Genomic DNA, 72,089 nt, shown 5'->3' with positions numbered 1-72,089 from the left:
CCCGTCATAATTCCGCTAACGAAATATGGTCCAATTACTTTGTCGTTCAAAATACCGCACCACACGTTTACGCTCCATTGTCTTTGATGATCAATTTCTCGCAGCCAGTGCGGATTATCCACAGACCAATAATGGGCGTTCCGTAGATTAATTGAACCATGATTAGTGAATGTTGCTTCGTCCGTAAACAAGACATTAGAAAAAAATGAATGATTTTGAAGCAATCCGCATTGACAAAAGTTAATTCTATTTTGAAAATCATTCCCGTGCAATTCTTGATGGAGCGATATGTGGAACGGATGAAATTTATGTCGGGCCAGAATTCGTATTACGCTACTTTGACTTATGCCTGCTTCAATAAGACATAGCGGAATCGCGTTTGGAAACATACTGATAGTAAATAAGAATGCTGAATAACAATAGCATTGAAGGACCTTAGTATGTTTACTTTAACTACGACCATAGTATGTTTACTATTTACTACAAGTCTCAACCGTGATAAACGTATTCTGCTTTCATATTCTAAATCTTATACGTTTTTTCTGTCCTTGACCTTGAATGACCTTGGAACAATATAGTCACTGAATTCCTAATGAAAGGGACTATCATTGTAGGTGTTTAAAAAAGGGTGGTTCCATTTAAAAAAAGTCAAGGCGACCTTGATATCTCTAAAAAAATGACATAAAAACAACATTTTTTTTGCATCGTGTCAGCCCCATTGTACCATTCAACTTTGTCCTTACCATATTTTACGTATCTTTAGAGACAACAAAGATATTTCAGGTGCAAACGTTAGGTGACTCACCCTGTATATCGAGTAAACACTGCATGTAACTAATTTAAACTGCATCTTACAAAGTAAGATTTCTCTGAACCATGAATTACAGTTTTGGAATCATCCGACCTCTTGGTGATAGTTGTGATTTTCTACTGACCTTAAGCATCGCTTGTAATACAATTAATTCTCTCTCATACAGCATACATTTTTTTAAATTTATAATATTGCGAAAATCGCCATTAATCGCCATCAAATTGTTTCGTCTCACTGTGCGTCGCGTTGCATGTGACGGAACTCCAATTTAGGTGGACAAAAATCATTTTGGTGATCACCACAGAATTCTTTAAGTTTTATTGCAAGATTGGAAAAAGTCCATTACGAGGGAATCCGCATCTATAAATTCATTTTATGACGTACAGTGCTGTGAATAATTATAGGTACTAGGGAATTTCTGCAAATTTCTCTGAATATAAGGATGATTTATTACAGATAATTATTTTTTACAACTCTCAGAATGTACTTTGACTAATGTAAAATTTATTTTTCCTGGTCATGTAAAAGTAGTTAATTGTTTACGTTGTACGATTTTTTTTTGGCGGGGTTACTGAACTTTTAATGAAAAGCGTAACGCCGGCATTAGAACAATGTCTAATAAACTATAAACAAGATCATTGAAAGTAGATTATTAACTGTAATTAAGAACAAAGATCGTTTTACAAAGTGTTAAATAAAATTTTGAAAGTAAGTTGCTGTTTTGACATTGTTTTATAAATAATGAAACACTTGAACCTATATTTATTCACAGCATTGTATAATGACCCCCCTGATACCTGCCCAAATTTAACCGTTCCGTAGCTCTTTTGCGAGATAGCGTAGTCCTAATTTGTGCGTTAAAAAGAGCGCTGTGTTTCAGAGTCTGTTTACCTACATGATAATTGTATATGTTTTGTCACATGTTTTCTGTAAGGTATGTACTTCAATTGTATAGCAACTAAATTTTCCATTATCTTATAATAAATGTGCTTTTGAACGGCTCACACTTATGGAAAAAATTTCCGAATAGCGACAAAGATGTTCATGTTAATGTAAACCTACAAAATGCTGTTCATGCGTGTTCATGTTAACTCTTACAGCAATATTTTCGGTGATTCATTGGCTGCAAGATGCGATAAATTTCAGGTGCCGAGATGTGCCGTAGGTCAAAATATTTTACTTTTTGTGGAGCAGCGTCTAGCGGTCTCGGCCATATACTGAAATCTTCGTGCTTACATGTATGCATACTCTTCCAATTGTTCCGAACAGATAAGTTATTGTACATAATTTCAAATATAGCTTTCTAAGTTATAACTTATAAGTAATTGTAAATATAGTTCTTTAAGTGTCAAGTTAATTATAGTAACATGTGAATAATTGAAAGCAGTTGTAAATCTAATTTTGTAAATATAATTGTAATATAATTCTTTAAACTTAATCATAATCAAACATAACCTTACGAATACATATATTTGTAAATATTTATAATCCCTTGACTTGTTAATAATTGTAAATATATCATTTTTATATATTATTGCGGTAATTAAATACTTCAGCTATACCTCAACGATTTTCATGACCTTGAAATGTGTTATCTAGATCATCGTTCTGAACAAAACAATACAACAATTTTTTATTTATTATATTTGACCGATCAAATTTTTTAATTCTTATTTTATAATTCTTTATTTCTTATTTTATAGAAACGGCCCACTGCGCGATATTTAACCATTCCGGCCCTGAATGGAGTATACAGGGTGTCATTTACAAATTAAAACTGATTGCATATGAGGAGAGGAAATAATGAAAAGGAATGAAAAATAAACAAGAACAACAATATCCCAAATAATATTTTTTTTTTACTTTGATAAAAAGTAGGATTTGCTTTGTTGACTGCAAAATTCGAATTTTAGAAATATCGACAAAATTCTAACTCCAACGATAAACAGGCATTTGCATACTGACATGGGAACATGTTGAAGTGCCAATCATCGTATTTTATGAAACGTCGCGACAATTTTAGTATTCATCAAAATATTTGACACGTATTTTTTCTATTAATATTCATGTCGGAGAGTTAAAATTATTCCTGAAAAAGAGGTAGCAAAATTTTGACAATCATCTCAAAATCTGTTAAAAATAAGAGGATAGTTTTAACTGGATAAGCAAACTTGCCAAAAAAATGATTTGTTCAAATAATGTATTTAAAGGTGGCATTTTTGTTAAATTCCTTGGCCTCGTTCTTTTCCAGTTCCTGAATACTCAAATGAAAAATACGAACAACACAATGATACACTCTCTACTTGTAATACAGTAGTTTCAGAAATATTTACTAAAATAGATCTTGTGAAAAATGTGTAAAACCATTTTTATAGGAAATATATCGTGGAAAAATTTCATCAAAATCAGTGATCAACAATCAATATTTTCCCTTGTGAGTATGAAATATTGCTGGAATACGAAACCCGCCAGGAAACACAGAACAATACATTATTACATTGCCTTGAGAATACATAAATAAATAAAAAAATATATAAGAATATATAGAGAATATATTTTATCTGATATACGACTGTCTTGACTATTGTTCTAATTACCCATTCGTTGCATCAACCCATAAATTGCGTCACTTTTTTACGCTAAATTTAAAGTTGTAACTACCAAAACAACAAATTTACTTTTAGTCATCGTTGTATTGACCATCATTTTTAGTGACGTCTCTCAATCTATCGATCAATTTTTTTATTCCATTTTCAATTGACAGGGTTTTGAATTTAAAAACTTCAACTTCAACTGGAACTTTTAATCCTTCGATATCGAATGTTGTTGGTCGGTCCAATTTTGTTTTATCGGGAAGGTAAAAAACTGCATTTGAAAATTTGGAAAATTGCCGTGTCACTTTCTTGCGCTCAAAGCATGTTCTTCACGCACATCACGAATATGTTTAACGAAGCCTTTAATTGTATTATTTTTTTACATTCATATAATGTGCGACATTAAAAATTAATACCGTGAACAATTATTCTTTGACATTTCTCGAGTAGAAAATATCGTTCTAAATGCTGCAAAATGCACATTCTAGATTGACGAGGATACTTAAGTCTTGGCACTTTGTTTCAATTCCAATGGAGTCAGTTTGATTTCACTAATAAAGCTGAGAATATCCCATTACGTATATCCCATTCGCAGTGAATTTATATTTTTCATCCTTTCTTAAGTTTATGACCTTGAATGACCTTGAATGTCCTTGAATGAATATTTCATCGAAATTATCTTGAGAAGGGCTACAATCGTAAGAGTTCAAAAATATGCGGTTCCATTAAAAAAAAGTAAGTTGATCTTGAAATTTTGTAAGCACCTCCACCTGAAAACCCCTCTAAACCAAACAACTTTTGTCCGAAACATTTCTTCCTATTAAAAAAATGGAAATTTTTCTTCCTAAAAAATGTAGAAGTTGGCTCAGGTGGCTTGTCTAGGTGCCTCACCCTGTATATGAACCGTTCTATGTAAAAATGGTGTAAGTGAAAACAATTAATCAGTTAATCATTGGACAGTGAGAAATTAAGTAAAAGTTCTAGGTGTATAAAACACAGTGAGGTCTTGTGCGAGCCACGGTAAGATTATATTGGAATTATTTTATTTAATGATGATTAAACCCTTAAGACGTGATGTTAAACCATACCCACAAATACTGACTTACTAACCACTTCTACATTAAACTGAATACCCATACAAATTTTATAAAAGTTATCCAGACTCTAACTCAATGTTTGATAGTCCTGACTAAGGCATATACAATTCAGATAGGTGTTACGCCTCGTGAATGCAAAGCAACGGGTGCCGTAAAATGGTAAACTTTAACTTTACGTTAAAAAATAATTGCCCATCGACCAGCAGTACCATAAACTTGCAAACGTGGACAAACGTCAGCAGATCTTCGGTATTCTTCTCATTCCTTACTGAAAATGATTATACGTATGTATACAGTGTGTAAAGAAACGATGTGTTGTGACTATGGTATCGTAGTTCTACACCCTCGGTTTGGTGGAAATTGTGTAAGCAAGCAAAATTAATCTTGAGCTTGAATTACAAGGTCGAAAAGTCAACAATTGTTTTGGATTCGAGAGTGCTCTTGAGCTTTTGAATTAGAATGTGTAATATTTCGGCTTGCCATTTAAAAGGTAACTGGACGCTAAATCGTAAATGTTATTAGTTAGAAATATAAAATCCATACAACATTTATTTGATCGAGTATATTCCTTGGGGACATCTAAGCTATTTATTTTACACCAGAAATCATTGCTTAAATATCAGTTTTTAATTCCATGTTAATTCACGTTTTTGAGAAAATCAAACTTAAAGTAGATACAGTAAATCATTCATATTCAATAGCTGGGAGTTTTACAGCTCTTCAAGCTTGTTCTTCTCGAAAACAATATCACATGGAAAAAACTTCTGGGACACCCTATACATTGAGCTTGTAATTACAAAAAGTAAGTACAAAATAATTAGTATATTATTCTACGTTTTCCATCAGGAAAATTCTAAATTATAATTTAAAATTATTTCGAACTTTCTGATAGACCAAATATTCATTAACTATAATTTGAATAAAAATTCAATAATTTGTACAATATAAATTCACGGCGATGTGGAGTCCCACGAAAGATTGTCTCGTACAATGGCAGTGCATTGGCGAGGAGATCTGCCGTGGCAAAAGGGTTAAAACATAATTCAACCCCATTCAACAGCTAACTGACACTCGTGTGAATTATGAGTTTTAGAAAACTCTTGGCTCTCTCCAGAATTAAGCATCTGTGATACTGCCACATTACGTTGAGTTAAAGAGATTTTATTTTTTGTGCTAGAAAATAAATAAAATAATAAAAAAAGTTAAAAGTCTCGTTTTATTTATTCGTATATATACTTAAAAATATATATGTTTCATATCATTATCATATTATAAAATAGCATTCTACCACGAGAATTATACAGAACTATTAGAGTTATTTATACAGAATTATTTATACAGAACCTCCACAATTTGAAATATAGAAGAATGCTTCACATAAATCATTCTCTAGGAATACATACAATACGATCACGTAATTCAACGTAAATAATTTGTTTGTAGGTTAACACGACAAGGACGCATGAAGGTCAACCGTGCTTTTTGAATTTGTAAATTTATTGATCAATGCAGTTGACTATTCTTTACTAAAAAGAATCAACAAACGAACACAAATTGACCGCTAACAAATTTTTATTAAATTTATATGACAAATAACTATGAAAAACATATTAGGTAAGTATTTTTTATCATTGTCCACAGTGGACAGGTGATAACTAGACTGCGGTTTTTCTGCATTTATGATACAAATGAGTACGCGAAATTTAAAGCAGCAGTCATATTGAAAAGATTTAATAAAATAATTAAAGGGAGAACAATTTTTTATTTGCCACCTATGTCTTGCAATGAATGCAAACATTTTTTATTTTGCATGAACTTGATAACTAGATTGCGGATCTTTATGCGAAACAAAAATTTTCTATACCAATTGCAAGCAACAGAAGACATATAGAAATTCATTTCCTCACTAAATATAACAATTTTAATATATTGAAAATCACACATCGATATTCTGAAATTTTGCTTGTCTCTCTAGTGCTTTAAGTTTCACTTACTCATTTCTATTGCAATTTTATTGCATTTATAAAAAAAATCACTTTTATTGCAATATTCCTTTATATCGCCAACAATTAACATTCAGAGGGACTGACTCAAATGGAACATTCAGACTTCATAAATTCTTCACTATCTTCATAAATTCAGTTCGTTCTCTACAAGTCGAAATTTCTTTCTATAAATCAAAATCGCATCTTTGTAAAATTAGAAAGTTTATTTAATACCGTACCAAATACATAAAATGCAAACTCTCATTTATTGTTTCTTCAACGTTTGTTTCATAAGCGTATTTTTAAACATTCTGCCCTTTGAAATTGAATTTGTAATTTTTTGGGACACAATTCGAATAACATTCACCCTAGCACAAAGCCCTATAAGTCGAACTTTGTTCTGTTAAACTTCTCTTACTCGAAAACTTTGATAAGACGAAACCTCAACAACTCCAAGATTTCAGCTCTCCCCTTGACATTCGACTTACCGCGAAATAATGCCATTTCATTATTTAAAAATAGCTACGTATTTTAAAAAATGAGGTTAGCAAATCGGGCAAATAAAATTAATCTTTTTATTTTTCTTTTCTGAATCATTTGTATTTTCATTACATTGAGTATAAAAACCAACAGTCATTTTATTGGTTGATCCTTATTAGAAATAAGCAGAGCAAGAATTTAGGAAAGTTACATTTAACAAAACGATTCAGACAGAGTTCCTCTCTAAGCAAGAAAAAATTCATTATTTTTCCAATTTTTATTAAACATTAAGACCAACTCTGCCGACAGTAATTTGACAAACGAACATCGGTAGTTCACAAAATTGTCAATGTTCTTTGAGATTTAATCACAAAATAGTCTTAATTAATGGTATATTCAAAGAGTTGAAGGTAAAAGCATCGAGTGCAAATAAATGATAACCGTAGATAATTAACCGTAGTATGCATGATGGGAGGTTGAAAAAGGAGAGTTTTTCTTACACCAAAGATTATCAAATACTTATTTATTATTTTACTCATATATCAACCTAATTAAGTAAAATCAATGTTATAATGTCGACGATAATATTACCTTTAAAGCCTGTATCGATGAAGCGAAGCCATGCGCTCTTGTTATTTCCAAAGAACAACGGATAATTAGAGAACAGAGAATATTCTGGTAAAGGAAGGATGCAGCCATCGCCTTATTTATACTAAATCATTCAAATCTGCATCGTTAAAAAATGAATAGAAAAATCTAGCATCTTATTACTGAGGGTAAGGTATTTACAAAAAAAAAACAAACATCGATGTTGCTCGAAGAATATAGTATTTATTACTTTTGCACAAGAGTGAAATATGAAGTACTAAATGTCCGAATAACAAAACTTTTCGTGACCATATTTTTGTCACATATTTATTTTATATCATTATAAAATGTAATCTATATTTTATATATTATAACTTATATAACTTATGTTTAGATTTTTTATTATTAATGAAAATACAATCCATCGCAAATAACAAATATCATCGACCGAAATACATGTACTCTTTTTTTTAAAAAACCTATGCCTTTCGGCAGGTGTATCTTTTAAAATTGTCTTTAATTGTCTCTTGATAATTAAATTGTTTCCTGGTTAAAAAACCATTGTTTAAACACGCGTCGGTTCAAGACAAGTTCGCAAAACATGGTGGATGATATTCATATTCATGTAGTTTTGTAAAGGTGAAAAAGTTTTGAAATATGACGACTTGCATTATTGTGAATAAGTAAAGTACAGTGTCTACTCGATAATTGTCCAAAACACGGGTCTGGTCAGAGACAATTATCAGCTAGAAGATAGTATTCTTTGATCCACTGCCGAACGTAGAAAAGGACAGCAAAGCTCGAGAGACCTCGGTCGCCGAGAAGTGTAAAGATAATACGGGTCGGATATATCGGTGTGAGACCACTATTAATCCAATAACCAAACTTCTTTACTTTTAATTATTTTTTTATGGGACTTTCACCAACACATTCGTAGCATTTTTCTAACGAAAATGATATGAAGTACGATATAATTGTAAGCGTGAGCATAGGGCTTAGGCCTTATAAAAAAATAATTAATAATAAAATAGTTTAATTTTTAAGACTTTCATCAATATATTTGTGGAAATTTTCTGATTAAAATGATACCAAACACTGTATAATTCGGATCATATTTACACTAATTTTCCTTTAATCTGATTGTAATGAGAAGTAACTTTCATCATTCATTAAGTACACAAGTAAATATCATGAAAATTATATCATATTTGGTATCATTTTCATTAGAAAAATGCCACGAATATGTTGGTGAAAGTCCCACATAAAAATAATGAAAAATAAAGAAGTTTTTTTATTGGATTAGTAGTAGTCTCCTGGTCTCACACCGATATGCCCGATCCGTATTATGTTTACACTCCTTGGCGACCGAGACCTCACGAGCTTAGCGACCTCTCACGGGGTATACCCCGCAGTAGTGGGGATAGTTCTGAGACAATTATAGGCTACTTATTTGAGACATTTATCGAGTAGAGACGACTTTCTTACAATTCTATACAATGTTTTTCTGCAATATTTGTTTCGCCATGTTTTAGAATAAAGGTATTGTATAGGGTCTACTGCAGACGAACAAACAATCATCATAACTTTTTCCAAACAATGACCTTGTTAGTATTAGGCGTGCCGTAGTTACATCAAATGCTCATACCGCGAGTCTTTTCAATGAAAGTTTATACAACTTCATTTATTATTCAATTCTCACGTTACAATCAATTTTTGCACGTTTCTAGAACACGTTTTGGAATAGATTCCATATGGATAATGCTAAAATATTTTTTTATAAAACTACTATCCAAAATTCAGATGTCCATAAAAATGTTTATTTCTTCTTATTGATGAAATTATTAGATGTGTATATAAGTTTCAGTATTCTTTTCAATTTTCTTTTATTTTTATACAACATACATACGGCATACGAGATATACTGCCAGTCGATAATGAAGTTCGCAAACGCATCGATGGCAAATAAATAACTGCATGAAAAGGCAGAAGAGGTTGTTAAAGACTGAAGCTTTTGCATGCATTTAATACTTTATAGTCGACGTTACCTTTTATCGAAATTAATCAATGTATAAACACTTTGTGCACGCGTTTTGGTGTTTCGAACTTATCCAATCACTGAGCTGAGCGTTTACAATTATCGTGCACGATTCACTTCTCGTCGTAGGGTAGAAACTTATGTACAGCGTGATTCAATTCAGTGTGCCACCTTTAGGTAATTTATTTTTTTATTTTTGTAATTTATCACACATAAACTATTTGGTATATGAAAAAATAGATGAAACGAAAGTTGTATGATTTCAAGAGTAGCATACAATGTGATAATTAATTTTTGTCTATTTTGCTTTTTTATCGAGATATAAAAGTCGCCATGAATTTCTTTATTGTAAAGGATTGAATTATGAATAAATAACTATAAGGGTATACAGTGTGAGAAACTAACGGTTGCTGAGATATATTCTGTTTCAACTCGACTTTCGTTTCAACCATTTTTTCATGTACCAATTAGTTTGCAAGTAATTTATGTGGCACGCTTAACTGAATCACACTGTAGAAATGGACATTTTTCATTACGAGCATAAAGAGAACTAGTCGGTTAGGTCGCGTGGAATCCATTCATTCAACTTCATAACTCCTCCAATTAATTCTTAAACGACAAACGGCCGTTATGCGATACACTCGCAATTTTCGCGGAATGTTTCCTATACTTCAATGATATCGATCTCAAAGTTTTCGTTATTCGGTTCATCGTTATCGACATTTTGTTCTCGGGCATTTCGTACGCACCAGTCCAATAAATAGAATAGTATCAGTATCAATAAATCATTCGATACACATTCATTTCAGAAGCAATTTGAAATGCTTCTTATTCGCCGGAAATGTTAGCAATCCTTTCAAGCTTAAGTTGCCGTTACAAATTCCCTTACGTTTGCAGTAAATAGTCCGTAGATCTCTATGCAAAATAAACATTTTCGAAGCCAATTATGAGAAACAACAGTTGATTGCAAATGTTTCTCCTCCTTCAGTAATTTTAACATGTCGAAGGTAATCAAATAAAAATTTAAGAACATTATCTTATTAAAATTTAAGAACATTGTAAGCTCTTTACAATTTTGTATTTCAATTATTCAGTTTTCGGTCTTGAGTAAAAACCATTAAATTTTTATTCCAACGATTACTTTATGTATGCTATAATTTTCGGAATAATTATTTTAACCATTTCAGTCGTGTTAATCGAACAAGTACATTGGTTCGAATGATATAATATTGTCACCCAAATGTTCCGAATTAAAAAATGATAATGAATAGGCGAAAAAGTGATGTAAAGGGAGAAAATGGCTAAGTCGATCGTCGAGCAAACGTCCAAAGTAAACCAAGAGCTTTCAGCTTCTCTGATACCTTTAAAGAGATCAAACAAACGATAATAGCACAGTAATAAAAGAGATAAGTCGTTTATTTTCAATTAGGCGCAATGAAAACGTTCGCGTCCAATCGACATCAATTTAAATCCTGCAATTTCATTAACGTGTACGCGCAAAGAGAAGAACGTTGTTAAACTATCTTCGTAATTCACATTGTAATTTATCTCCATCTAATTGTTACGTTTATGTGAAAAAGACATTTTCATACGATATGCTGTGTTTATCTAAAATTCCATTGTCATGTTACGTATGGAGAAGTTTTTCTCCACGTTCATTTCGATTAGATTTTCTAATCTCTTTCCTGAGAACGAAAAGCGTACCAACAGGCCCCCTTTTATTAATGGAAATATACCGTATGACTTCTTTATATGATAATCTCTAGAACACTCCCTTCTGGCATCCGCTAATTAAGATTCTGATAGAAAATAGCCTGGATAACCTTCTGTTAACCCCTTTTAACGAAAATCTAACTGATTCCTAGTTTTCATTAGAAGTGACAAAAAATGTGAGTGTGACCCTACGTGACATTAAATCTTAAACAGAGAACCCCTTTCATTTTCAAGGTATATAAACCCGTTCATTTTCATCCTCTTCGGTCACGTCGCGTTACACGCATAAGAGTCAATTCTAGTGAGATCGGGTTAAAGTCCCTTTCGAATCAAATTGTAACCTTATAGATTCCGTTAGTTCGGTATAGATTCTATTTGGCATTCAATAATTGCTATCTGACCCCGTATTGCGTATTATATGCGAAACCAGTGGTCCTCAAATGGAAGCGCCTAAAGCGATTCACTGTATACTTACGGTAAACTAACGTTACCATTAGGAAGTGACAAATTGTGTTTCATTTATAATGTTACACTTTAAAGAAAGAAATCCAAGATTTTACTATACGGGACGTATGACAGTGTCGCGTCCGGTGGTTCGATCGCTCATGAATATGACAAATAAAACTTCAAATAAAAATTATGCCACGCGAGGAGAGAAGAATAAATAAAGTTAAGATGAGCGTTAAGATTCTAGGAAGTAAGACGGTGTCATGTCCGGTGATTCGACCGCTTAAGAATCAAACGAATAAAACTTCAGACAAAGAATTATTATGAACTATTGTTGAAACCCAATAATGTCACGCGAGGAGAAGAAGATAAATGGGATTAGGATAGGCGTTAAAATTTCTAGAAAATTAGATAGCGAACAAAACAATTCCAATTATCCTCCTGCGAGAGACGCAGCAAAGATCGGTGTCACCCTGAAAAATAAACAGAAATTGTGTCCAGTTGCGCCAAGTTCCAAGAAGGCACACTAATGACGCGCATTAGATAGAAAAATTAGAAGATTAAATCAATATCCTATTGAAACAATGGACTGTCCATCCTATAAAAGGGAACCAATACTTCAAAGATCAATCATTCTGTCATAAAGTTTGGACCAGACCAGTCCGTCATAGAATTTTGTCAGTTTCAACAAAGTGTCAATTCAGTTTTAATAAAGTTTTAGTAAAGTTCAAGTTCAGTGAAAGTTTAATAAAGTTTAAAATAAGCGATAATTGGAATTGGTGAAATCTGCGACCTGCGGCTGCGATAGTTGAAATCTCCGACCTGCGGCTGCGATAGTTGGAATTGGCGACTTGCGGTAACTGCGATTTGCGGAACCTGCGACTTGTGGACTTGCGATGTCCACTACTAGCGAAGCGAACCCAACAACTCGGTAAATTAACGTTATTATTATTGAACGAAATATTTGTAAGCCATCTAGTTTATGCGTTAACTACATATAATCTATATTTGTCAAATCATATATAAAATATCTGATTCAGTACCCAATTTTGATTAAATATAAGTCTGTAACACTGGGGAAAAATATAGGGATTAATCTTTTCTTATTAAAATATTTCAATTATTTGTTTACAACTGTAGAAGTTTGACAGTTTGACAACTTTTCAGATGGGAGAAAATTTAAGGGTTGGTTCTCCATGACAATATAAAACAAAAATGAAGAATAAAAGAATTTCGATTTCGGCTTCATTTTTCAGTCATTAACAATTAAAAATCCGCCTAAAATGCGACGACCTTACTAACAGAGGTGTACGTTGTGTACTCGATGTGATGGAGGTGCGTGACAGTCACGTAAACAAATATGTGCATTTTTGTGGAAACCATTTTATAGTGATCACGAGTAAATTACTTATGTGAGCCTGATTGTAAATTGAAAAGGCATTGATCCCCATTTTAACGATTAAGCAGGTTCAATGTTGTGCAACGATTAATTTGTGAATCCTTAAAACATTTTCACCGTGCTGGGGCCCCAAATGAGAACCAAGGTAAGCCTGTATGTGTCACTTGATACGTAACTGTCGCGCGCCTTTTATGACGTACACAACGGACACCTCTGTCCGCATTTTAGGCGAATTTTTAATTGTTAATAACTAATAGACGAAGCCAAAATCGCAAATTTTTTATTCTTCATTTTCATCTAATATGGTTCTACCTAATAATGAAAGTCACAATAAATATTTGATATTCATGCAGAATCAATGTTCCGTAGGCATGTCAAATAGCGTTGCAATTTATTTAAAAATTTTGCAATTATACATTATTGCCACCTTTAGATCTCCTCATTTACAGCAACTATTTTTCTACCTTATAATAAATATTTAATATGCACTCAATACTCTACGAATGTGACAAATTATTATTTTAAAATCCAACAGGATGTTGTTGCCCCGACCCAGTTCTAAAATTGGAAAATATTAAATATTATACATTATAATAAATATTTGATATGTCATGCAGACTCAATATTCTGTGGACGTGGCAAATATTATTTTGCAATCCAACAGAATGTTGTTGTCCAAAACCGGTTATAAAATTCGAAAATTAGACAAATATACATTATTGTCACATTTATATTGTCTCATTTGAAATAACTATCATATTATTCAACGGAATAATAAATATTGTAAAATCAATGTTTTGAAAATATGTTAAATATCATTGAAAATGGACTGCTCAAATGCAGAATACAGAATACTCTGTTCAAAGCCCGTTCGAAAATTCTACAATTTGACGTTAAAATGGTAGCACAGTCTTCGTAGTTCATAGTCCCCGGAATGAGAAACGTGGACTTGCCGGAGCAGTTTATTAGGCGTGGCTGTAGCAGAAGCGTTTCGATAATTTGTAGAATGTATAAAGGCTTGTGCTTGATCCTTGTGGACGCAATGAGCGACAGAACATAGTATTCAGGGTGCAGAGGCAAGAGAGATCTGGTCGAGGACAAACCAGCGAGACCGGGGGTAATAGATACCGTACCTGCAGAGTGTCCACGAATTCCCATAGGAAATTAAAGTTCACCGTCAAAGAGGAACATTAAAGAGAAAGACGAACCAAAATGATATCATTGTACGAGTTCCGGCTTTCATCTTCGCACCTACCTGATACGAGATCTACTTCATTTTTTCCGAACCTTGCCGAAACGCGTAAATGATGAGTATGAACGTATCTAGTGCTGTATCTAGACCAAAGAAATCTGTTATCCATCTAAAACTAGAAAGCGGGTAAGTACCATCTCTAAATATTAATACCCACAAAAACAGTGTTCTTCATATTTTATTAAATAACTTAAACGTACCGTAAAGAATTTTATTTTTAATTTTAAAGAATTTTTTTAATCTTTTTTAATTGAGCAATATTATCTGTAGTAAAGGGCTCAATAAAACTAATCAGTAGAGCAAACAACATGTGACGTTCATTCAGGAAAAATATGCAATAAAGCGCATTAGATAAATAGACATGCACTAAAATATTTACTAATGGATATAGAATATGTAGCATAATAAATGATATATTATATTGTACAATATTTACAATAGGGGAAGGTTGGTCAAGTTTTACTGCAGCACGGCCTAAATCGTACTTTTCGAATTTTGGACGTAATACCTCAACAACAGCGCTTCTAGCGGCAATAGTATACACACTTTAATCAACCATATTGGTTCACGTTGTGTATATCAGTCACCGACGACGCAGTAACAAATTCTCTCAAAAAGTGAGGTTACTACTGTATTCTTATAATATTCCTGTGTATGTTTGGTAGTTTCTACACTAAGTACATTATTGCTAAAAGTCACACTCCTTATTATGTAGTGATTCTTTAGTATTTAAATAGTTGTTTAGTACAAACAAAACGGAATTAGCTTCATTCAATGTTTTCTTATGTTACATTAGTATTTTTCGTTTTTGATGTTACAGATGTACAGTATATTCAAAAAAGTTTCAGTTGATACAAAAAATTTATGGTCAATTTGCCTTATGGGGTACGACTAAACCAACCTTACCCTATATACATAAGCGTAACAATATATTTCGGAATCATTCTCGTACATTGTAATTCTTGTTGTAATAAATTCTAAATTTAATGTTAGTTGATAGCCTTTGTCTATCGTAATTAATTTATATGCGGTTGACATAGACGAAATGTATCAACCATTATTCTTTCTTCACTTATGGGTATCTGTAAGCCCTTAAAATACGAGATTTCTAATAATTTGGAATATCATTTTTGTTCAAAACAATTTTCACTGTCCTAATAACTTTTTCTATTTTTATTTTATCAAACTTTTGGCATTTTTTAAAAATTGCAATATATAATATCGACTATAATTATGCTGATACTTAAAAAATTGGTGAATATTCAAATGAAACTTTTAAAAAACCAAATTACAAAAGACTAGACGCAGCATCATATTTTGCGTAACGAAACTTAAATAAATTTTACGGGGGTATAATTTAAAATTACAACGCATAGCACGAAATTAAAATTACAACAAGGGACACGCGCGAAATCTACGGCACTAGTTTGGTAAATTTTTGTCACGTTTCATAAAGTATGTTACATTTCGTAAAACATTGAGGTTGTGAAAACTGTTATGACGACGAATGGGGATAGCGAACGCAATACGGGGGTATTCTGGTGTAGAACTTCGAAACCGTCGTTTTCTCAATCCGTAAAAATAACGAAGTTATGGATTTTTGTAGTAAGCACTTTACCTATATAACTGAAAGAAAAAAAAATAAACGTATTTTTCTCGAGACCTTAGTTTCTGATACGGCTGACGCATCTCGATGTCTAGCTGTCCGATAGATTTCAAACTTTGCAAGGAACTTCAGCAGACTTCCTTCACTATCGTATACACCAAAATATTAAAAAAGAACTTGATTCTCTTTCATCCTTCACTATGTTGAAAACGAAAAAAACCTAAAAAATTAGAAAGCTTAATTTTTACAGTGCCGCCATTTTGTACACCAAATTCTATTTTTACGCGATAGATACTGTTCGTTCCCACCGAGTTTTTCCGCATATAGTAAATCGTCGCGAGGCAACAGCTACAAGTAAGAAAGCTGAAAGCCATAAATGAAGCCCTTCTCCGATTTCAAGCCGTCCTTCGAAAATTAGAAGAATGCTAATGCTCGAGTGGCCATGCGCCACTCGAGGGTTTTTTAGCTGATGGCATTGGAAAGTGGCCATAAAGTCAATCCGGGAAACCCTCGCTCCGCGTACCACCCGCAATGTACCGGAGGTCCCGGATTCGGACAAAGCGGGCCTTATAGCCCGCACGAGCGTCGACCAGGCTAAGAGCGCAACCCCTCTTGAGCCACATGTACGCGTGTCCTTAGCCTTCGTCACCGGACCCAAGCTAAGGGGTCATAAATTCGTTCGCGAGCCACTTAGGCTATTTACTCGGGCTGTTCCGGGGTCCTGTTATTCGTTACAGCAATTTTCCTGGTTTGACTTGTGGGTGGAGACTTCCTCCTCCACCGGTGAGGGCTGTCCCGGAAGATTCTTCTCCCTCAAGTCAACCAGCGAATAGGAAAGACTTTACCCCCAAATTAGGAACTTTTCTTGACACCACCGAGGTGACCAGCGAACGGACCCCGGGACAGAAAATCAGAACCATCTCACTACTCGGAGAGAACTGCTAAACACTCTGAGAACAGTCTCAATTCGCGAACAGTCAGAACTGTCTCATCATTCGGAGACAACAATCTCACCATTCGGAGAGAACAATCTCATCATTCGGAGAATTGTCTCGAAACCCATTTAAAAATACTCAAATATTGTACCGCTCCAGATCACTGGCTCTGTAAAATAGTTGCCCAACGTTAATTCAGCAGGCAACATATTGTTAAGTGTTAAGTTTTGAAAATAAAGACATTTTTTATACACGAAAAAACAGATACGTTCTCGAAGAGTACGCGTAAAAAAATTCGTACAAAAAATATATTGTATCTCTGGAAAAATAGAGTGGTTTACTGGTTTTCTTTGGTTCCGAAACTAGAAAAACCAACAAAAATAGTACAACAAACCATACGAAAATCCACGTTAGAATATTCTCACTATTACGTGCCTGCTAGTTTTATTTCGTTGAGAGGTGATAGAGATATGTTATCATATAAAGTAAATTATCATTTGAAAAAAAAAACGAACGACGTCACGAAACGGAAAAGAGAAAATAATTACCCCTTTATAATAATTACAAAAAAATTATCAAATGATTGACAAAGAAATTCCACTCACTGAAACCGTAAAATAAATCACAGAACGAAGGATTAACTTTACCCCTTTATAATAATTAAAATGAATCCTTCGTACTGTGATTTATTTTACGGATTTAGTGAATGGAATTTCTTTGTCAATCATTTCCGAGAACAAAAAGAAAAATGTCTACTGCATGCCTATGCGTTCTCTAATGGCAAAATATCGACAACAACAATATAGAATTTTATTTTGATTTAGACCATTTAAACGAATTTTAATTTGATTTACGAATTAACCAATATTTGTGAAATTTTCAGCACGGATATAATTTATTCGAGTGAATCAAACACATTTTTTAAATTTTCCATACAAGCTCAGATAAAAAAGCTGAAAAAACCAACTTTTACTATTTCTTTCGCGGTTTCCGACCAATTCAGACATTTTTCACAAATTTTTTATACCTCGTATAATAAACTAAACGTCTGGTAAACTTACCAAAAATACTCAAGTCATTTAGTCTAATTTTTAAAAAAGTTATGCTGTTTCAAATAGTGTGTAATAAGTTTTGCTCCTTACTGTACATAACGAGTTTGACTCGTCATTTCGGTAGAATGGGTTAAAAACCAAATAAAGAGAACAAACAAAGAAACTGTAGTTATACCAGTGCGAGCAATGAAATATTTAAAAATTGTTACTGGCCACATTGAACATCGAGTTACACGGCTAAGAGGGCGATAAATAATGAAAAGATCAAGAGAAAACGCGATTCAACATCGGCCGCAGAGATCCTCAAAAAAGGGGGATAGTTATCAGCGAAGATCATCGTAAAATCTCGGCGATAGGCAGCCGGGGGTTGCATGGGGATAAAGCGTAACCGCAAAGAGCAGTCGTGTGTTCGTCGTTTCAGGGCACATAACCCGAACGGCCGCCGGCCGGTAGGTCGTTGGGGAAGGGCATGGTCCTGTAGAACAGAAAGAGGAGGAAAACCGTAGAAACTATGTAGGCGCGTTGCACGCTCGTAGGGCGCGTTCCCTGTTTAATTAGCGGACAAATTAAACGTCGGGACAGCCACATCCGACATGGCCACGTAATTAGAGGTATTATAAATTAATTATAACGCCGTGGCGCAGCCAGTTTTGTGGGATTCAATCTCGGAATGGGCTCAGCATTGCACGCCAAATGAATGCCAAACAACTTATGCCTGGCACCGGCCTTCTTCCGCGCCCCATTGGCTTCTACCTCTTTACTTTCTCCACTGTTTCTCCCAAGCCTGACTTTCTTTTATTGTTTCCCCCGTTGTTCCCCGTTGTTCCCCCTCTCACTGTCTACTGAATGATTGACGGTTCTGACTCGATTACGCGCCACAGATAGGATATCAAACCGGAAGGATCAAGTAGACAATAGAGACGAAGGTGTCACGCGTATCCGTGATACGTCTGTTATTGTGTGGGGCAAACCGTGCGGCGTGTTTTGTTATTGTCAGTGATATATTTGTGGATTAATTTAGTGTGCTAATTCGATTATAGTCCGCGCAAGTATTGGTCTTTAGAATGAGTCAAAAACAGCACGACCACATTTATCGAGTACATTGTACAACTTTTCTACAAAACGATTAAACAACCTGATTAAAGAAATCTACCAAATAAGTGGCCAGAAAAACATCTTTACAATCTCAATAATTGTCCAATAAAGAACCTGAAATCCGTCATTTTGGGAGTTAATATGTCTTTCACCCTGCTCTCCCCTGCTCCATTTTCATCAAGTACCGTAATCATTGGGTTGTAATAAATTTATTGTAATAATATATCAATAATATTCCACAGCTTCCATCGTAACAATATTAATAACCGTGATAAATGTAATATTAATAATCCATTGTATACTATTTTACAATTACCGAGATTACTTTCTTCAATTTTATTTTAGAACAAAATGTTACCATATTATTTGAACAATATACTTTTTTAAAACTGCGTAGGTACTTCTTCCTGAATTTACATACTTTATATGCACATTGTAAATGTATAAAATTTACAGTGAAATTATTCTTATCATTATCCTGATTAATTATTAATCGATTTGAAATTAAACGAAAATATAACATTAAAATAAGGTTATATTCAACCTTAAAAACGAAATAATGAGGTAAGTAATTAGAATTACTTTTATCACTAAATAAATTAAATCGAAAATTAAATTTCTGATTTCCATAAATCAATAAATGCTAATTTAACGTAACGTCAAGGTTTTATTTCATATGCATATTAAGTTGGAATATGAAAGCCTGCACGTATTAACACAATGTATCTGAACTATAAGTAAATTATACATAAATACGTCCGAAAATATAAACAATTTGACGTTGCAAATCCGACGTGATATAAAATCTTTTCTTGTGATTTTCTAGTTACATTATTTAGGCTACGTATACTTCCGAAGATCACGCTTAATTATGAATGATGTGGGTCAATGCTACTACAGCTTTTTTCCAAAGTAGAAATATTTTTATTAATAAAGTACCGATATTATTATAAAAGCATACGCTAATAGACAAAATTTAATCGAGCACTATTCAGCAATCGATTCAGTACATCGAATACAGTGTCTCGATGTACGTAATAGAGGAGTGCAGAATATTTGTGAAAAATTTATCCCCACTACTGCTGGCTGTAACCTTTGAGAAACCCAAAAGGTCGAACAGTGACAAAACATTTTTGTTTTTATTTATTTTTGTATAAAACTTTTACCAAAACGTTTGTAATATTATTCTCATTAAAATGATACCAAATATGGCATAATTCGAGGCATATTTTCTTGTTCTATTCCGTAGAACCGCGATTATCCGAACCAGTAGGGAATACCTGTTTGACATGTAAACAAATAGATCTATGGGTCTAACAATCGATCCATATACAACACGATCTATTGTACGAATTGTGTAGTAAAGATTTAATCTAACATTGTAGTTAGGTAACTGATCTCTTATCCGAACACTCATGTTCCACTGATTAGTTCGGATAATGGAGGATCTACTGTATTGTGAATTAAACGAGTAAATACGATCCAACTCGTGTCATGTTTGGTGTCGTGTTAATCAGAAAAGTGTCACGGAAATGTTAGTAAAAGTTTCATGAAACAATCATCAAAAACAAAAAAGTCTCGTCAAAAACAAAAAAAAATCGATTCTCAAAAAATTGCCTACATTTGAACTGTGACAATTTCGTAAAAAATGATCGTATGACGATAAATTTGGACTCACTTTAAAGCTAGAAGCCTCTAGTTTCATAATCCATCATTCATTTGATTCTTAGATTTTTGTTCATAATGCAGCGGATAAGAAACTGAAGACGGTTTTTTTCTCGAAAATGTTATACATTCAAATGTCTGCGAAAATTTTGAAAAATTTGGTTCCTGACTAAAACCACCATAGATTTAAAGATTGAAGGTTTCTCTTTAGAACAGCACATTAAAAATTGATTTACGATTTTCCTAATCGGTTTATCGAGCTTTGAATGGGGGGTGTGCCTTCATAAAACAATGAAAAAAGATCCTACATCAATTGTTAAGGTATCGTTATAAAGAGGAGCATTTAATTTTTAAATCTATGGCATGCCGTGGCAGTTTTGTTTACGAAGAAAATTTTTGAAAGGTTTTGGAGACATTTGCATTTGCAGCATTTTCTAGAAAAATGGATCATTAGTTTCCCACCTGCTACATCGTGTAAAAATATCTTAGAGGAAAATGAACATTGCTTTGCGGAAGTAAAGGCTTCAAGCTCTAAAACGAGTCCAGGCTTGTGGTTGCAGTATTTATTTTTACAAAATCATCGCAATTTAAATATCGCGAATTTTTCGAGAATCGTAAATGTAGTGTTTAAATACTTTTTAGATCCACTGTACGTGATATTTCGATCCTGAATTTTTCATATGTATATTTATTGTATATCGAGATGTTACTGTGTTGAACAACATTTGAGTCGGATTATTGAAATTCCGCGACAGTTTCTCTGGTTGCAGAACGGATGGTTTCTAAGGGAAGATGAGACCCGGGTATTTCACTTTCAATCAACGTGGTCCCGCGTTCTAGAGTCTAGAATGTGGACGATTCCGAAAGGCGATCGGATAATCATACCTGGCTGAAGACACTGGAATCGCATCGGCTGGATTCTCTCGGGGGCTATCACGAATTACAGGGCGGAGCTTAGAAGTCTCGGTCGCAGAATAGGAACCGATTAAGCGAAACAACCAACTGACTGCACCTGTTGATATTTCACTAGCCACTGTACACTCGTACCGGCGTGCGTGTGTCTATACTCTATACACCGACTTACCCTGTTGATGTTCGTGAGATGAGAACGGCTGAAAACTGTACACCACGGATTAGTGCACACTTTTCACCTCGATTTACCGTACAACTCTCATCCGGCGATCGTAAACTTGTCTTCGTTCAAATTGGTAAGATCATCAGTTCATAGTACATAACCCATCCTTACGCATAACTCATTCCTGATTAACTTTTAGGTGGCCCTTCAAAATAAGATTTAAAAATGCAATGATCGAATTAAATTATATATAATATTCATCTATATCAAAATGATAAATAGAAACTTAGTCAGTTAGTAAAATTTTATCTAAATCCACAAACAGTTATATTAATACAGTGTCTACTCTATATATGTCCAAAACACGGGTCTGGCCAGGGACATATATCGGCTGGAAGATACTATTCTTTATTATACTACCGAACGTAGAAAACTTCTTTAGTAGTAGACCACTACTAATCCAACAAAAAACTTCTTTATTTTTCATTATTTTTATATGGGACTTTCACCAACATATTTGCGGCATTTTTCTAATGAAAATGGTACCAAATATGATATAATTCCAATGATACTTACTTGTGTAATGAACAATGAAAGTTACTTCCCATTACAATTATACATATAATATTAACGGAAAATTAGTGTAAATATGATCCAAATGATATCGTGTTTGGTATCATTTTAATCAGAAAAATTCCACAAATATATTGGTGAAAGTCTCATAAAGAAATAATTAATAATAACAAATCTCTTTTTTCCCATACGCTGTCCTTCTTTGCGTGTGAAACTTTTATCGTTCATTACACAAGTAAATACCATCAGAATTATATCATATTTGGTATTATTTTTATTAGAAAAATGCCACGAATATATTGGTAAAAGTCCCATATAAAAATAATGAAAAATAAAGAAGTTTTGTTGTTGGATTAGTAGTGGTATCCTGGTCTCACACCGATATATCGAACCCATATTACGTGTATACTGCTCGGGGACCGAGGCCACTCGAGTTTCGAGACTCCTCACGGGGTATATCCCGCGGCAGTGGGGATAGTTCTGGGACTTTTATTGGCTAGATATTTTAGACATATATCGAGTAAAGACTGTAGTTACTTATTTAAAAAAGTTTCATGAGAGAAATGTTAACAAGTTTTGAACCGTAAGTTATCTGCGTAAATATTACATTATAAATTATGTACTCAGAATATGAATTGAACTGTAATAATTATTATAATACTGTCCGTTGAATATCATTTAGTCTTTGTTACAATGATCTCTTTTAATATTGCCGAACAAAATTATGAATTCCTGTAATGAAAAATGTTTATTTTACACGTTTTATTCAAACTAAAACTACTATTAAGTGTACGAATTAATTCATGTCCTTGGCTTCATAATTTTATTGTTCATTTACAAACAACCAAAACATATGCAAGTCTTGCAAACAATCCCCATCATTTTCTATACATTTACACCACCTTACGAGCAACTAATGAACACAGTAAATGATTGAATTTAAAAAAGGTTACAATTGGTTAATTATGAGCGCCACGAATTAGTTTGTACGAATTAGTTATCCATTCCCATCGAAATATCTAACGTCAAGAACGTTCAAGAACGTTTTTAGAAAAATTCTTACAATCCGTGTCCTAAATGAAACCTATCAAGAAGTTACATAATTACATATTTTTCGATCTCTGGTACGAACAATGAATAAAACGGACCGCAAAACGAGATTGCAAAATAATCTCACTACTGGTTCTTACGCAAATAGTGAAAGCAGACATCATGAGAGTAGTAGAGTAAATTAGCTCTCGGTATGTAATCGACGTTTGCGAATGAGGAAGCCCTTATTTAAATATAAATTACGATAGCCGGGAAGCATTACTTTTCATTCCTAATCCACGCATATTCCTTATTTTCGCCCGAACGAACGACCCTCATAGTTCCAATTTGTTGGGTGCAACGGCAAACGAATTCCCAGGGTGTATCCGTTTTCGTCGTTATTCATCCGCGTTCGTTTATCTGGTCACGTTATTACTCCCGCATTACAGATTATATCAGGGTCAACGGAAGATTTTCAATAATCGGATACGCCGCTGTAATTTTACATTATACACCGCACCACCAACCAACCAATCCCTCCCCCCTCCCGCCTACTCCCCGGATATACATTTTATATTACGAAATACCATGAACACATATTACATTGATATTGTTGAAGTAAAGGTGCATAACGTTTCACCGCTAACAATGCTGTGCGATTAACGCGTGTTGGCTTTGCGATGACAGGATGAAATAAGAGAATTCGATGTATCGCACCACCCCGTTACAGTCTGTTCCAATAAACACGTTGGATATTATAGAGGACCGGACACTTGAGGTTTTTCTTAACGGTATTAGAAACCAAAATGGAGTGCAGCATGATAAACTTAAACTAACTTACATTAAGGGGGCCGGCAGGCATTTGGCCTTGACTGTCACGCTATGTTATCCTGTACCTTTTTTCTAGACATTTTACGTCTTAAATAAGTAAGTAATCAATTAAAAATGCATACTACCGTGTTTTTACACGCCTTTGCTACGTCTGTATAGAGCCTTTTTTTCGATACGAACACTAAATCTCTCGAAATTAAGAGAATCTTTCAGCGGCAGCCATCTTGTGACGTCATACTTGCTTCAGAATTCGAATTTTCTGCCGAATATTACAAATTACTCCACGATGAGGTAGAAATTCGCAATTTGGGCTCTATACAGACGTAGATTGGACTTTTAGGAAACACAATTGACCACTTCTAAACTGCTCATTGCAATATTGAAGCGGCAGTTTGTCTAGATATTGACCCTTGCATACGTATATGGATTTCAAACCATGCCGGCCCCCTTAACATTATACAGCCTTGTTCCGATATAAGGCGAAGGCTCGGTACCGGCTCTCGAGGTATTTCGAGTCAGGTTTGCTATGTGGCTCGACATCGTTCTTGAAAATTCTTGAACAAACGCCGACTGTACTTTGTCAAATCATGAAGTGTCCCCCAGTACCGGACACAATGAAAATGACTAATCACGTTGCTTGGGTGTATTTTTAATCACTGACGTCGAAAATTATTTCGACTATCTATTAAGATAGGCGCAATGAGAGAATTCGATGAATCCCCTACCACCCAGTTGCAGACTATTCAGGTAATGCGTTGAAAATCATACTGATGCCATTCCATCTCATTTCTTTATGTTTCTTTTTAACATTAATAATGTCAGAAATATTATGTCACTCACATTAGAAAAATCATGATGCTTCGATTTCTATTGCAACGAATTTTCGTACAGAAATAGCATTTTCAAAATGTATTCTTTATTTAAATTTAAACAATTTGCGATTGTTTTCGTTAGAGAATAGAATGTTGAATGTAAATATGCAGAAAAATCATGAATAATATTATTTCGTTTTATAAAGTATTGGTTAGTTAAAATATTGATCTTCACAGAAAACGAAAAATTGGCAAAAGAGTCTAATATAGTTCAGCTATGATTAAACGAAAGTAATGGCATGTTAAATCAAATAACCAAGAAATAAAGATTAATTACAGTCAATTAACAGGGCATATATACTACGTCGGCGTATTGGAGCCATCGGTGCTTCTTCCTTCATCATTAATCTAATTGATGTCTGCTGGCAGCGGGCAAATTTCATCGGCGATTAAACAGATTAGTCAACAAGAGTGAAATCGGCATAAATTGAAACTTAGTCGGGAGGTAATTATTAGCTAATTGTTAACAGGAGAAATTCAATAAAATATATTATCATTTTCTACTGTAATAAAGCGGTTGAGAACTTGACCCAGAAATGAGAATTTCTGTAACAAGCCAAAATTAGTAATGTTCAAATGAAAATTTTCCAACCTGCGATCCTCCCCTCACGCTTTTTCAGAATCATAGGACTGTGATGCGGTGAGATAAACGATAACGGGAATATGTTCACTCGCGCAAAACAGCATTCTCTACCGTTTAACTAAACACTAAAAAGAACCGGGAATAAACACGATCACGACAATTCTGGACGCATTCGCATCAACGATAATCGAATCGCTTAATTAAACGAACGTGTTTAAATTTGGGTTGAATGTCTCTTAAAAATAAACACCAAATTAATGCTGCAACTGTTATTTTCCGGATGTCGATTTCGTCGATTTCGGTGCACAGCCGAACGCACGTTGCGCGAATTAGTATTATCATAAACCATAACATATGCGAACTATCTTACCATCTTCTTAAGTCTTTTACGGTTTTTATATTATTAGGTTTACTATATTAGGTATATGCTATACTTACTTGCTTAATTATTAGGCTGTTGCATATGAAATGCCCGATTTTTAAGAGTAACGTTACACAAGCACAACTTGGGTCTAAATAAACTTATTCATCAAAGTAAACACCATATTCTGCCAATGAGTTATAACTTTCTTGACTGTATAGCGGTAGAAATTTAATTTTTCGGTCCATCACGTTCTCCATTTACAAGATTGTTAGCTCTATTTTGGAATCAAAGCTTTAGACATTTAATTTTGACTTTTAAATAAATTTTACTTCAATCAATGCGATTGTCGCGTACCCGTTGTATGAGTAAAAAACAACATTAGCATTATGTGAATTTTGGTCGAAACCTGGTGATTAATCAACGTACTATTTGTTGATGATTAAAGAAACTACAAAATAAAGGTGGCAATCTTGAAAATAAAGAACGTACGTGTCCAAAAAGTTCAATTTCTACCGTAATGCAGTCAAGAAGCTTGAAATTCATTGGCAGAATACGTTTATTACAAATGGTGTTACTTTTATCAATAAATCTATTTCGATAAAAGTTGAGTTTGTTTAACGTCAGTGGTCAAAATCTGTTTCATTCAGAAATGCTAGTTCTTCGAGAAATTAAATATGACACACGTCTGCTGTCATGTCGTTCAGAAGTGTAAGAAATATAGAAGAATTAGTGTGTCGTATTCCAGCCAGATCTGCCCGTTATTAAATTACTCATGCGTCCCGGTGACGCGCGAATATCAGCAGCAATCGTATGAATTAGTCAACGGAATGGGAGTCAGTGATAGCTGAGATTCAGCCACGAGAAAATCACTGGTTTGTTGTTGGCACGGGGTTCCAACCCCCAACCCCGAAAACTCCACCGCACCACCCCCGCATGTCTATACGTCCGCGATAACGCGGCGTCATAAACAGCGAACGCAATGTAGCACGGTTCCGGTGAATTCTGGCGAAACTAACGCGCGAGCAAAATGTGCCCGTCGTTCCTCGAGTCCCTTTATGTGGCCACGCACCTGCATCCCCGTCCACCCTTTGTCCAATTGCATCGAAACTCGTCCGTGACAGTGGCTTCCGTTACAAATTCCGAGCCCGGCCAATTTAGCAAGTTCCAACAGCACGGATTCGAACCGTCGCGTCGCGTCGCATCGGGCAAATAAGGAGCGAGTTCGTCCTCCGACGAGGAGTCCCGCAGCCGACTACCTATTGCATCCTGGAATCGACTTCAGAGTAACTTTACCGGAATGGTATTGGTGTTATCGAGGGGTAAGAAGAGCCGGCCGGTGATCGATTTCGATTTTTCGGGGAAAGATGTGCTTGCTCGGTAATTCGGTAGTCTGGATCGACAATGGCGACTTGAGCACTAAACATTAACTGAATGCTTCCAGTACTGGATTAATGCTTGCTGTCATTAATCCTTGACCTTAAAATCAGGCACTTATACCGAAATACAAAATACCGGTATTATGCCGGTATCATATCGGTATTTTCGGTTATACGTTTATTACTTGATCTCCGTAACTGTCGCAAAGATCTCTACCGTAAATGACAACATTTTATCCCCATCGCTGAGGGGATCCTCCTTTGAACCAGTCAAACGATTAACACGCTCGATGACCGATCCAGCGAGGGGTCGAGTATCGGCGAGACTCGCATTAATGCAAGCGAAGCAAGAGATTGTAACTTTTCTAATTTTTTGTACGAAACGTTTACCATCGTATTCGTTTCATCTTTCTAATTAAAATGACACCAAAGACGATACAGTTACAATCATAATTACTTGTATAACAAGCGAAGTTAAGAATTCGTGTACCTCTACCGTAAATGTTAAGCCCGAAACTTTAATCGTTTGTTACACAAATAATTATGATCGTTATTATATCGCGTTTGATGTCATTTTAATCATAACAATGAGACGAATACAATGGTAAAAGTCTCGTCGACGAAAAACCAAAATAAGAAATTTTGAGTTCTAAATTTAAAAGGTTGTGCTGCTACGAGTCCTTTGATGTTTACTGAACGCCCGAACCTCCGTCCCTCTTTCTTTTTCAATCGCTATCCTTCTCTACGCTCGGCACACTACAAAGAATGTAGCACCTCTGCTAGAACTGTCGATACGACAGTTACGGAGATACAACTGCAATGGCCATACAGCTATAGAAAAATACCGGTATATTTACCTTTATTTACCGGTAATTTTTCCGATTTTTTAATCCCATTAAAATTGTCAAGATGTTTTTGAAATAGGGGCTTAAAACTTAAAACCAGTATTAAAACCATAGTGTTGATAATATTAATAAAATCGTACCAATTATCAGCAATTTTTCTATTTGTATGTACCTAATACAATCTTTCTGAAACTTCGTACCCGATGACTTCGCGTGATAGAGTGTAAATTCACACAATGTTTACAAATTGCGAGCAAAAATGAAGATGTTGCGTTCATCGTGACTTCCGAAAATTTGCTACAGTGTTTACTCTGTATATGTCCCAAATGCCTAGCAGATAAAAGTCCCAGTACTATCCCCACTGCTGCGGGGTATACACAGAATAGTATCTCCTGGCCGATATATGTCCGTGGCTAGGCCCGTGTGTTGGACATACAGAACCAGCAAAACTGAGTCTACACTATTTGAAGCAACATAACTTTTTAAAAATTAAATCAAATGACTTGAATGTTATTGAGAAGTTAGAAGGATTAGTTTATTAGACAAGGTGTAAAAAATTTTTGAAAAAAGTTTGAATTGGTCGGAATGGCAAAAGAAATAGTAAAAGTTGGTATTTTTAGCATTTTTATCTGAGCCTGTATTGAAAATTTAAAAAATGTGTTTGATTCGCTTGAATACATTATATCCATGATGAAAATTTCACCGATATTGGTTAATTCGTTTATGAGTTATAAACGCTTAAAAGTGGAAAAATTGCCATTTTTCACGATTTTCGACTTAAAATCGCACTTTTATTCGTTTATAACTCGTAAACGAATTAACCAATATCGGTGAAATTTTCAGCATGGGTATAATTTATTCGAGCGAATCAAATACATTCTTTAAATTTTCAATGCAGGCTCAAATAAAATAGCTGAAAAAACCAACTTTTACTATTTCTTTTGCGATTCCGACCAATTCAAATTTTTTACACCTCGTCTAATAAACTAATCCTTCTAACTTCTCAATAACATTCAAGTCATTTGATTTAATTTTTAAAAAGTTATGTTGCTTCAAATAGTGTAGACTCAGTTTTGCTCGTTACTGTATATCGAGTAAACACTGCAATGATATGTCTTGAATTTCAAACGCACTGAACTACAGACAGTCGCCGTAGCTTGACATGGCTATAACGATATCCAAAGCAAAGATAAAGTATAAACAAATGACAATCGGTCTTCGAAATCGGTGACGAGAACGTAGGATCTCGACAATAGAAAATTGACCATTGAACGATTTGTAATATAAAAGTACATAAAAATAATGCTTAAAAGTACTTTAAAAAAGTACTTAAAAATTTATTATTGTAGTTTATTAGTATTTATTGTTAGTTGAATAGTAGCTTATTTAATTATTTGTGTTTAAATTTTCTTATTTTTTTATCAATTAGTGTCAGTGTTATTCAGTGTTAATATGTTTATTTTGTAAGTGTTAATACCTTAGAAAGAAATATTGGGTCGAATGGTTAACACGGCTAAAATACATATACATATATTATCATCTTTACGATACAATTTATCTGATGATATACTCAATGATATGTTAATACTTAGGGCTAATAAAAATGTTAGACAATATCCGAATCGATTTTTATTATTGTCGTTTACGTACATGAATACGGGTCTTAAATTACCTACCATTTTGTAACGGTACTGTTTTCAGCGTAGCTCCCTCACTGGTTGTTCGAGCATTCCAGGAATCGCACGAGAGGGCGCCAGCGATCAGCTGAAATAAACAAATACTGGTAGTGTGGTGAAAATGCGGTCGTTTTACGGTGTTTTAAACCGGGATGTAAGCGAGCAGTGTGGGCGAGACTACGATTGGCAGACTTACGAACTACTATTTACTTAAATCTATAGCGGATAATATCGAAATCTGTAAAGGACGTGGAATGGACGCGGCCGTGATACGAATATGGTATAGACGCGATAAAGATGCGGCACCGACGTGGTGCGGTTGCACTACGGTTGCACGCGGAGCGCTGGGCTCGTGAACAGTCCGATTGTGGGCAACGCGGAGGATCCCGTCCGGAGAGCATGGTTGCTCGAGATGGACGTGGCAATGACCACCAGGCCGGTAGGACCGAAGTTACGCAGCGAGAGCGGCGTCGAATCGTGCTCAACTAGCCTGATCGTCCGGAAAGAACCCCATTGGTTACCGGAGAAGATAGCAGTGGGATTGCCGGTTTCCCTGGAATTGGGAGTTTCAACAAAACGGGTGGCTCGACACGTCGCAACGACTGCGCTCACTGAACAGCCTTGCCGAAATGACTTATCACAGCTGACGGTTATGCAACGCTCCCCGGAAGAACCCGGTAGACGTGCTCCGCTTATTCGAACCGGAAGAACCGGGGGTAACGAACTCACCGCATTGTGATGTTTGCCTGTTTGCCTCACCAAGGTTCTTCCCGGAAGTCCAGTTTAGCCTCAACCGTCCGGTGAGTTCGATAACTGGAATCCCCCCGGTTCGAGCGAGCGGAGCAAGTCCACAGGCCCTTTCGGAGAGCGTTCCGCAACTCTCAGCTGTGCTAGGGCTAATGCAGTCTTCGGCTCGTAAATATCACGGTCACGTTGTTGTTTCGGCATATTTGTGATCGGATGGTCGTGAAGGGGGTTTTACAGGGAAAAAAAAAATTCTCGCTGTATCGCCCACCCACCCCCCCCCCCCCACCATTTTTCGATGAGTGAAACGTTCTGCCGTTTCGCTCTTAATGGAGTAATGAGTGGCCCTTATGTATCTCGGTTTTCTGAGGTGCCGGTCCTTGATGTCCCTGGTAAGCCAAAGGGCCTAGCGCTGGTCTCCGACGTCGACTCGATACCGGGTCACCCCGATCAGGCATTGTTGTGCCATGTGCGGGTTATCGAACGGGCTAACGGACCCGCTGTCAAAGGGCGCCTGTGTTCGATAACCGCCGATGGTGACGGACACATAGATCCAGCTTTCGGGCTTTTCTTGGGCTGCAAAGGGTTTGCAGTCCCAGCCCGTAGCTCGTTACTCTGGTGGCTGGTTCTGGGGTGGCATGGGCAGTCGCGGGTCAACGTTCCGTCTTTGCCGCAAAAAGACCAGAACCGAGCCCATGCGTTTCGGCACTCGAAGCGAGTGGGGGCCCGTTTGTTTCCATCCCCAGGAATGTGTTTCGCGGTCGTAAAGGCCGGCAATGACTATATCGAGTGTTCACGGGGTCTCTCGCGCTGGCAGACGTGCGTGCTTCGCTGCAGACCTTTTCGGTCTTTTCCTGACATCCTCGATGCGCTCTCGATGGGTGGCGACAATGAGCTCGCTGTCACGAACGTGTAGTTGGAACTCGACTCTCATATTATACTAGGAAGTGTCAACTTGACGGACTATGGGCGTACTCTCCGTGCCTCCTTCATCAGAGCTGTAACATAACAGCACTATAACAAAACTCGCTCCGACCTGCTCACAGAACGAGGACTCAGCTCGACGACAGCTGGGAGCGAGAGGTCGTGGCCCACTACGCGCCGCAGGACAGTGCGCTCCCGACCACGCGAGACACTCCTCTAGAATATGCTGCGCCGCGCCGCGCTGCGGCTCGCCGGGACGTAGGCAACCAGGCGTTTCCTCAACTGATCTACGGCCCTCTCATTTCCGCATCCTATCGCCTGGAGGTCGCCAATGACATGATCCTTGCTCAACTAGTATATCCAGGATACTCCCATTTTACTTGGTCGGTTCATACCCTCGCGGAGTTTTGGTTTCTGTGCCCCACTGCTCGTTCCCTAGCCTAGTCCAGTCCCTGTTCGGGCGCCATGTAACAGTGCAGTTTTCGACGACGTCTCCTCTCTGGATGCTCGAGTACTCCGCTGTGCTCCGCGAGTACTTCGCTGTGCGCCTACGTTCACAGACCCCGGTATGCTGGTCCCGGCCCTCGGTCGATCTACGGTGTTTTAAATCGGGATGTGAACGAGCAGTGTAACCGAGAATACAATTGGTGGACTTAGGAACTGCTATTTACAGAGAAATTCTTATATCTATGACGCGAACAAATCTATAACGGACGCGAGCACGATACGGACGCGATACGGGAACGGTACGAAAACGGGCGCGGAGCGCTGGACTCATGAGCAGCCAGGTCATCAGCAACGTGGAGGATCCCGCCCGGAGAGCACGGTTGCTCAAGACAGACATGGCAATGATCACCTGGCTGGTAGGACCGAAGTCACGCAGCGAGAACTGTGTCGAAGGACTCCGTTGGCGTCCGGTGAGGATAGCGGAGATCTTGCGGCCGACTCTCGCGCCACACAACAGGGGAATGGCGTTGCGCCCTGCTACCCCAGTCTAGTCATCCGGGAAGAAGCCCGTTCGCGACCGGAGAGGAGAGCGGTGAGATTAACGGTTCCCTTGAAAGGGGGAGTTTCACCTGAACGGAGTCTCTCCGAAATGGTCTCCTAGCACAGCTGAGGCCCTCAGGCTGAGGGTCATGGAACTCTCCCCGGAAAACCCCCGCATACCCCGGCTCCCTGGGGGAAGCTGGGGTTATGTGGGACTATCCCCGGGGGAGTGTCCCCGGAGACTACCCACTAAAAACTCACGCCCACCTAAGCTAAAGGGGAGCGGAGGGACCCGCCCGGTATCCCCATCCCTGGAGCCTTCGAATTGGGCTTCCCCAGCCCCAGCTCGGTCCACCCACAGCTTCCGGTGTCTTCCTGCCTCGCTACCGGGGCCCAGGCCGGGCACTCCTCTAAGGTGTGCCGCGCCGTGTCGACATCTTCGCCGCAGTGGTGGCACTGTGCCATCGGCTCCTTCTTGATCCGACACAGGTACTACCCGAAGCAACCGTGTCCGTTGAACACCTACGTCAGACGGTAGGTGAGTCATCCCCGCCTGGACAATTTGCCTGCCCGTGTCAGCGGCAGCAAGTTGCTGCCGCCCGTGGGCAAGCCTGCTCATTCGGGCCTGGTGCTTCCGCACCTCGACCTCCTCCCTGTCCGGGTCAATCCCGATCTCGGCAGGGTAGCCCGTCCTCCTCCAATTATCCCTCTCACGTCCAGCGCCGTGGTTATCACGCGTTCGAGGACTCCACCGGGGCCAGGTGCCGTGCATCTTGCCCGAAGTCATCAGACAGCATGGGAGAGCTCATACTCCCACACCCCGAGCTCCGCGGACCAGTTCAGGCCCGCAGGAAGGGGCGGGTCCGCGCCCAAGGGTGGAGCTTCCCAAGCACTCTCTGTACAGGTCGGCTAAACTCGCCTCTTCGCCGCCCCTTCTTGAGAGGCAGCGTCGAGCACGGGTGTATTGACGTCGGGCGCGGACACACGTCCCCCGGATGACCGCGATCTCGTCCGACTACCAGTACATGGACCTTTTCAGGGTGCGGTCTTTGGCCCGGAGCGTCTGCTCGCGCTCCCTGCCACCCAGCCACGAGTAAGCGAGAGCTGCGGTTCTCAAGACATCCCCGTCCAGCTGTTTCCGTGCACATTTCTTGGGCGCGGGCCGGGTGCTTCTCGCCCGGAGGGATCTATCGGCCCGCGTAGCAGTCTCCACCTCTATGATGACATGGAGGTGGTCCGATAGAGTTTCCCACTCTTCGGCCACCCGCCAGGCGGACACACGGCGCGCGGCTGCGGGTGTGGCCCATGTCAGGTCGACAATAGACCACCCATTCTACCGTACGCACGTGGCCACAAGTCCCGGTTCATCAGCTGGAGCTCCAGTTCCTCCGCCCATTTCTCCATGGCCCTTCCGCGGGAGTCGGTCAGTTCCCCCTGATACGTCCCGCGGTTCACTTCGGGCAATAGCGCGAATCACAAGGTCGCGGACAAGACATCAATAATAATAGTTTCAGCTTTTGAGTCCACACGGCGAGTATAACCGTGTCTGACTCGGGACACGAGACTTTCGGACGCGCGTAATTATTTGGCCGACACTCACCGGACCAAACCCCTTCGGCTGACTCTCACCGGACTAGACCCTTCCGGCTGCTTCCCACCGGGCTAGTCTCCTTCGGCCGATGCTCGCTGGTCGTGTTGCTCAAGCTCGGTGTTGCGGACGCTGGTCGTCCCGTGGAAGAGGCTCCTGTGGGTGCTCGGCAGGCTGAGACTGGGCTCTCTCTCGGGTACGGTCGACAGGAGCCAGCGTGATCCGGGCGGGCGTCCTCCAGGGGATCTGCTTTCGTTGATCGGTCACGACGCGCACTGTTGGGACGCAACGAAATGCGAGACCCATAAAAGACTCTCACGCCAGAACAGAAACAATCAAAGACTGCGCCTGGTCAATGTCGAATCCTCAAACCCAACTTCCTCCCAATAACATTCAGCACACGCAACGCCAAGCACTTCGAACCCCGACCATAAATTAGCCTAAGGGTCGAAGAGTCGTGAACCCGAAGCGACGGGACTCGTCCGAGTTTTCCACGCATTTTAAGACAGCGCGTCTGGAAAATCTCACCATCCTCACCCCCATTCTCTCCTCTCATTTTACCACCTCCACCATAGAATTACAGCCCTTAAATATCCATCTTTGCGGGCGCGTCGCCAGTCTTCAGCAAATCTTCCGGCACTTTAAACATACACTCCTCGTTTCCGCTACATGTTTTGTACAAGTTACCATTATTAAAGTTATCGTTATTAACAAGTTGTTGAAGTAATACTCAAAACACCTCACCTCTTACAAATAACCGAGCGCGGCTTTAATTAATCGCGACGGAGTGATCGACGTGAGGAAAGCCGAAATCACTGGTCTTTCCCGTCCATGCACGAGCAAGTACACGCACTTTCCCGGAGAAATTACTTACGCGTGCGATCGTCGGGACCGCTTCCGCGCCCAGTAACCGCACGAACTGGCCCAGACCTGCCGCTGCTAGGCCGTACTCGCTGGGCGAGCTTCCGCAGTTGATATTTCCGGCCGGCACGACGAGGCATGTGATTTCTCGATAGAACAATGTACGCGAACTAAAACAACTACGGAATCAACGGAAGAATCTGGTTCTCGGAGGTGTACCGGGCCACTGGTGGGCTACGGGCGTACGAATAAGAACTCAGATTCAGTTCAATAAACAATCTGTTTTCTCGGAGGGTGTACCGAGCCACTGGTGGGTTGCAGACGTACGGAAGAGAACGGAGAGACGGACGTACGGAGAGATTAAATACGAATATTATTATGATAATAATTGTTTAATTCATGAAATGGTTTATATAGATGTGTACACTTGTACTTAAGCAGTAATTATAAAGCGCGAGAGAAATGGTAAAGATTGGAACAAGACGGGGAGCGAGAGTCGGAAGAACTCCAAGAGACGTCGTCTCGCGGCGGAGTTCGGGACAGAACGAACTAATTAATTAATTAGGGGCCACACTCGGCTCCTTCGGTGCAGAGTGGGTCAGTGGACCCCGCTTCGGTCCACCGTACGGTGTTACAAAGATTTTAAAACATTGTGACAGGCAGATTAGCAGATATCTGCAGCTGATTTTTGTCAGAATCCCTTCTATATAGTTTGAACTTAATGCAACAAAAATTTCGAGATGGAATCTTTTGAGACTTTCTAGTTCTGCTCTATTAAAGTCAACTAACCGGCATAGAAAACTGATACCTAAAAAATTTCTAAAAATTATTGTAAAGGACTTCATTAACGAACTTTGTGAACATTAATGTAAATATTTACTTATGTTAATATAGAATATCGTGAAGCTTAAAGATTCACATTTATTGCACTGACATCATTTTCTTTCGAACAAATATAAACGTACGATTTGGCCCCAATACCTCGACCTAAGGGAAACCCCCCATAAAAAAAAGAAAAAAAACTGTCTCGGCATATTCGCGATCGGATGGTCGTGAAGGGAATTTTGCGGCGAGAAGGAGCCTCATCACAATTTCTTCAAGAATACCGAAATAATACCGGTATTTAGGTAAAAATTGAACCAATGAAACTATTGTGGCGGCCCGCGCAAAGAGCACGCCGACCACCGACAACATACAATGTATACGCGGCGGCGACCGTCCTCGGAAAGCCGCAGCGAAACACGTGAAGATCGGCTTCGGGGACGGTCGCCATCTGCTAAACAATCGACTGACGCGAGGGAGAATCGGTCGGTCGAAGGCATGTGATCGACACTCGCTCGCGAACGTCGGTATAGGACGGTTGACGGTCCACCGACGAATAAAGACGTATACCCGCGAACACGGCCTCAGTCATTTCACCCGACTCCCACACTATCATTCCAAAAAATTTATTAGGACAGAGCCCCAAAAATCGTAAGAAGCATATGATTTTACATTTATTTTAGATTGAGGAACGATTAATATTTTAACTCTGTTACATTTAATTTACTAGTTACAGTATTTTATTCCTGACTCGACTTTGCTCTAACCCAAAATACAAACAAAAAGTTATTTCGGATCTTTGCGGAAAATAAAAATGTTCTGCATCGAAAAACAACGTAACAATGTTCCTAGATTTTTCTAATGTTTTATCGTTTTATGTTTCACCTAGCCAATTTCTTCATAAGTGCATAAAAATCTATTCATAAGAATCTATGCATAAAAATCTATATATATAAAAGTCTATTAATTACAAAGAAAAATTTGTCTTCTATTTAAAAAGTTGAATAAACGAAATGCACAAGTGATGACAAAGGATCCCGTAATGTTCTATATAGCACTTCTGGCACTTCGAAACATTCATCGAAACCAATTTTCGCTAAACTCATCACTTACAGAGTTATCGAAGTGATTACAGTTATGCGCCTCAGTTATGCTCGCTTCGGAAACCTCGAAACTAGTCGGTTCTTGTACCCGCAAATACTAGCAACTATTACACCAAAAGCAGTCTGTAGTCCAACGTTACGAGTAATAATTCGATATCTGGCGGTGAAAGAGGGAGAAAAGTTATAAACGAATCCTGTAAATTTGAACAGAGGCACGTCACCGTTGCCCTAATTCCAAGATGCTTTTGAAAACCCTTTTCCTCAGGCGTGATTACAAAGTATGTCATAAAAAATGTGTACGGCTCGCATCGCCGTATACATAATTTTTCACCAAGTTACCGGGCTCACCCCGGACAACTTTTATGGACAATATACGCGGAGGAAACGGGAGAAATAGATTTCGTTCTGCCGACTATACGTACCACGAGCCATTTCGCAGACTTCAAGATGTAACAGAGCGTTTCACTTAAACGTAATAATTTAATTCCTGTACGAGATTAACTCGTTCACTACAACAGTCAGTAATCAAACGTTTAACACTAGACCTACTGGATGAGTCAAAATGGTTTGTTTCCTTTACTGTTGTTGGAATCACAAAAATATTATCACGATAAATTTTTGAATACACTTCTTTATTCGAGCACATATTACAATAAAAGATTGTTGTTATTATAAATCAATTTATTATGTTATTGTATCAGCCGCATGGCAAATGTTTGCGTATAGCAAATTATGTTTATAGCAAAAATGACGTGTTACGCAAAAATTAAACATGTGAGAAAGTTCAGGTTTGAGTCAAAAGATAAAGGGGACTCTCCTCTACATATCCATATAGCCAATTATATTTTTATGTACTTCCTAATAGTTGTAAATGGTTGTTAAAGTTTGAGAAAGTGCCGACGAGGGTACTTTATATGCTCTATTTTTGCATTTATGTGAAAAATCCTTTATCTAGCAGGAATTTACTATGCAAAAATGCATTTCTACAGACATTTCTGATAAAGAAACCATTCACGAAAAGTATTTGGTTCTCTTAGTATATAAGCAGATTAAGAAAATATTCATTACCAGCTTATGTGCGCCGCGTTCGCGCCACACGACCATTGTAGCCTTTTCTCGGCTCGATTTGCCGGACTGTTTTTGTTATATTTATGACGAAATTGTTTTAAAATCAAAACAAGGAATATAATTGAAAATAATTTATAATTTCCTTAAACAATGTTCCATTAGAATTTAGAAACAATGTAAACCTATTTGATGTAAGCCAAATGTAATAATACTGTACTTGCTATATGAACCACTTGGTTTAAAGCAATAAATAAATAAATAAACAAGGAATATAATTCCTGCTTTAATGTCTCATCAATATCGATATTTCAACCATGGAAAAACGTTACCAAGGAAAAGACTTATGTGCGATGCTTGCTGCATATTGTTGGACACTTATTATTAAAAATCGAGATATCATGTACAAGCGTCAAACAAGGCGGAAACATTTTAAATTTGTTTGCATCAGAAATAGGTAAGTTTTTGTATTTAGTTTTCTTTATTAAGCATTTTCACAATGAAATGTGAATATATCTCGTATTTTTATAATTTTGTGTAATGATTGCCACTCAAAAAGGCAAAAAAAAATGTATGTAATTAAGCATAGTAAGCAAAGACATATTTGACTGGTGCCAATGTCGACTACGCATAGCGACGGTCCACAGTGGGACAAACTGACAAAGTTTGATTCAAAATCAAAGAACTTTTCTTAGAAATGAGATAGAACGATGATTTTTTAAATAAAAGTTGAAATATTGCAGTATAAGGGAAAAATAGAGAAATTACGGTACGAACGTTTTTTAACTTTGGAAATCTGTGTTAAACTTGGAGTATTTCAACAAAATTGTGATTTATCCAATACCAATCACGTTAAGAATTTTTGTAATGCTATACATCATTTCCCGTAGATGTTATCATGTTAATTTCAAATCTGGTCCCAAAAGTCTACCTCCTCAGGATTTTGGAAAAAATCGATTTATATGAAAAAAAAACTAATGAAATCATCATTTTTTCGTTGAAATGACTTGATAACCCACTTGTTCGAAGGTGTATTGTGTTCCTATGTATGGAACACATTCAAAATAAACATAATAAAGTATTTGAACTATTCAAGCTACTTACAAAGCGTGAAACGCTTTAATAGGTAAAAATAGGTAACTTACCGCAAAATAGGTAAAAACTAATTATTTTTTTGTATACCAAATAGTTTACGTATAATTTAGGTTGCACACTTACCTGAATCACCTTGTAGATTGAATTTTATAAAATCATAAGACGATATTTGCGAATTTGACGATCCTTCTCCGTAATGTGTCTTGAACAATTCGTAAAGAGGACATTTAGAGAAATTATTGTAAGTATAATAGCCGTTCGCAGGACTAATGAGGCTAATGACGCTGTTACCGTAGCCAATATTGCAGAAAAAGAAATGAACGTGATTGTAATATTGACCTTACAGAATATATATCCGCGTAGATAACGGTACGGAAAAGTTATTCGTCAATAAAAAAGAAAAATAGATAAGTTCGGTTGGAAGTTTGATGCACGGTGGACCAGGGTCATGTTATCTCGAAACTACATGCAATAGGACGTAGTGAACATTCCCGCGGGAAATTGGAACAGATAGTAACAAATGTATAGGATATATTATTCCGTGGCATATACAAAGCTGATTATTAAGGCAATCATTTGAATTAAGTTGCTCTAAAATGAAATTATACTTGTCTGTTGATTCATCAAGCAAGCGATCCCCTGTTTGGCGTGAAGTCTTTTCTGTTTGTTTCACTGAACTCTGCAGCGCCATTAGGCGAGTATTAGTATTTGACAGAAACGAATCCGAAATGTTAGACGTTTCCTATTACGTTCCAAATATTATAATTTCCTTGCGCATTAAATCATCGCTGCAAATTACAAAATTCGTGTCAAATTTCTTACTGTAAACTTTATTAAATTTTACATTTATTTATTTCTGTATCCGGTAACCAAGAAAATTCGTTTACAAATCATTTACAAAAACATTTACAACCATTTACAAAATCGACAAGATGTCGAAAGATTGTTGAAACATTTTGTTGATGCCAAAAATGGAAGCTTTTATAAGAAAAGGAAACTGCAAAATAGCACATTTTTTAATCAAGTGTTGTTTGACAACTTTTCTGTTTATCTGTATTGATTAAAATGGTGCGAACTTTCTTGGTTATAAACAATTTACGGTTATGATAAAATTTTACACGGAGCTGGAACGCAAAAAAAATTGTGCACGGTGGAATAGTGAAAATAATATCTTGAAAACTATTAACCCCTCAACATACGAATTAAATGAAATTCAATGTAACGGACGATACTATTTGTTATTTAATTTGACATTTGGGAAACTTAACGATGAGTTTTCGTATAAATTCCACAAACAGATATGTTCCTGGGATAAAAATAGACATTTTATTGGTAATATTTGCTGTTAATATTAAATAATAAAAATATTAAAAAATTACATCGATATGTAAAATAGGGGAAGAAACGCACGTATGAGACGTCTTTATACGTCAAAGGATTAAGTGTCGGACAAGAATAAATAGTTGTCGAAGGAATTCATTTGTTTAGAAAGTACATTATGCAGGAAATGTTGCATACCTGCATTTGACAGTTTTATTTACAATGAAACAATTGATTAAATTGAATTCGATCTCGATTTTGCATTTAAAATTCTCATTGAACAGAAAATTTTTCCAATTCAAATTTGGGGAGCAAAAAACGACGTTGGAGATACTTGTTTTCTATTAAAATCTTTATTTTCTGTTTTTCGTAGCGTTCTTCTAAATAATAATTAAACGTAACTTAATGAAAAAACGCGACATGAGAGAGATAGAGAGAGTAAGGAAGGTAGATATATAAGAGTGAGAATGGTAAAGTGAGAGAGAGAGAGAGGGAGAGGGAGAGAGAGAGAGAGAGAGAGAGAGAGAGAAAGTATAAATGTCGTTACACTAGAATCATTCGAAATTGTCACTCAAATCGGTATGTAAATGGTACGACGTACATGCGTAGTCGGATTTAAGACACGTAGAATCACCTTAAGATTAATAGATTGACGATAATGGGAACGAAGCAATCGGCCAATCGATCGATTAGCGATTTCAGTTAATTAATTGGTTGGATACATAGGTAGATACAGCGGATAAGGTTAGCCGAGTCTACAAATTTCGACTCGAAGAACGTCGTTCGTATAAAAAATGGACAAAAGTTGTTCCACCTCGATTGAAAAACGAAAGTGCATCAAACGAAAAAACGGTGAAGTTCGTTCAGAACAACAAAACAAACGATAACAAAGCGTAGGGTCCAATCCGTGGTATTTATTCGATTATTACAATAAATTGAAAAGTGAATAACGAAAGTCACTCGAAACTTAATCTGATTTTTATTTGAATGAGATCAATCGATTAATGATTCTACAGAAGAAGGTTGTTCCATTTTTGCTCGTTATTCAATATTTATTATCCGAATGAGAGATCCGGTCCATCTCTGACGAAAAGGGTTTCCATCTCGATGCCATTTTCGATAGAAACGACGCTCTCTCTTTCAAAATCTTCGTCAAAAAGTATTACAATAAGAGACTTAAGTGATGCCATATACATAACATGATACACAAAGTTCATTTAACTATACTCAGTGACTGGATGGATAATCGAAGACGGCGGCTACAACGGAACCGTGACAATCGATCTTCCACGACGATACAATTAAGAAAAAAAACCACCTTCTTGCGAACTATGTATAAATTCATTAATCCCATTCTCTTCCCATCGATCGCACGTTTCCCGAATCGCCTATATTACACGGGGAAATTAAACGATATTTGACCGACAACGATTAGATTGATTAATTAAAGTAAACCGAGCAATTATACATATAGGGCACTTTGCTTCGCAGCAAATATATTCCAATAAGAATGGCGGATTCTCTACGTATTTGTGGACATTTCATTTAGAGGCTCTTAAATACGCTTGGAATTTATGTTTTCAGGTAAGCGACCCATTGACAGACATGTTACAGTGATCATTATATTGAGGATTTTATGCATTTATAGCAATAATGGGTGAGTGTCATTTCTTACAACTTAACAAAACTACTATAGAGAGGAATAAAGTCCTACTCGGCTCCTATGTCTTGCAATTAATGCAAGCGATTTTTATTTTGCATAATGATCCGTAGTCTGGTGATCATCTTAGAGTAAGCGTTTCTTGGAAAAAAAGTGTCTTTTTATTGTTTTCAAGAAATTAATTGAGCAGAATCGAATGTAGGCACCCGTACAACTCGACCAGAAAATTATTTAAAAAGTCCGTATACATGTACTCCATGTGGCAGTAAATATACAGCGACTGTAAAAAGGATTGTTTCAAAAGATTGTACACTTACCGTCACAGAAGATACATGTACATAGTCTCTACAAACAATTTCCTGGGAACTTACAGAGCTACTGGAATCATATAATGTTAAATCAATAAAAAGTCAATTGACGAACGGGGAAAGAAAGATTGCGCCAATAGGAACGATTACCTTAGCGAACTGCGAATTTTCTGCGTACGTAGCGTACACGAAATAAAACAGAGCCCTGGAATCGTTTGCCATTACTTTTATTTCCAACTGAATCGAATCGTTGTCGTCGAGAAATTCGATTTCTCTTTGACCTTCGTTCCACAACAACCGGTCTGTGTAAAATTGTTTCGTACAAATGGTCCGCAGTCTAACCGTTAGTTATTTCGTGAATAAGCATTCGGAGGATCGATTAAAACGAATCGTCTTGCGGGAATCGTGAAAGGGTCCAGTTTTACTCCACAAAGGGTGAACTCAACGACGCTCTAACGAACTCACAACTATTTTTGCCACAAATAAATACATTCGGAAAAAAATCTGAATGCGTCTGCTGCCTCGCTAATCAGTCGCAATTTCGAGAGAGAGGGGGGAGGGGACAGGGGAAGCGTTTCCGGTTCTTTCACGCCATCGAGTTAATGAGAAAAAATGGTAGCTTGAATATGCGTATACAGGCCGATTGTGTTCGCGTCACTCCGTTCGAAATCAGTATGGCGAGACCGGTATAATGTCGCGTTTTCCTATCGATGATCGCGGGAAAGCAAGTACCTTATTTTTCGCGACATGGAAAAAGGAATACGTCGTGACCTTTCGAGCTTTTTTTCTTTTTTTTTTCTTTTTTTTTTTTTTTTTTTTGTTTGTTTGTTTAATCAGTCTTCAAAAATCGAAAATCCACTGTAAATCACCGTGAAAAGTCGAAAGTTCGTTAAGCATATTCGTTCGCGCGCAAATCTACACTCGTCGTTTTACCAAGCGAATTTGTCAAAAATCATTCGATTATTTCTCGGAGAAGTCAGCGATCGACTGAATCTCTATCTGCCATCGTCTTTTCGGATACTTTGCTCGTTAAATTCTTTTCTCTTCTTTTCTTTTTTCTCTTGTTTTTTTTTTTTCGTTTACATTACTACGGATCAAGAATAGATCCGCATGGAATGAACGGGGCGCGATATTGTACACTTTTTTCGCAAATCTATATAGCGCGGATGCAAGAGTGAGGAGAATTTCTTTTTCACCGGTTGTTCGATGCAGCAAGAAATTCCGGTCTTGTCGTGACTGATATAAATGAAAATACCGACGCCCAGATTGGTTGAATGTTCTTTATTGAATATCGACATAGCATTGGATAAAAAATACTCGATCGTTGAATTTCCACGCGAGAAATTCCCGTTACTTTTGCATCTATTTAAGATCTTTCTTTCGTTCAACAGCTGAGAAATCGTGTTCACATTTTACTTTTCTTTTCTTTTTTTTTTTTTTTGTTTTTTCGTTTTTGTTTTTGTTTGTCCTCGGCTTCTCTTTCAGTGCGTCGAAATTGAATGAAACGAAAGAAAAACGACTGTCGGAAAGAAGAAAGTGAAACAGAGGGAACGTTCGAACGTTTTTCATTTTTAAAACGGTACTACTAACGATATTTGTAGCAAAAATATACAGGCCACAGGGCTGCTTACAATTATTATTCGCTTCGCGAGTTCTTCGAAAGAAAGAAGGAAAACTTAACGTACACGAGAGAAAACGAAAACTTCCGATCTTCCTATTTCTTTTTTTTTCTTTTTCCTCCGTCGCGCACGCGCGCGCCCGCGGTTGACAAAGAACATAACGGTTAACGACGTCAAACAACCAGCACTTATCAGTGTCAGTCAGACGGAGGCTGTACAAATCATTGATGTCCGCTGACAATGAGTTCGTTGATTGTAATACCTACACTTAAAAATCTAGACACTTTTTCGTTTCATTACGATCATGCTCGCACGAATTTCACAAACGATCTTTTCGTCTCCTTTTTGTTCCATTTATAATTACACCGCGAACAAAACTAAACCCATGCTGCTCCGCTCGGTTAGTTCGAATAATTAATATTTACGGATGTATCGCACATACGTTACCGCCGATAACATATGCATCGATTCATCCTCGTACGCTTGTCGACAATAGTCTTCGTTCTTGACCTCGATATTCGTGATCAAACTTCTGTTTTATTTCTTGACATTCTGTGCAACGAGAAAATCAAAAATTGTAAACAAATCGTTGTTCCTCGAACCTACCATTCGTTTGCAAAACGCTGTTCGAGTTCGAGCAAACCGAACTCCTTGGAATATCATTCTCACCGATTGTTTACGTCGCCCACTTTGTCATAGCTCCATCAATAAACGCAAAGATGGAGGAGACCAGTGCAATCTCTGGTTTTTTTTTCTTTCTTTCTTTTGTCACACTTGTTTACAGAAACGAAGGACGAAGTGGGCGAAATACTTTGCGAAGGCAGCTTCGAGAAGTCTAATTAGTCTGAGAAGTTTAACAATGTTTAATAAATGATAAACTTGTGATATACGCTCCTCTTTAAACTTTCCCTTCTTTCATCTAGTAGAATACATAGAAATGGAAACGAAAATTGAATTTTAAGCTGACCAATTTAACTCTACAAAGTCACACGTTGGCTCTTGGAGCAGGCAGCGATTTTCAAGTATCGATAGGAAGCTTTCTCTACCATAAACCCAATGATGCAATTTCCAATTCGCTAGATTAGATAGGATCTTCTTTTGCAAACATATATTTCATAACTCCTGATAGGAGGACTTTTTATTCAACGCAGTATCAAACACAGCACTATATTAAGAACGTAAAGATTTCGGTTTATTTTCTGTGCACTAAAACAATATGGATCTACCATAGGAGATACACATGACATTTGCTTTTTTGTTCTATAACAAATAGTAAAAAAAAAAAACAAATATAAACTAATCACAGTCCTCATTCAAAAGTTTTTGTTTGTTTTTTGAAAGATAGAAGATTTCTTGTGAATGACATTAACGATGAGATACGCTTCAGTCTTATAGCGAAAACTTTCCAAAGATACAAAAAATTACTGCTTCTTCTTATGGCCAACACACACGTCTTCTAAGAGTAAATATAGTCCATCTTTAACTGTTGTTTTCTACTAATACTTTATGGTTCACCCAAGTTTACGGTTTCACATTCGCGTACGAAGACGAAACGCAAGGAACGGAATATGTATATTTATATACAAGAATCGGACCATGTGTATATGAATGCGTGTACGCATGGATGTGTGTATGTCTGTACGATGAACGATTGTTCTTCGCGCGCACGCGCCTGTGTGTGTGTATGCATGTACGAAACAAGTCGTATAAACATTCTGGAAGTGAAGTTAAATATTTTCAAGTAGATAAACCAAAAACCGTTAAAAAATGTAGAGTTTGTTACTTTTGAACGTAATAAGCAATAGTTTAGCCCTCGATATTGCCATACAGCGAGAATTGATCAATATTCACAACTAGGAAAATATTCATTGAGTAAAAAAAATCAACAAGGTTCGTAATACCAAAACAAAAACGGAAAACAAAAGTCGTTCGTAGATGACAAGAAACGTATAGTGGGTGGAACAAATGTGGCGACTTTCTTATTACCCATTCGAATCGGCCGTCAAGCAATACCCTTCACTTTATTCATGAACTGTTAACATCCTATACTCAGGAGCTGTGTATACAGCTTGGCATTCTATGGCAGCTAACGAAGTCGCTACATTTGTTCCAACAAATACAGAGATGTGCAATTAATAGACTTAGTTTCCCTAAAATTGATCAGATCTTATATAATTATTAAACGATTGTAATAAATAAAAACACCACCAGTCAAACTTAATCTATAATTTGGATGTTCACTTAAGTTGTAAATTACCAATGCTGAGAAGAAAATGTAAATGAAATATTTTTTATTTTTCCATTTTCTTCACTCAAAAACCGCTTTTACCGGTACTCTGCAGTTAATTTTAATATTTGGACATTTATTTTGACACAATTTGTTTCTAAACTGTTCCGTCGAATCAGTTGCAGCTGTGAGCAATTTTCACTTATTAATTTGAAACAGAAAAATGTATATTTGCATGTTGTATCAACGATTTAAATGTAAAATATTCTTATTTTTTGCATACGTTTATAGCTCCAGTCTAGCACTTTGCAAATCTCTGTATATATATGTATATATAAATAATTATTTGAACATCAAAAATATACGTGCAACAATAATACGCATACACTAATTTGTCGAAAGCACTGGTTTTGCAATCCTAATTGTTCTGCTAATCTTATGAGTGTCCTCTTGTCTCGTTTGTGAAACTGGCCACGATGGACTCCAGGTGTGGCACGAATTCAATTTTCTTGACGTTTCAATGTTGAGACACATGTAAATAGAGCTCGAATTGCAAATCATATGTCATATGTATGTGTATATGTATGTAGGGTACTACTAAAATTTCATTTTGAGCATATACCCAACATATAGACTAAACATTTTTTCGTGTAGATCTCCGACACATCAATCGCTTGTTAAAACGTTGCAACAAAACCGTGGATCCTACTAAACGAGTCACACAACCAAAACTTTCTTTGTTCTTCATTATTTTTGAATTTATCTCTTAGACTTTTAAGAAACGTTGGACTCTAAAGAGCACTTTTTCAAGACGTCGATATACGAACGCGTGTATGTATGTACAACTATACAATCCTTATCTATCTTTCTTCAGTTACGTTAGGGAAATATATACTACCTAATATTGCTATATGACTCCTATACATAAATACGATCGAAAAGTTGAAACATGACCATCGGAAAGCTGATCGAATGTAATTCAAGTCAACTGCTCACGATTAAATACAAATAAATTACAGTATTATACTGTTAAAGTGTTGTTCAGTATCATCATTAATTCTGCAAGATTGATTGCCTAAAATACGTAAAAAAATATTTTCTTACAAGAGAAATATGAAGTATCATCGATTAGATAAAAGAAATTGGTATGGAATAAGGTATTTCCGATGTTTGTACGATGTGCAGAATTTTTAGAAAGTTTACTACCAATACCTTATACCCTCTAGAGCCTCTTAATTATAAACTTGCAAGATAACGTTCAGAGAATTATGTGTCATATTTCGAGGTACTTCTTTGAATAATGGTTTGGTTGTGCGCTCGTTCACATTGCTGAATAATATTCAGTGAGTGAAAACGTGGTCGACCAATACGAAAAATGATAACATAATTCGCAATTTACCTCCGAAAACATGGACATTCTCGTATCCCATATCTTTTTTAAATTGGTTTACTGATTACCATTTAACAAATGTATATACCGAAACAACTTATGTTCACGAATTGCACGATGAATGAATAAGAATTAAAATTATAATAAAGATAGAATATTGGAACGAATGAAAGCTCACAATGATAAAAAAAACATTTAGAAAAATTCTCAATATAACTATCTAAGTTGCTAACCGTCAGTGTCCCCCCTGTTGAAAAGACAGGAAGCACGGATTGCGCAAACGCATTTCGCAGAATGTTTCGTTCGTTTTAACACTGTTTCGTACGTACGTACAACATATAATGTGTACTCTCGCGTCAGAAGAAAGAAAAGAAAGAACTATGAGTAAATGTTATTTGGAATAATCACGATTCTTATTTAATTCCGAACGTAGGAATCAATTCCAGATAAAAAAAGAAAAAGAAACGATCATTGTCTCACATTCACAAATGCGATTGACGATCTAATCACTAATTACTGAAAAATCTATGCATATGGAACCAAACACTTCACTGTTTGCTCGGCAGCCTTCTCAGCCATCAAAGGAATTATGCGTTAGATTAATTCAGTATCTTAAGTTACCTAGTTAATGTTGTGTTTTTGTGTATTAAATCATTATCGTAACAATTATTTGTTGGGCACACACCGAATTAAAGTCTCAGCTGTAAGCACGCGTCAAACTTTTCTGTTTTCGTGATTCCTGTTCATTAGCCATCCTCTTTTGGAGGGGTAAACCAACCTATAATAAATGTTTTATTACAATTCAACTCATATTTTCGAAAAAGAGATACGTTCATCAAAGATATTAAGTATATTAACATTGAGGTTGCAAACTTACCATTTTTTTCATGTATTTGTACAAGAGACTTGAATGATTGTTGTGCACGAGCTAGACTGTACTGGCCTTGACCACCACATACTTTGCCAGCACCTCCAGATCCTTGAAACTGTATACGTGCTTTTCCCTTTACCAATGTTGCAGAAATCTGCATGATGACTGCTTCTACTGTATATGCTGAACTCCAACCTTGTTTTGTTAAAAGCTCCATGCAAATAGCGCCTCCTATGAGGACATATCCACCAGAGATCATGGGATGAACAACTCTGACAAATGGGGGCTCAAATGGGTAAGTTTCCTGTAACAACAAAAACCGGAAATATGAGCTTTCGTATTCTAAACACTAGCATTAACATCGAATCATTTAATGTTGAAACAGGACAAAACAACAACAACAATAATTTTAAATGAATAATGTACCTTAAAAAGCATGTTGAGAAGAATACTATCTTTGCCTTCTTTTTCTTTTAGTAGTATGAGATCGCTGTGTAATGGTGAGTCAGGATCAACACACATCAGCCTGATATTCCATTCATACAAACTGTCATTTACTAATTCTATGCTATACATCCCTGTAAACGGTATAAGGAATATACATAAGTAGATTAAACGTCATCTTTATCAAAAAGAAATTATGATTTATATTACATTATATTACATTATATTAAAATGGTACCTTTTTTGAAACTGTCACTTCTGTAAATGTCACGTAACTCTTTCATGAGTCTGTCTGTGGCCTGTACACTTCCACAAGGTGAACCTTTTAAGTAGTCTTGTCTTTGATTTTGTCTCAACCTTTCTAATGTTGCCAAATGTTCCAGATCCATTTCTTCACCCTATAAAGTTCCAACAGATAGATATTATATATTTTAATAAAATGATTTAGATAGATTTGTATTTGGTATATTCTTATTATTTACCTTACTCTTGGCATTTGCGTCACCCTCGTCCATATCTAAATGAAGGTCTTCCTCAGTCTCGCTTTCTTCATCTTCGTCAATGTCTTCAACATCGTCGGCTTCCATCCTTTGTGCAACGGTTTCATTCGTTCCACCCAAACGCAATGGATCCAGAGCTGTTCTCAATCGTTCAACATCAGGTGGTTCCGGTAATGAATGAAGTCTACATAATTCTTTCAAGAGAATCCCGACTTGATTAATGACATGGTTGTCACGGCCTGTGGTATTACTTAAAATTTGTACCGCATTTGTAACACTAGTCTCCTCTGATTCTGCAAACCAGACTGGTGGGGTAGAGGGGTAGGTTTCCTGTGAAACATTGATTAAAGCTTCTGTAATCATTTTACAAAGAGTAATGAATATAATTCAGTATTTTCATTCAGAATTGTTAGAGATTCAACGTTTAGAGTTTAAGATTTCAAAAGTGTTTTATAATTATTAACTTTATCATATGGTAGATCTTATAGTCTCACAATCACTATTTAATCACTATTTAACACATTAATTTATTCACTTTATAGAATTAAGATTAAGTATCTTTAATTGTATATTTTTTAAACAGAAATATGTGATCGTTTCATAATATACCTTTTAAATTACCCCTTCTTACTAACAATTAGTTTTATAATCTTATAATGAGTGCAATAACATGGACTATTGATGGCCTATACAACTTAAGATAAAGCTCACATAAAGTTGAGGGCACGCGCAACATGTCAAATGAGCAGTGTTCGTTAAAATTAAATAAAGTGGAATAAAAATCCTGTATGAATGCATAAAATGATATGCAACAAATGTAAACAATTTGAAAACCTCATGATTATGTGCATAATCTAAAAAATGATGCTAGATGGTAATTATGCAATGAATGTTTATCTATTTATAAGGAATGCTTATACTATCCCCACACGCAGTTTTTATCAATAACCGCGATTAATGTTAATGTCAATGACACGTACATGTATACGTACAGCACGTATCGTAAATTAATTCGTAATGTCAAACGAACGCCTACTGATGCAGAAAGCAAAAACCGGATAAAGATTATCGATTTTGCTAACAATCGAATAAAAAAAAAAGAAAAAATGTAAATAGTAACGCACGCAATCAATATTCGCGAATTAAGCCCACGCGTTTAGCCTTTGTTCCGCTTCATATTATACGAAAAATAAAATTATTTTCGGTAAACTTCGCTCTATCAAATTTCCGTTTGGTTCCAAAATCTACACTGATTGAAATCGAATTTAAAACGAAACTGAAATTACTGTATTATACTTCGATATGTATGCAACTTTGTATCACAATTAAACAACAAAATAAATGTGGTAAATAATTTTAAATATGTGATGTTTTTGTATTCCCAATTTTCTAATAAATTTTTGGACTTGGATACGATAAATATTTCGAGTTATTTATCGCAAATCAATCCAATCACATGTATAAAATAAACAATATACATGCATGAATATATTGTTTATTTTTATAATTATACAATATATAATATATCCTATTATATAGTGATATAATATATGTATATTCATTTATTTATTTTGTTTATACATTTAATGAACAAGGAAAGAGAATTTAATGACAATCGAAGATAATTTCGCATTGAAAGCAACGGTAATGGCAACGGTAAGAACAACGCAAATGGATATTACTCTTTGGAATCTAGTTTATCTATCAAAATTATCTTATGTACACGAAACAAATAATTTCGCGCAAATAGAATATAACTGTCTAAGCGGTCTGCGAAATGTAAACGTCTAACGTTTTTTCTTTTCATAGTCTGTAAGTACCTACAAATGGAATGGACAGGTACTATTATGAGGGACTTACCCTCTATTTGTGGCATACATTGACCTCTACCGCAATATTAATTCGTCTGAAAATCTCATTGGAAACAAACTGATTGAAATGAAAAAGAATCGATAGTATCTAGAACGAGATTCTCTATAAAAACACCGAAAAACTGTGATGGGAAAAGCGTGCATGGTGGGTGCACAGTGTACGTGCAGCCCGGGCATGGCTCTTGTCAAAAGGCCCAAATAATAACACGAGTGTTATTGTTTCTTTGTCCAATCGGACGCAGACAGCGATGGAGAGTTAACGTGGTCCCATGCGAACAGAAAAACGCTGGCGATGGCTTCGAATCGATTTATCGTCTCAAATCGTTACCATGCGTGTTACACTTACTGTAATATTGGCGTGTATTTCGTATTTCTTCCCATTTTTACCGACGAACCTGCAGCTGAGTTCGTCCACACTCGCAGACATTATCTGAAATCTCTCATGGCTCTTAGGGAAGACGGACTCAAGAGTTTTGATCTCCTGTTTAAGGGTGTTCAGACAAGCCATTTGGGGGAGCGTACGAGTATGCCGTACCCCAAATTTTTCGGCGGTGCTTGCCCCAAAAAACACAGCGACCCGAAAGAAACACGACGTACCCGATGACTACCCGAGAAAATGGCGACCGCGACTGATTGCTTCGGCCAGTCTCGTGAAATTTCGTTCGCTACCGTCACAGATGCCAGCACTGAACAATTCAAATATACGTGACGTCCTTCCGGTCCAGCTGAGTGCAGTTGAATATCTCGAGGCATTTAAAAACTATATTTCCAAATAGTATTTGAACTCCATACGGCCAGAGTCGGACTATACTCGCTAACGCTAACTCCAATTCTATTATTATAAAATATTTTTAAAAAGCAACGAAAAACAATGCAATGAAATACTTGCGCATTAACGTGCTATACGTTGAATGCACATATTTTAGTCACAATGTTTGATACCTTTAATTCCGATTAGTTCACCTGGACGTCCTAGACCAATCACAAACTTAGTAAATCACAACTTAGTTGCGAGTCGTAATGTACTATGAAATGTAATGTTTGTTTCTTGATATCGTAGTACATTCAGAAATTCTGAAAATCTTTAAGATTAAAAAAACCGTCGTACAAAATAATCAACACTTTATTAATTATATCATGAATTTATTTGAAATGTCTAGTACTTCTAAGTCTTATGGTCTATATGTACAGATGATAATGTGGTAAAGTATAATACACGCATTATTTTAACATGTGTTAACAAATAAATGCTCTAATCTAACATACTAAAAATAATTAAGTTTTAATTTTTTGGACTGGGCCCACAGATCACCATGTCTCTTTTCTTTTTTTCTTTATTTTGAGACACACTACGAGCAACACATTATTCTACTCGCCCCTTGTAATAATAGATTTTATTAGAGCATAATTAGTAGTTTACAGTATCATGTGTACTGGAATTATTACTAAAATAATTTAAGAAATTCTTCAAACTTGAATATTCATTGATGAACTCATATTTGTGTATCTTCCCATAGTACCTATACCATGTTCATCATCTTTCACAATATACCTCCTCCGTTTCTCGCCCATAAAAATATTGCATTTACTTATTTGTAACAACGCGTATGTAATTCAATACAAGAACAACATCAACGCAATAAACTTCACTGATCATTTATTTTGTTTATTAAACAAAATAAAATATCTACAATACGATAGCTACGCCTGTGAAACCAAGCGATTTTCGTTAAATTATTATGGGTTCGTGTCTCTCGATAGTTCATTTCACCGAAATAGAAAAATTAAAATTTGGCAGGTTGTTTAAATGCAAACATTAAATATGTATTTTAATATCTTTGCACAAATTTCCTCATTGAATATTTTTCGTGTAGAAATTTCTTATGTTTTTTTTTTGCTCTATTTTTTTGTTTCCCTTCATTAACATTGGAAAAGGGTAGACACCAGTCCATGGTATATAGAGTCTTTTCAATGGCAATAGAATCTTTGAAAGTTATGATATGACTAAATGTAATTTATAAATAACAAAATATACCATTTCCACCGTAACAGGATGCCTAAAGCCTTTTTCATATATGGAAAATCCATGATGGTCAGCATTAATTTATCACTATAATTATCTCCATACATATATACATACACACCTTTTCTTGCATATACACACTTAGCTTCTTTTATGTAATAGTAATAGCGAATGTGAAAGTTAATCAGTCAGTAATACTAATTTAAGCCTCTTTTCTGAGGGCAGGACCAGTTGAAACCATGTAAATACTTATACGTCGTATAGGATTTCACTTTTATTAATTAGTCGTACCCTACTTGTTTATTTTTCTCGAAGTGAATATAGAAAATTATATTAAATAGTTGCTTTCAAATGAGCTTGTATTTGAAGTTTAAAAGATTTCAATCTATTTCTTCCATATAAAAAAAAGACTATCCGATAAACGATAGTGATGTAGCGAGCCAGGATGTCCGTGAACGAAGTCCACAGCGTGCGCGAAAAATGAGGCGACCAAATTCACCTTGTAACGTACAGGTTCGAGGGGCGCAAATGAACAATTTGTTGCAAACATCGAACTCCAGTATGATATGTCGCGACTTGAACGCGGCTGTAAATTTTACAAGAGACGTCAAGTTTTCGCATCTGCTCGAGACGAAGCTATAAGTTAACGTAAACGCTTTTAGAGGCAGCCTTGTCGGAAACGTCAGGCTCCACACTAAAGGACGTGGATCAACAGACTGAAACTAACTAGAACCGTTTGGCCTGCGAAAAAGTCAAAGCTGGTAACAAAGCAAAAAAGCCGAAAGTAGAAAAAGGCAATCAGGTAAATTCTGAATTGCTTAATTGCTCTAATCAGAAAGACAAGGCGACCGAATAGGAAAAAATTTAAAATACGACAAATTCGACGTGGCAGACGAGGTTCCTCTAATAGCGAAGCTGTCGTTACAGGATTTGAAACGGAAGACCATCTAGGCGGTTCTATAAGTTCTACGATCTGTCAGTTTTGCAGACTTACAAGTAGTTTTCCGCCATTTTCTACTTCCAGAAACTCACAAATAATTACAGATTTTCCTTTGTGCAAATAAGAGTCCTTTAGATCAAAATTTAAAATTAACATTCATGAGATATGTTTGCCGTTGATAAATACTTAATAAGTATGGAATCCGTTAATATTAACTGAACTATTAAAACAGTTTCTAACTCTGTAGAAACAATTCTTCAACTACTAATTTGTTACAAAATTAGCAATACTTTATTAAGCGTAGCGTAAAGGAACAGTATGATCTAATAAGAACAAAACAGAATTAATTGCATACCGCCTACGTTTTCTGGAATGATTGTACTCGTAATACATATCTCATTGATTGTTAATATGTGTCATGATCTTAATGGTATCCTAAGCTGCGTTTTTCTGCTTACAATATTTACACACTGACAATACAAGAACAGAATTAGCTGCATCACTGTATACGGTGATCTTGATAATTGAATTTTAGAAAATAGAATTTTCCAACATTCAAAAATTGTGATAATGTTTTACCTAATAAGTTTGGCTAAATTCACGTCAAAAATTACGTCAATTAAATCATTGTTGTGAATTCGTAACATTATTAAATTATTTTGCAGCTAGTTATCAGGATACATATTAGTAATAGCTAGGAACTTGAAGAAGCATTACTTCCATTTCTTTAAATATACAAATGCCAAATTTCTTTTGATATCCGTTCAAAAGGGAGTGTACTGAATTTTAAACGACACACCTACTCCACTTAATGTCCATCAATCAAACGCATATCAGCACTTTCTTTCTCCGGATCACATATTAAGATTAAAACTTTCATTTGTATTTACAAAGAAATACTAAATGTAAGATACTCTGCAGCAGAGGTAGAAAAATGAAATTAAAAAATGAGGAATGATCTTATTGACAGTTACGGTATATTCTGTTTTTGCCTTAATTCTGTGCTTTGAAACATCTGGTTTCAAACCAAATATCAAAGAAATGTGTTGTTAATCTTAATATAAAAACATATTCGAATTGCCAACTGTGCAACGCTAGTTTTATACATCTCAGATTTATTTACAAGCAGACTTTCGTCTCATAGATACACTTTGGAGAAAGAAGTAGCTCACAGTGTGTCACAGATTCCTTGCATATAAAAGGTAATCTTTCAGATTTGTGCACTCTTTCTGGCACATGACGTCAATATAGATTCATCTGTGTTTTGTTTCCTCAAAGCAGGTAATGCTGTTTTGTTACACATGAGTCAAAGTGATCGGCTTTCTTAGAATGCCGAATGGTAATAGTCATAAGTAGGCCAGTAAGGCTGTAGCCAGTCCTAGCTGGTGCGTTGCCGCTTTTTGGATGGGTGTTCCTCTGAAGAATGCGCTGGTGCCGGCATTGCCATATCTCCTCTATTGATTAACATATATTTCAACTGGGGCATGTATTTCATTATACTTTTCACTTGAATTAAAGGTAGTTCGTCGCGAAAGGATGAACATTTTCTTGCTTCCATTAACATTTTCATTTGTAACCTTCAATTAAAAGATTTCAAATTAATAACAATCGCTCATATTACTTGTCACAATATATGCAATAATAAAATTATCTTACCTGTTTCCTTGATATAAATCTATGAGTAATACATCTGTAAGGACTTGTCGACAAATATCGATGTCACAGGCAGGAAAATAATGAGCGACGAAGTCAGGAAGCGTCATCAACAATTCAGAGTAGATATATGGCTTGAAATTAATACATGGTACCATTTTATCTTCGACGAGTGCTTTCTGAATTTTATAAGGTAGAACTTGACAGGGAGATATATGAGCTTCCGGAATTGGTATTAATGGTTTTCTACCCCTAGAATCTCTGTAAATACATATTCAAAAGATGATATACTTGAACACATGTGTTATATGCATATTAATCAAGATATTTAATTGCATACCTGGCACTATTATTGTTACCATTAACTGGTATTAATGGTGGAGGATACTTTGCATGAGATGTGTTATGTACAGATGGTGTGTGACTTTGCGGATGTAACAATGTGGATGCTGAAGTAGGTGATGGCATTAGAGCTTGTACTTGTTCACTTAGACCAAGCATTTGAGGGTATGTACTTGCAGTGACAGCATTAGGTACACCTAAAGAAGGTGTGGTATATGTTGATGTGACCCTAAAATAGAAAAATTGTTCGTTAAGTCTTTCAAAGTATAAAAATGCAAAAAATAATTCTAGACCAACTGATTTGTCATACTTGGGAAACATAAAATACTTGGTAATATTTGCTATTTTATACATTTCATGTATAATCTATATATTTTTAAACAGAATATATGAAAGCAAAAAGAAATGCATACACAAATATATACATTAAGTATTAAATTTTAAATATAATACATTAGAGATTCCCTACAAAATGTATACATTGATCTATTTAATAGTACTAATGAAAATTTTAACATAATATCATAATTTTACATAAATGTCTCTAAACTCTAGTAGATTTTCTAATTTAGTATAATACTTTTATACCTACGAAGAATTTAAGAAAAGAGTAATTTATATCAACATTAAAATTAAAATACTAAATAAATAAACTAATGAAGCATTTTATGTGGAACTTTGATATAGCGATAACGAATAATACTTTTATTTACATTTCCCACGTATATCAACATCTAATTTAGTGAAATATGGGAGACAAAGAAGTTGACTACAGCCTGAATCGTAAATAAATAAAAAAAAGAGACTACGTTCCCAAAGGGGATATGTATGTTTAGTGAATTAAAGGAATAAAAACATTAACAAAGAGTGAATAAATAAGTAAAGTTGAACGAGGCAATACAGGCAATATGTAGTTATTGCGTTTTGCAGAAATAAAAAGATGGTTAATCATAGTATTCTTGTGCATGCTATCTTACTTTTATGTAGTAATTATGACTATAGTACATTTTACAGGGACTCACCAGTCATCCTTCCCATAGGTTGGATAACTATACAAAAAAATCATATGTTGTATGTACAAATGCAAAAAGCTATAGTGCAGGTTCACCACATAATAAATAATAAAATTTTACAAAGACAAACTGTGTATGTTCAAATACAAGAACCCTAAAATTTGATACTGCATGCTCATCTTACTCTAATTAATATTGTATGAACAGTTTATTTTCAAATAAAATCATTTGAAAGTCTTATAAATAACACAATAAAAGTATCAATATTAAATAATATATCTACTTATTTATTGTATCTTGCAATGTATTTTGAGTAACGTTAAAAAGAAAAAAGAAAATAGAGTAACTAGATGTGAATAATATCAAGTATGAACAGGTTTCACTGCGTGCTTCTTAACATTAAACTCACACCTAGAATACAATATACTGTATTCAATCACTAAATTGAAAGCAAGCATAAAGTATCAGTAACGCTATGCAAGACGAGAGGAAATGCTAAATGTGAAACAACAAAATTGTCCTGAATATTTCAAAGCTATATTTATAATATTTAAAGAACATATTAAGAGACATAAATTTTTAAGAATACAATTTATTACTTACCCAAGATTTGGTTGACTGGAATGGACTGTTGCTCTTACAAGAGGGGGTGGTTGGGCTTGAGCAACAGTTTGCATAGTTGTAACTGGGTATACTCCAGAGTACTGAGCTGCTGCACTGCCACCACCCCCCCTACTCCTACTTGATTGTTGTGAATAATTTTTTGGTTGCGCAGATATTTGCTGCAATATAAAACACATATTCACACGTGTTATAAAAATTGAATATAATAAATCTAAATATTGAATATAATAAATAAATAAAATAAATGAGTATCTAAACTTTTCAAACTATTCAAGCTTTCAATGCTGATCATTAGACTGCAGATCTTCAAGCAAAATCAGAATTTTCTAAAGCATTCGCAAGAAACAAGAATTAAATAGTAATTTACTTTTTATCTTACGAATTTTCACAAGGTGGTTGAAAACTGACAGTATTTTGAAATTTTCTGAAATATTCTATGAATATTATGTTTCACATATTCATCTTTGTCATAGATACATGAAATCTATTATCTAGTAATGATTATTGCAATAAATAGTATCTTTTAGTAGATTAATTGAATTAATTTATGCAGATAATGATATACTTTCTTATTACTTAATACAAAATATTCTTAAACTAACAAAAAATAATAATTTGGCTCACAGGTCTCCACAAATGATCCAAAGTGTAGACTGCTACTGTCTGCTTTTGAAAGAAGAAAACTGAGATATGATAGCAATTACAATAGCTGTCCACCTCACTTATAGTATTATGCAAATACCATTAGTTTGAATTTATTGTGTTGCATTTGATAACTATTATAACTGATAAAATAAATCAGATCTTTTCCTACAAGTAAGAGATTATAGTTATACTATTAATCTTATACTTATAATATATTCAGTTTCCCTTGATATTTTGAGGATGGCTGTGACAGCTTGAACTGAACCTCACAATAAAAAAAAGGTGTGAATTAAACTTTAAAAATTGGCATCAAGTGATGTCATAGCATTTTTACTACTACTTTTGAGTTTACCGCCTGATTCAAAAGAATACATCCATCCCCAAAAGGTTAAAATAACTATATTCTGATTTCTTACAAAATTCTCATCTATACAGTAGAATTCCGTTTATCCAGATCTCATTAATCTGGATTTCCAGTTTATCCAGATTATCAAACATAACTCCTCTTTTTTTATCTGCTAATTAATTGATATTATGAGTCTACGACTCAGAACCAACTGAACTCGTGATGGTAAAGCATCTATGAGACTGTGTAGCACGTAAACGTTACTCAAAGCTAACATAAAAGAAACGCACAGACTTCTTTACAACATTCTAATTAAATTAAACTTATGGTATATGTATACGCTTTTTAATTCATACTACCAATATTGTTGTAAAAGTATACATATGAAATGTACAACAAATAAAATACATAAAATGTATTTGCGTTATTTATGTTAATGAATTTACCGGATTATCCAGATTTCTGGTCATCTGGATTGGGTCTGGTCCCATTTGAGCCAGATAAACGAAATTCCACTGTACTTTGAATGTACCGTCTGATTTGAAAGAATATGTCCATCTCCAAAAGGTTAATATTACTCTATTCTGATTTCTCACAAAATTCTCAGCTATATTTCAAATTCAGCGCAATATTGTCCAAGCATAACATTAAAAAATGACTAATGTATATGTTTCTTCTTTCTTGTCTACATTTGAAATGTATAATTGCTTAACTAACTTACTTATTTTGTTAGAGCTACAAATTTGTATGGCACCATAGAAACAATGAAATCTTTGAATGAAACTTACATTGTGCATGTTTAAAGATGACGGCATTCGTATGATGGAATTTGCCTGAGAAACAAGTGCTGTTTGGAAAGTAGGTTGACCACCAACAAGTCCTGTCCATCCATTAACATTTTGCACTGTGTTCAAAATTGGTTGTGTCACGATGTTTGATCTTCCAGAAGGAAGCACCGTTGGCGAAGAATGTGCAGGATGCGTAGTTGTGACAGGCCTCGGTTGGCTGACACTACGTTGTACTTGAGACGCATTGACAACTGTTCCACACGGTAACATATTATGCATAGGAGTTGCACGTGTGTCAATTGTCGCTTTGTTCACATTATTTTGCACAGAAACAGGTTTAGTTGCTGGTGGTGTAGGAGGTTGTTTTGTCCAACCACCACCCCCGCCACCACCTTTACTATTCACTAACAACTGAGAGTCCATAACTTTGGTCGGCCAATAGTCCTCAAAACCAGTGCCAGGAGGGAAATAACTTTTAATGTCATTCAAACTAATCACTGAGCATGTCTCACTTGCAAATAGTTCATTGCGTATACCCTGTACTTTGCAGCAAAATTTCAAATATGATAAGTCCCACCCTTCGAGTTTCTCTGCTTTCAGCTTTAGATTTTCAGTCTCACCCTCGAAATAAAACAAGGGAACATATTGAAGGCCATCTTTCACAGTGTAAGGAACGACGGATTCCTTGTTTATTCGGATAAAACCGCACTTGTCCGCTTTGTGGCCACTGGATACGTTTGGATTCGTACCTGCTGTTAATTTCGTGTAGCACACGTCTAAGAAGGTGTAGAACTCCTTCGCATCCGAAAGACGTACTACCAAATCTTTACACGTGAATTGGTCTCTGCCAAACTGATTCTCGCAATGTTTTACATTGATTTCGGTAAACAGTTTACTCTCGGCTTCCGTAATGTAATAACTCCTAATGCACGTGCAGCTATAAATGTCCGAGTGTAGGTAGCTCAGGTACTTGTTCAGCAACTTAGATTCTAGGATTCGTACTGCACAGTATTTCTCGCCGGAGCGGAATATGTACGGTATGTGACAGTCGTCGAAACTCGTCCATCCGAATCTGCCTCTTTGACTCTCATCATCGGGTGGTACTTTTCCTTCGGCCGGAGGGGGTTTCGTCGCGACGCCGGTCGATGAATCGGCGGGCCTTTTATCAAAAAATCTTAAAATTCTTGGAATATTCGTTAGGAAACATGGTGGAGGCCGTTGTTGCTGTTGTGTCCCTGGCACGTTTACCATTTTCGCCTTGTTTGCTTCCACCATTTTGGCAGCCAATTCTCGGATTTCCGCCTCATCAGGATGTTCTTGTTTAACGACAACTTTATCAAAAGCTGAAACAAATAAACGGAAATATATCAATTAGATTCAATCTTTTACAAGTTGTCGACTTATTAGTCAAGATTTAGCCTCAACACTAGGTTTACGAAGCATTAAAAGTGACTATTTTACATTACTTTATAAAAATAACAAAAATGCGTTTATGCAAATTCTCAGCCATTCCTTTTTGTAATATACATACACCCAAAGAAATAAATTTCTTGAATAATACCTCATAAATGCATCTTTACAATCTCAATAATAGTAAATAGAATATATTAGAACCCGTCATCTTGATAGGTTCTGTAAACCTAGTGTTAACTTACAAAAGAATTTTGATTTTGTTGATCAAGCATTTTAAACTTTATTTTACGGTTATCTTAGGATAACTAGACTATGCAAAAATGAAGCATATTCATGTCTTCAGTTTAAAATATTCAATCGTTTTTTATAAACCATGTATTTCTAATCCCGTATAAAAATAAGAATAAATAATAATCTATTAATTATTGAAGAATTCATATGTATTTAATTATCATATTATTTATATAGCCGAAGAATAGGATTGGTTATTTGCTTTTACATCTTTTAAAAAAATCAATATTTTTATGTATAATCCAATAGAAACAAATAGTCAATAGAAATGTAACTACTAAAATGGTAACAAACAAACAGTAATAATTTTTCTTTAAAAATTCAATGAAAGATATTCATTGAAACAGGATCACTCCAAATTGTTATACAGGGTGTCCCAAAATGTACTTCCTTCTAAGGGATAATTCACGAGTTCATTTCGAGTAACATTTTCCTTTGCGAAAATGCTATGCGCGGCTTTGTTAAGGAGTTACTAACGAAAAACACGGACCAATCAGAGCGTGGCTACAGCTGACGAATTCCGGCCCGACGAGAGGTCCCATTGAGCGTGGCGTTGACATTGACCGAGCCGTGATCTGTCCACTGTAGCCGCGCTCTGATTGGTCCGTGGCTTTTGTTAATAATTCCTTAACAAAGCCGCAGAGAACATTTTCACAACAGAAAAAGTTACTTTATTCAACCTCAAGAATTATCGTCTTCCTTTCAAGGAAGTACAGTTTTAGGACACCCTATATATGATGATTATGGTTATAGCCGATGGAGAAGAGCGCGGGAAAACTGGCATTCGCGTGGCAATGCATGATTACGACGTGTAATCGGTAATGAACGCGGGCGAATTAACTATTATCATTATGCCGTACGCATTGTACAAGAGTGACGATTCTAATTATTTTAAACACTATTTAGTGCGATACAGATTTGGAAAGTGTTTATAAACAATATCTTCACGGTGCGAACATTTTTTCGACGGTGTAATACACGTGTACGAAACGGTGCGCATGTCAGAGGTGTAACGTTTACACGAAAATAATTCACATGATAGAATGAATAATGTAGCGATTCCTTCACTATTTAATTACAAGTTGCATAACATTCAAACGCTAATATTTAAATGACAAGCCTATGGTAGAAACAACAACGGCCGTACACGTAATTATGTCCACTTCCATATCAAGTGCGATTATGCAAAAGAAACGCGGAATGTGTACTTTTGCAATGCATTACAAGAATCGATACATTTCATTTGAATGATATATGATTACTGTTATTTTTAATCTTCACACACGCGCGCGCGCACACACAAGCTTAAAAATGTTCCATTCCCCGAAACAACAGAACGAATTGAAATTTCGTAATGATATCAAATAATTATCACAAAACTGAAACAAAATATCCAAGTAATTCACAAGTGTGCACGTGATATGTGTTAATTGACATTCCATAATTAATCTTCACGATCACATTTAAACAAAAAATTCAGGCATGGCAACTACACCGATTGTCACTGTAGAACACAACGTACAAAGTTTCACCGTACGTCTCGTTTCTATCCACGAACCGAACGAAGAAAGAAAAAAAAAGCAGATCCTCGCGCTCTTTTCTGCCAGCATCGATTTCCAACGAAAAGAAGGAGTCAATGTGAAACGGGCAAGAGTATACGTTGAAGAAACGATTAATAGATTCTATAGGACTAATTCGGCAAAACGCAACATCTTTCTTTGATTCCGAAAGATGTATTTAGGACGTACTGAATGACACTTGATCGGGCGCCGTCTGTGACGGACTCCTTTTCTCGAGCCATATGGCGTCCGTGCTGCTATCAGCGGTCGCAGTATGCATGTCCGTAATGTCGTTCCTCATCTTCAATGGTGTTTGCGTGTTGCCTTACTTAAAGGGAAATCACATTTCGGTGGACGCGAACCAGCAAAGAGGTTATACGCGAGTGCGTCTGTCTACCGATGTGCACTGTCGATGAGACGACACACGACCATGTTACACGACGAGGAGAAGAACCAGGCTCGGATGGAGGAAAAGTTCGTCCTGTTTCGACTCTCTCGGCTTCTAGTTTTCACGCTTTCCCTCGACGTTTCACTTTGTCCGCTGACTACAATTATAGCAGGTGGCGTGAAACAGTTCACCACACTCGGCTCTCGAGGGATACATCGAGGGTAGATAAACATACGTAGACGGTACCCGTTGACACTGACTACGTACATGTTCTTTGATCAGGCGTATCTCTGGACCCCGGCGAAGCTTTGCCATGGATTAAGGTGCTCTCGGTCGAGGGTAGCGCCATTTTACGCGAACTTGGCGTCTGCAAATCTTCGATTCCAGGCCGCCCAGTAGGCCATGCCGTAGCATCGAGCTGTCTGGCTGCAGCTGCACGGGACACTAGGCTTTCCGTGGTCTAGCCGACCGCGAATCCTACGGGCCACAGCGATACGCTTAGTTTTCCGCTCGGACTGTACTGCTCGGTACAGTCGGTGACAAAAAGATAGAACACACTCTGTGTTTCTTTGTGTTTCCACATGACATCAGAAGAAAATGTAAATTTTGGAAAATCAATTATATTGTACACATAGCTGTAAATATCTCTATGGAAAATTATGAGTAGTTTCGATTTCTACGAAATGTTATAAAGAAAGGCGTGAACATTGCAGTCCTCGAGTAGGATAAAATGGTACATGCGTCGTATTTTCCCTTCTCAGTTGTACATCTGCACAGGAAATGTTAATATATAATTATATATACTATATACTATACTAATATAAAGTACACAGTATTTAATATAAATAGATCAGTTTGTTCAGTGCATAAAATGGGTCGTGGAAATTGAAATAGAAACCAGTCCAAAACTGTTTCAAGAAAACTATTGCTAGTCTTAAATCTAAATAGAAACAGATAATTATGGCACAAAAAAGAGTTCTGACAGTCCTCCTGCATTAACATTATGTCAAAAGCATACAATTTTAAGCCTAACATCTAATTCGAAAATGTCCGCCAGACGAATTGCCGAAGATGCTTGTGTTAAAACACATATAAAAAATGTACGACGAATTTTACGGAAGTGCACTTGAAACGAACAAAATTGCAGAGGACACCTGTCTGTATTAGCAAAACGGCACAGAAGTGTTCGATTGCTATTTGCAGAGAAACATATTCAATTTAAGAAAAAATGACGAATAATAATATTTACTGATGCAAAAAATGTTGACATGGACGAGTACTCAGACAGTTTTAACTATTATTACCATGGTTTACGGAAAGAATTAGGGAGCAATATTAAGGAGCAAATAAATATTTCAACGTGATAATTTCTCCGTTCACGCAGACAAAATAGTTAAAACGTTGCTTGCAACTGAAAAAATTATAATTCTGGACTGACCAGCAAGGTTTCTAGATCTTAACATTATTGAAAATATTCGGGGAAACCTTGCGAAAGCGGTATATGCCAAGAGCCGACAATTTTGATTTCTTGGCGAATTAAAACAATGTGTTGAACATGAATTGCACTAATTAAGACAGAAAACAATTTAAAAAATTATATAAACATCTGCCCAAACGAATAATTTCCGTCATAAAGAAGGCTCTACAAAATATTGTAATAAACAAAACTAGTCAATTCTTTTTGTATATTCTATTTTTTAAAAACATGTCCTATATCTTTGTCCTATTAATTTGTCTCGAAAATTTACATTTTTCTAGAAAAGTGCACGCGGAGTAACAACATTTTAGTTTTACCAACAGAGCCAAATAAACAAAACTGGTGTAAAACGATGTATGCACGAGAAATTTCATTTATGTTATCTATTAAATAAAAATTAACAAACTAACAGTGTGTCTTATCTTTTTGTCCCTGACTATATACATGTGCTAGCCAGTATCGTCCTTTGCGCACACATGGCCTTTTAGGAATCCATCTGACGTTTGTATTAAGTACATACATTCGATATTTTTGACCAATCGTCCCTTCGAATATCCAGGTTCTATTCCATCGTGTTGAGTTTTTGAATTTTCTTCGAATTCACTCCAATTTAGTATGCTTTAAGGACAACAGGAAGTCACTCAGCCTTCATAATTTCAAAAATTTACATTTGAAGAAATGGTAATTCATTGACGCTCCTTTTTCATTTAATTATGGTAGTGTCAGATAAGTATTATCTGGGCAGATCGTTATTATTCGGCATAAAATAGATCTGAGCAGCTACCCGATAACTGTCGCCATCTATCTGCTGCGTCTAATATTATTAATTATACAGTGTCTAGTTTCTTCGTGTGAAGGGAGTGTAATGCATGTACTAGGAATTTGCGTTAAGCGAACGCAAATGAAACCGCATACAAGATTCGACAATAAATAACAATATGTGTTTTAATGTCTAAATTGATTAAGTGATGACAGAATTATAAAAGTTCAATGTGAAAAATAGTGCACCGATATTTTTGGTATGAAAGAAATGTAGAATATGGAGTGATTCTCTTTATCCTAATAACGATATAGTCGCGAACTTTGATGTTCGATATGTACACAGTGGTATATAAGAGCGTTGCGTGGCGGCAGTTCTTTAGTCGATGCCGAACAGTGACAAGAGAAGGGTGTACACAATTTTGTAGTACGAAGTTAATAAGATTCTCAAACTAATTATTTAAATAGTTCTCATGTTGTGTTTACACGTATATATGTATATACATATATACATACACATATAATGTTCAGTACACTAACACTAAAATATTAAATTGTCACCATACATTTAACACATTGTCAATTTGCGTTGGTTTATAATATTCAAAGACACGAGTGCCCATGAAAATGAGAAAAAATTGGAAAATCTTTATGTCCTTGGTTAATACGCATGTCTGTTCTGTGCCATGTGACCGACGATCAACTTCCCCGTAATAAAAACTTTTATCACTCTTTGTTATTATGTGAATGTAAAATGCACCTAGTTAATTAATCCATTAATACCATTTATACGGAAGACAGTGCACGAATTAAAAAATTTACGAAACTACTCGTGTTTCCGCAACGATTTGAAACTGACTGTACGCACATTGTCGACAACGAATAAGAACTGTAGGGAAGAGCGACGCAGAAACGGGTGGCAAACCTTATAGTACATAACTCATATATATTGTATTTACTCGAAGCACTGCGTTTTCGAAACATGCCGAGACTACGAATAGCGTTCCTGCGCGTAGCATATACTTAAACAGAGTCATCGAGTACTTTACGCCTGTATTACACATTACGCTATAAAAATATATGTCAATTTGTTTACTAGGGATGGCAAGAAAATTTACGATATAAGTATACAAAATAGGTTTATTTCCATTTACTCTGTCACGTAAAGACCTCCATGGTAAGTCATAAAAAAACGACTTTCATATAACGTATCGTTTACAAATATAATATCATATTGTGGCTTCAGTTTTCATCTTCATCACATCGTTAAATATTATATTGTTTAATTTTATGATATCTACTTTTGGATATAAGTATACCATCTTTTGCACAAGGCACATCACTAAATCATATAAATAGGTGAACCATATATCGTTGATCGGATTTCGCATCGTGTATCAGGGATCGGCTGCAGCAGCTAGGTACATACCGTTCAAAGAGTGGCCAGGGCCAGCGCGTAAGATCGCACAGACGATGTGACAACGTCGCACGGTCGATATGCTCTTTCAGGCAAAGTGCCAAGATTGGTAAACGCACGCGGGGGTATATAGTCGTGGTTTCAGGTGCCCTTCTCTCCTCTAACACCCGCGTTTTACCCCCCACCGCCACTCCTGGAACTTACCCGTGGGATTCTGCGTGATAGTGGGGGACGAATAACAAAAGTGGGGGAACCGAAGCTGCGCAGAACCCAGCCAGACGAACATTGCTATTTGTGCCTCTGCGCAGCTCTTACATACATATACCCGCCGGCCTCCTATGTACTACATATGTATTATACTTATTATTTTAATCATGATTTACGGCCGCAGCGTTGCCGATTCTCGCCGCAGGCACGCCCACTTCGTCGCTTTTTTCACTTTTCAGTAATATATACGAATGCATAGAAGATGTATGCGGAAAAAAGCAACGTCGCATGATCGATACCTGAAAGAGGCACGCAATAAAAAAAGCATGCTAAATGAGCTTATCATTATCATATTTAACGTGATATAAATTCCGCAAACAGTGTAAATATATATATTATATGCTTCCATAAGTGGAATAATATACTCCGAGAAATTTTAAGAGCTTATCAAATTAAAAAATATATTAGAACCAATTATACATATACGAAGAAACTATACAATTTGTACTAGTTCCTCAAACATTAGAATGATGCGACGTTGCCATCTGAAAATGGAGGACGCGCCCTTGATTGGCTCGATTTCTTCGATGCCACAAGTTGGGCCAGTCGTTTTGGCAACATTGGAAGGTTGTAGAGATCTATTTATAGGAGTCCTCTATTGCTGCTGTTGCTATGCCGAGTGAAGGCACGGTAAATACACGGGAGGGGAAGCAGTTGAAAATGGAGGGGGAAGAGATTACTAAAGAACAATATGGCGGTGAACCGGATGTGCCCTCTTCCAATCTATCCATTCTCTTTGCCACAACCGCATTGCCTTTCCCTATCTCACCAATGTTTCCTGTTCCTTTTCTGGTAATCTCTTTTTTATCTTTTAATAACGATATGTTTCCTACTATGTGTTATTCAATTATGAAATCCCTAGAATAAATGTTACGTAAGACGGGCGAAATATTGTAGGTCTAGGTATGTATAAATGAAACATGCTACCTTCCATCATGATAAGACGTCCGATGCGAAGGTTACCGCATTGCTTATTTCATGTCGAGAGAAAGAATAAAGTTGTAGGAAAGAAAAGGTGAACGTTCGATTGCTATGATGGAAAAGGGTCGTCCAAGCATGCTCTATAATTTTTGTAGACGTAATTTTTTGCGCAACTCCGTAGAATTGCACATGGCGGCGTACACTCGCAGCAGCTGACAAGTTTCATTGTGTGTGTTTCCATGCGTACACAAGTACGCATGCGATTTGCACGAAGCCGCCGCCTCGGGAGAGCTCGGCAAACTTCGTGAAACTGCCTCTTTGTTACATCATTCTTCGGTTCTTATGTAGTACATAGGGAGCGGGTATATTATATACTACGTCTGCACATATCTCCCCCCAGCTCTCGCTCTCATATATACAGTATATATGCCTTTGCATATATGTGATGGCGGAGCAAACGGGCGGGCGGACGGACGGACGGTTGGAGAAGCGAACTGCGATCCGTGTTACACGAGGTACAGAGATCTGAACAACTAGAACGGACCCAACAATCTGAAAGACGTATCTACCTCTACCTCTAACGTTATAGTCAGCTACAATAAAATTTGGATAATTCTATTTGAAATTGTACTGAACTATTGCCCCGAAGTGTTCAAACTTTTTTATAATTATTCAACTGACAACTTTCGATTTTACCAGGCACTTTTTATATAAACAAAAAATATAAATATATGTTACAAAAATAAATTATTGTAATAATTTTCAAATGTGTCACAGGCATATAAGGAATGTTTAGTAACAAGTATTACACCATTAAAGACTTTAAATGGAAGAATGTATTATTAAATTTGATTTTACAGAGAAGTTTTGTACTATCAGTTTGCATATTTTAAAATGACATTGCTGTCGTAGTAACTGGTGCTAATCATTATAATGATCAACAATCAAGATTTTTATAATATTACTTTGCATATAAAGTGGAAATAATACCATTTCGTTTGATCATAACAAATTCAAAGACGGCTGCCATACTATTCCCCTTCAATGTCAATGCTCGATACACTTTTGACGTTCTTCGACCTTTAGTGTTGTATCAATTAGTTCCTCACCTACCAATAGTGGAATGATACATTGGTGTTACTAGTCACACTCGATTGCGATGTTTACGTGTATATAGAAACACGAGGGAAACTCTCTTTTCAACAAATTAGATTCTAACCGCACATGAAAATAGTTGAAAGATAGGATGATATTGAATTGGTTGATGAACAAGTGACAATCGCATTTAACAATCGAAAAATATCCTGCGCTCATGTACACTATATTGTATGTTAGTACTCACGTCAAAACAATTCATAAACCATTTTTTGTATGCCGTAGTTGCTGTGGCATGACAAAACATATAATGGTTTTAATGACACACATCATAAAACATCTTTAATTGTTAAACACATTGTTTCACTTAACAATAATGTAGACAAATTCAAGAGATTAATTGGAAATTATGTATATGCAATTTTGTTTTTGTAAATTAAACAAATTCATTTTCGTACAGAATAAACTATTTTTCTGTAGGAAAAATTTCTTTTCGTTTGAATAAACATCAATTTCGGATAGAGATTGTTAATGAAAATTGGACCTTTTCGTGTTTCATACGATATTTTACCTTTGTGAAAGCTACACAATTCTCTAATGTAAGTATGTATTTGTTACATAGCTTCTTTCTAAAAAACATCTACGATATTACCAGGATCATCTTACAGTTTGCTTTAAATAAACCGTGACGTCATCTTCTGCAAGCACACGCGGGTAAAATGAAATGAGAATTAACATCCTTTTATCGATCCTGCTTCGTGGTTGTATTAAACTCAGCATTGATATTGATAATTGTAAACAATCAAAGTAAATAGTAGGTAAACAATAATTTCTAACGAATATATGGCCACAAAATTTACTCTGATTTTGAAGATGATGTACCTATTGTTTATACATACAATAAATACACAATCAGAACGAAATTTCAAATCAACGAGAAATTGTATTTTCCGGTTTACGTGACTCCTACATTCGTGACAAAATAATTAATCAACATAGAAAAGCTTTATTGAAAAACTTTGTTTATGCATTTTTTAACGTTAACGTTATTGTGTATCGTTTAATTAAATTTCGTCCAGGATTTACAACGTGATGTAAAGTAAATTCATATGCGGACAATTTGAAGTTGGATTTGTTTGCACACAAGGTAGGTTTCGTTCATTACTATATGAAGAATATTTCGTATAACTTGTTGTCCTGCATAATATAGCACAAGAGGACGTTCGACATAAGGTGCAATGTTTACAAGCAAAGGGATCATTAATAGAGTCACTGGCACTAACACACAAACATTCGGAATCCGGGAAATCGATGGGAACATGCATCAATCTTTTTCAGACAGATAAAAACAGTTTTTCGTTGGTCCACGTGTAAATTTTCGAACGGTAAATGGTAAACGCGAGTATGTCGCAGATGTTGACAGGTAGTCGCATCGTGGGGGACCCACGTTTCGCCGGGTCTGCACGAGGCGCAGCTCGCAGAAAACAGAAAGCATGATGTGTACTCCGAGGCACTGGGCACTGACACACAACACCGAGAGTAAGGTGATTGGATGTGGTAGAAAATCGAGTGAGAAACAGAACGGGAGAAGAAAAAGGACGGGAATAACTAACTAGCGAGAGAAGAATACAGATGATCGTAGAAAGGAGGGAGATAGATAGAGCAGCGAGACGAGAGAAGGAGGGGGAAACGATACGCGCGAGTCCGATGCCGCCGCCGTTGCCGTTGCCGCCACCCATAACCTCAAAGCTTACCTTTGTTGATTCGGGCTTCGACGATTTGTACGTCTTCGTCGACACTCCTGTCGTTCATTTTCTTCTTCTTCTCGTTAACCTGAATGTCCATACACATAATTCCACGGCACGAAACAACACTTCCGCCACACGGTCACGCTACCCCTACGTTCCCGTGACATTTACATGAAACTAGGTGCGCGCGCGCAAAATTTACATTTACTTACTGGGAGGGAAAAGCGAAAGGGTAGTCGCACGAGGGCGCCGCGAAATGCGCTCGTTTCCACTGTGAATTCGGTTCGGTTGCGCGTAGTACTTGACAACGGAGAGACACAAAAGACGCGTACACGCACAGAAAGATCCTTGGATTTGTCGCACGGAACGTTTGTCGCTCGTTCGGTCCAAATTTACACGCGATTCTATCGCGACCCACGTTTTCTGCTGTTTAGTACAGAGGTGAGCCGAGAGGCCGACCGGGTTCCGTCCAGATTTGAATGTGGTACACGTTGCCAGTTCTTTCTTGTACCCCCCTATCGTTCCCCCCTCCCCCTTCCACTCATCCTTATGTACTTAACGGTTGCGACGTTGCCGCACATCCGGTACCAATGGCCAGGTGGTGGGGGAAGGAGATTTTGTGGAGGAGTGGGGGTTATACAAGTACCTGACAACGCCATAGTGGGGACTCGGTTGGGGTGGGGGCGAGCAGGGGGTATGTACATAGAGAAGGGGGGGAGGGTTGTTGCTCGGGAATGGGAATTTTCCATGACGCTTCAGGGCAACACCGACCGTTAGCTGGGTCACGTGTCATTACCGGAAGTTGTAAGGGCGACGCGCCACGACGCGCGCGCCCTCGTCTTCCGTTCCAGGTCCCAATTCCTCATCTGGAACGTATATTCGTCGCTTTCATTTTAGAAAATTGCTTTTTTTTACCATTCCGCAAGGCGGCCGTAATATTTTTCACAGTTTTCTTGAACTCTTGCTCAATCCGTTTATATTTACAAATCAAGTTTGCAATCGT

At 36.6% G+C, this 72,089-nt stretch overlaps 2 protein-coding genes across 10 annotated transcripts; both read right to left on the bottom strand.

Annotated features, from left to right (window-relative positions):
* Positions 1 to 43,503: 43,503 nt before the first annotated feature.
* LOC143364403 (ubiquitin-conjugating enzyme E2 Q2) lies at positions 43,504 to 52,014 on the bottom strand. Its single transcript, XM_076804772.1, has 6 exons — positions 51,724 to 52,014; positions 49,489 to 49,836; positions 49,245 to 49,404; positions 48,989 to 49,140; positions 48,569 to 48,866; positions 43,504 to 48,469 (listed from the first exon to the last, which is right to left on the bottom strand). The coding sequence occupies exons 1-6, from the start codon at positions 51,883 to 51,885 to the stop codon at positions 48,438 to 48,440; spliced, it is 1,152 nt and encodes a 383-aa protein (XP_076660887.1). The 5' UTR covers positions 51,886 to 52,014; the 3' UTR covers positions 43,504 to 48,437.
* Positions 52,015 to 52,499: 485 nt separating this feature from the next.
* Positions 52,500 to 67,157, bottom strand: LOC143364352 (uncharacterized). 9 transcript variants are annotated; one of them, XM_076804759.1, is made up of 9 exons: positions 65,400 to 67,058; positions 63,670 to 63,879; positions 59,752 to 61,094; positions 58,597 to 58,638; positions 57,952 to 58,130; positions 57,358 to 57,384; positions 56,334 to 56,564; positions 55,997 to 56,254; positions 52,500 to 55,917 (listed from the first exon to the last, which is right to left on the bottom strand). In XM_076804759.1, the coding sequence occupies exons 2-9, from the start codon at positions 63,749 to 63,751 to the stop codon at positions 55,719 to 55,721; spliced, it is 2,361 nt and encodes a 786-aa protein (XP_076660874.1). In that variant the 5' UTR covers positions 63,752 to 63,879; positions 65,400 to 67,058; the 3' UTR covers positions 52,500 to 55,718. The 9 variants fall into 9 exon arrangements, with proteins under 9 accessions (XP_076660874.1, XP_076660878.1, XP_076660885.1 ...); XM_076804763.1 differs by having other exon boundaries at positions 66,422 to 67,058; XM_076804770.1 differs by lacking the exons at positions 63,670 to 63,879; positions 65,400 to 67,058 and adding an exon at positions 67,068 to 67,157.
* Between the last annotated feature and the right edge of the window lie 4,932 nt (positions 67,158 to 72,089).

This window comes from Halictus rubicundus, chromosome 2, assembly GCF_050948215.1.
Source record: "Halictus rubicundus isolate RS-2024b chromosome 2, iyHalRubi1_principal, whole genome shotgun sequence".
Lineage (NCBI taxonomy): Eukaryota > Metazoa > Arthropoda > Insecta > Hymenoptera > Halictidae > Halictus > Halictus rubicundus.
This window is presented reverse-complemented; position numbering and strand designations above follow the sequence as displayed.

Excerpts from the sequence above, each read along its gene's own strand:
- LOC143364403 (XM_076804772.1), bottom strand. The coding sequence starts at position 51,885 with ATGGCTTGTCTGAACACCCTTAAACAGGAGATCAAAACTCTTGAGTCC. Across the intron at positions 49,141-49,244 it reads AAGTGACAGTTTCAAAAAAG|GGATGTATAGCATAGAATTA; the intron begins GTACCATTTTAA and ends TACCGTTTACAG. Across the intron at positions 48,470-48,568 it reads ACAAATACATGAAAAAAATG|GTTGGTTTACCCCTCCAAAA; the intron begins GTAAGTTTGCAA and ends CATTTATTATAG.
- LOC143364352 (XM_076804750.1), bottom strand. The coding sequence starts at position 63,315 with ATGAGGAACGACATTACGGACATGCATACTGCGACCGCTGATAGCAGC. Across the intron at positions 58,131-58,596 it reads TGGATCATTTGTGGAGACCT|CAAATATCTGCGCAACCAAA; the intron begins GTGAGCCAAATT and ends TTTATATTGCAG. Across the intron at positions 56,565-57,357 it reads ACCTATGGGAAGGATGACTG|GGTCACATCAACATATACCA; the intron begins GTGAGTCCCTGT and ends TTTCTATTTTAG.